We start from the raw sequence: 72,089 nt of genomic DNA on the forward strand, positions 1-72,089 counted from the left end.
TCTCGATAAAAGAGCATATTCGACAGACAGAGAGATACCGTCGCGGCGATATTTAAATAATTCGTTTGCCAAAAGATTGCGAGAGCGAACGAAAATCTGATACGCGTCTCCTCTGCACTTTATTTATTTATAAAAGCCAGTCTCGTTATAGATCGCGAGAGTGCAACGTAATCCGGTTATCGATTGCCTTTGGTGCCCTATCTAAACTATTCAGCATCGATTGACAGGATTGATATAAGCGCGAGTCAAATTTCCGAACACATTCGGGGATATATCGGGAAGTTACTCGACTGCGAGTCGCTCGTAACTGAACTTGCATCGTAGCGATATCGATTTCAAATTTTAGACAAACATTGTCTTACAGCTGATGAGCTCCGAGTTTATCGTCGACAACCGAGAAGAGGCAATAGTTGAACAAACTTGAGAGAGCGAAATCCCAGAGAGATGAGATACGATAGATTTCCGGGGATATATAGAGCGTATCTGAATTTTATTTAGATAGAGCGTGACAATTTATAACAAAAACAAAAACAAGCGAGACTTGTTTACAAACATACGTAGGTACAAACATAGTAAGGTAGAAACATTTCCGATCCAAGAGAATATAAAATAAGTGACAAAATAAACCAATCATTTCTATTTTTTAATATAATTATCCTTTATTTCAACATTTTTTTTTAGAACGACGAATTAATTTTCCTATATATTACAAAAGAATATTTTAAATTCTTAAAATCGCTCTCCATTATCCGTCCGACAAAACTCCTAGATTGACGTAGATTATTTCTTATTTTCAGAATTAAAGCCCAACAAATTGAATAAAAAAAAGTTATTAATGATGAAGAAGAGATCTCTGTAGTGTTAAAACATTTTAAGGACAAAAATTAAAAAAATTTTTTTAATAGTGGATATATAGAAAAATTAAAAAATAGCATGTTTGTATTAAAATATAAATTTCGTGAAAACAAAGCTTTCTTTATGAGGAAGCAAAATGGCTATTTTATTTTATTACCTTTTTTTATATCCTCGGGGAACTTTTGGATTTTACAACGCATGTGATTTATTTTAATACAATGTAAAAGTTTATAAAATAGAATTTAATAATTAGTAAATAAAGGAGAAATTAAACGATAAATTTTCTCGTTTAGCTGTTAAACAATTAGGTACGACCATGCGTTGCAATTTGTTTGAAAATGAGCGCTCTTTATCTTCCAAGTTTCATCTGTTTATAAATAGCGTAATTGCAACGCAATATGCGACTGCACGTAACAACGTATGGACTGTGCAATAAATTTCAATGATAAATTTTAGACGGAAAAGAGTTTTCAGATTTTGCCCGGTTATCTTTGCATTCTGAGCTGCTATATTTTTCTTTGGAGTGTAATGTAACGAACTTTTAAATGGTGAATGTATTTGATGCACACTGCTTCAGAATGTTATTTTCTATTGTCTGAATTTTATCCGCGCATAAATAATGACAATAACGTAACATTTGCAAGTACGCACGGTATAAAAAGCTGAAAGAGATTGTAAACATAAATTCCCGAAAAAAGAAAACCCTCTCTCTATATCTATTTATCTATCTATCTATCTATCTATCTATTTATCTATCTATCTCTCCACCCCTATATCATCAAAATTTTTTGTTTTAAGCCGTTTTATTCCCAACAATTTTTCGAAACGTTGTTCCGGATCAACGTGTCGAATAAACGATCGAACGAAAAAATGTGCTGCAGCGTGTAATTGTACAACTACAACGCGGAACACGTGAATCGTAATAAAGTTTTAGTGATAAAATTACGAAAGGAATAGAGAGAGGATAGGGAAGGGATAATTGCCGGGTTTCGTATCCGGATTTGCGTGAAAATGACGTTCCGTAAACAGAGCGTGTATCCCGCGACATCGCGCGAGCGCTCGCGATCCGTGCCGCGAGTGATAAACGCGAATCGAAAACGTGGCGAGTCGAGAAAAAGAAATTAATTTCCGCCGGGGCGCGGCGGGGGTATAAGGTACAGGGTATTAGTCGCGCGGCTGAGTGCATCGGCTGCAATACCGCCCTGCGCTGATGATCCCTTTCACGGGCGAGCACTCGAAAGACGATATTTACGAGAAAAGGTAATGGGCCGTGATGAGCGGAATCGGCATTGATGCGCTGAGAGAGGTGCGATCTGGAAAGCGCTACGATAGAATTACAAATTATTAGAATTACGAGCCGCAGATAATGGGAAAGGAGAGCGGAGTCGAGAAGGGATCAACAGAGCTTTTTCATTAAAACCTGGAATATGCATATATTGAAATGAAAAGAGTAGAACTGCCGATTGAATACGCGGAATATGCGTTTAATTATTGCAACACGGGAGCAAACGTAGCGGGAACAAAAGCTGGCGATCATGTAAACCGAGATCCTAATAACGTCGATGCAAAAGTATCAGTTTTCCGTTAATATATATTCTCGAGAAATGCTACTTATATAGGTAGTCTTTTTGTCAATTTGACTGTCGTTACTTTGTTGCGTCGTTAAAAGTTCTCTATTCTTAATTTCTGAAGTGAGTGAAAAGAAATCTTCGTGACGTGCACTTTCAAAATTAAAGCGATGCGAACAAGGATGCGAAGGAATGTCACTTCAGCCGGGAGACAGTTAGAAAGACGAAAAGCGTCAGGTAGAGCTTTCGCAACCTGAGGATGCGCAGCTTCGCGAACTCTTCGACAGACATGAAAGTGGCACGTTTGCCCGATTAGCATCTGACGGTCTTTGATCCTTCGTCGTAGCGAACACTTGCACTATTGATTAATCAATGTCCCGTACTTACCTCCCGCAGATCCGCTGTCGACATTCCCATCCCTTTTTTTTTAATACTTCCGCGCGCCGATTTTCGCGCACCGAAACTTTCTGTATCGGTCAAATTTCGAGCAGCTCGCGGACTTGATTGAAAACCACACGAGGGAAGAGAACTTATTCGGCGAGCACCGATATTTTTTTACATCGTGGAACAAGCCCGTGCATACAAATACGTCGTGTGTGATGCAAATATTAATTGAATTATTAATCTTTCATTAAGGGAACCATGCATGAAGAACAGGAAGAAAAGAGAGAGAAAGAAAGAGGACGCGTAAACATAATTTCTTCATTATACACAGCGAATTGGCGTAGATGAGTAAAGTTGATTTTCTTGCAACTGATTCAGCAAAAAATTTGATTGAACACTTTTTTCCGTTTCATAATTTTCTCAATTCCATAATTTTCGATATTTGTGGCGTGTACACAAGCGCGTTCGCTATTAAATCATATAATTTGAAATCCTTTTGGAAAAATTCAAGTCAATTGGGTAAAACGCGTGTAGAGTGTGTTAGACGATTCAACCAAATAAAATTTTCAATAAGCGTACTTCCTCGCATCTCGAATGCGATGGATGGAGATGAAATTCTGCCAAGTCAGGCGAGTCGAAAGCAGATTGGAGCTCGAACATACTGTAAAGAGTATCGAGACAGCGATCGTAGATTGTACTATGTGCAGCGGTGTAATTGGAATTCTTAGATTCTTATGGAGATATAACTAATGACAATCTCTTTCACGCACGTTTTTAAATGCAGATTTCCATTGTAAGGTAGATCCCATTATATTTTAGATCAGATAATAAATTTAAATTATAATAATCTTTGAAACAAATATGTATATTTAAATAAATAATTAAAAAAAGTAAATTGGATTAAATTTAATGTAATGATTAGATTAATAGTAATATAATACTTAAAAGATCTGAAATATTTTACCTCAATAAAAGAAATTCCTTATCTTGGATGACATTATTTTTTAATAACTGTATAATTAAAATTCTATAATTTAATTATGATAAAAGGAGAATTATTTTTAAAAGCTATATAGTTTATATATGTTTTTATGGATAAAACGCCTATGTTCCAATATAAGAAAATTGATCTCTCTGCTGAGTATTGCTAACTGAATTGTGAATATAGAATAATTTAATAAATTAGCTTAGTTTAGTTCTCTTTCTTCCTCTCTCTTTCTACCTACCTACCTACCAGAAACTCCAGGCGTCAAGGTATTTGCGTCGTTCTAAAAGTACAAATATAATTTTCCTCAATCATTATCGCTGTAAATATCCCATAAATTTGTTGCAATGCACTTGTTTTGCAAAATCTACAGATCCGAGGATTTTATCTTAAGCCTGCCGAAAATTGTTAATTTATTTATACAATTAGTATGAAATTTCTTTTACTCTAAGTTAATTTAAATATTTTTAGGTTTCTAATCAATCCTTTTATCAAATTTCCGCTAAGAAAGGATCGATCGTGCCTTATTATACATATATACTTATCTGTTTTCAGTTCTATTAACACACATTAACTTATGATAAACACACACAAGGTACGAGAATTGTAGAAAGATGATAAAGCAATCTTTTTAAAAAGATTGCTTTATCATCTTTTTATAATTCTCGTACCTTGTGTGTGTCTTTATCATACGTATTTGACTTTTCATCGAGCTTTTCCTTTACCCACTGATGTCTTAAAACTTAATTAAGAATCTACTGCGAACTTGAAAGTTTATTTAAAGGTCTTCTCAAACACTAAATCTGGGAAATGGATGACACAATGTTATTATTATTAAATTTTTATTTAATTTCGAATAATCTGTGCTACTGGTTCACACGATTCCAGTTTTGCGCTCTGCGTAACACATTGAAAAACATAATTTAGTCCTATGAATTTACGACTATTATTATTAGCATACCGCTAATTCTATTTAATCATGCGTATTTGCGCGTCAAATATTTGTAATAACAACATGCAATGTTGCACATAATGACGATAAACATAACACAATGTGCATATAGATCGAACTAAAACATTATTTAACAAGTATTATCAATAACAACAATTTAGGTCAAGTGGTTAAAGTATAAAGCATCGATGTAAATTAGAAGTCCCATTCTGAAATAACGGAGATAAGGAATAAATAATGACAATAATGGTAGAACAAGAAATATTTTTATATAATAAATGATGAAAATAAAATAAACGACAGCGAAGAATTTATGAAAAATAATAATCGACAATACATCTTCCCATGGGTACTTCCCATTTTACCTGCCAGTGTTCCGTCATTTTTTTTTCACTTTCGGGACAAAACGTCGTGTTATTCTAGCGGGAACGCAGATGGGAGGATTTTCCTGAAATGCTGTCGATGCACCATGATGAATCGACTGCTACCTGTCGATTACGTGTCGAATTATCGTGTCGATTGCATACATCCAGTAATAACCTACGGCATTCGGAGGACCGAAAGATACTACGTACCTATATACATATGTATATAAATCAAAAAGTGCCAAAGTGAAGCAACCAAGATGTATTTGCTTCTTCATTTGTGAATGAGAGACTCTGTCGTTTTTGTGCTTCTAGATGTAAAATTTTATTTTTTAGTTACATAATTATTGTTATTATGTAAATCTTTTAAACAATATTTTTAAAAATTATATATTTTAATATATAGATACTCATAGATAGAAATATAAATATACATTATCTGTAATATTTAAATAGTTTGCAATTTAGAATTTTGACATAACGCAGAATTAAGAGAAACTCTCGTGGAAAGGAAGCTCTCAATTTAGCGGCTCTCAATTTCCGGCGGAACTTCATTACAGTGTAATCAAACGTAACGGGTGACGCTGAAAACTCCGCAATTCCATGCAATCGTTCAATCATATCAGTCGAGTTAACCGACGCAGATAGATGATTTCACTATATGTCTGCACGCTCGACCGGAAACAAGGCGGATTAAGATATCCTTCAACGTTAACTCTAGCGTGCAAAATCTAATTAATTCCAAGTAGCACCGAGCTATTTGCCTCAACGATGTCTACGCCCGTCGCTCGGCCAATGATTAATTAATGCCGTTAACGTTGCCGCTCTGAGTGATACGAAACCATAGACAATAGAAATTAATCGGCATTTGAGCAATCGGCTTTTAGTATTATGCGCTTTGTATATTGCATTACGATTACGTATGCATAATTTTTAGCGCGACACGTATTTACGATGTCAATGTGATTTGTTATTACAACTGTTGCTTTCCGATGTTGATACATAAAGCATGAGAAATAATTATTTTTATTATAACTTATTATATTTTATTAATTCTTATAATTTTTATATTATAATTTTAATTACAACTTTATTTTTTTTTTAACGACAAAGAAATAATTTTTTTTCAAGATCTCGTCTTATTCTATCTCCAGTATATTATCAAGAGAATATATTTGCGTAGTAAAGACGCGGATAATATAACGGGCAAGCAGATTTGGTATGCCGTGCAATAAAAGCGAACGGCTTTAATCGAGTTTTCGTTTCGATCATATCCACGAACAAAGGGTAAGGGATCACAACTCAACACGACCATATTGTCGCGACAAGAAATCGCCGGAGTTACTCGTAGAAGCTGCGTTTTCCACGGAGGAAAATCGCAGAGCTCACCGAGAGTAATCATAATGAAGGATCACGTAAAGAAGCGATATTAATGTCCGGTGGAAAAGGCGAGCGTGAGATCTATATATATATAGACTCATAAGAAGAAATCGAGGTATTTTCCTCTTCCACCTCACCCTCCCACCTCACCGCCCCTTCTCACTCTCTGCATCTTCTCGGTGAAACGACCATCTGTCGGAGACGTCCGCGAGAGTATCGACTAATGGCATACGAGAGGGTGAACGAAAAGCTCCCGACGAGAATGACGACCCTTCGGCATTCAGGTCCGGAATTCGCCGCCTTCCACTCTAAATCCTGCCGGATTTCGATGAATTATTCGCGCTGTCCTCTGGATCACGTCTCTCTATCCATGGCACCATCGGATCCGACTTTGCGCACCGCGGATTTTCGCCTTTTACATCACCCTCCCGGGAGGGGCGAATCGGTAAAGGATCGCGCTGCGCCATCCTGGGGATGGCGAACGTGGACGAGAGAGCAATTGATATCGCGAGAGATACCGCGCGCTTCTGTACAGAGCGGTCTTAGTCTTCGCTTGGTTTTTAAACACGAATTTTTTAATTAATTTCCGAACCGACATTTTTTTTCGACAGAAACGTTGAAACACCCGCGGTTCTTGGATTAAAAGTGCTCAAGAGTAATTCACAAGTAAACTCGGCGTGATTTGTCGTTTATATCGCGATATCATACACAATTCTGTTATTAATCTAATTTATAGATTAATTAACTAATTTATAGATTAATTAACTATTTTGTTAAACAAGCTTATAAAGCTCCGTAAACGTTCAGTCTCGCGGAAAATCCATTTAGCTGTAAGAGCTTTGTGAAGTTTGTCGTGTGTGTAATACGTTTATTTGATCGTGTAATGGTAATTTTCAAACGTTTGCTTATTACCGATGCGCAAAGACGTGATAAAATGTCAACAATGATCATACATTAAAATTCAGACTGTGAGATATTATTTGATGAAATTAAACTCTTGCTGACGAAAATGCTTGTAGTCGATCCCAGGAAGGAGTTATCACGTAGCTATTATCATACGCTTCAATTATATTAATATCCACTCGCGAACGCATTAATGCAAATGCTTGTCGTCTCGTATAATTTTGGTTTCGAACCCAGCATGCAGTTTCAAACATTTTACGCACGCAAAACTATGCGTATGCATTCATATTGATCGCGTTTTACCCGTAAAGCCGCATCCACACCGATCGATCGTAACATTTCATCCATTCGTTGTGATCGAATTTTAAAAAATTTTTCGGATATGTAAAAAACTATTAAAATAACAAAATGACACGAAAACAGAATATAAATACCAATACGTACATCAATATTTTTCAATCCATATATAAACTCCCTTTTATTTATCTTTGTTGGAAGCAAACATATCTTTTTAAGACATTGTTAAGAATTTTTTAGCATCAAACGGAATAAAAAAACTGTAAATAAAAAATGTGCATACAATATAAATAGTGTCCTTTTATTGAAACTTTGCGATAGGCAGAATTTAATTAAACTCGATTAAATTTACATTAATTGAATTTAATTTGAATGTAATTAAAATAAAATTAATTTAATTTAATTTAAATAAATTAAATTAAAATGAGAATTAGTATCTAATACATTAGATACTAATAGTACCTAAACTATTAGTATCTCATACATTAATACTAACTCGGCTGAAATTCAATATTATAAATCTGAAAACAAACAAAAATTGCACAGGTATAGCTTAAAGATTTTGAAAATCTCTCATAATCCTTGAATACACGAAATACTATGTTACTGTATGTTACAAGCAGACAATACGCTATCTGTTTCGATGTGCGTACTACCTAAAGCTAAGCCGACACATATGAAGATATAGGATGTAACTCAGTATGAGCGAGACAACTTCTCCACATGCTCAACGTGTCATACATCACGATTAACTTGACTTAATGCTCCAGCGATGCGGCTAGTGTGCGAACCTTAGGTAATGTTATTCACTACGACGGAATTAGTCCCGGAGGAATGAGCCAAAGCCACGCAGCCAATTAAGCTACATTCAACAGTTTTTGAAAAGGCGAGTGAAAAATTAAATTACGCGTGGGACGTACATATGCACAGAATTATTTCTTGTGATTATTTTTGTAAAAATATACGTCGAAACAGATCTACAAAGCGTGGATATAATTTTTAATTATTAACATTTTTAATTATACGTTGATATCTGCGTGCAGTACTGAGAATTTAAATTTAACTTTAACAAGATGCGTCACTATACTATGTTATATAAAAAGTATAAATTCAAATATATTTAATAAAAGTCGGAATTTAAAAGAGCTCTACACGGATTATTTTGATCTGCGTATTTTTATCCGATTTATAATCGTGGTTATATAAACATTAATGTATACTTATTGTATAAAAATAATAGTATAAAAAGTATAAAAATCAAATTTAGGAATTTATTCCATCAAATTTCCGATAGCATTACTTAATTAACTCATGTTTACTAAGTGGGAGAATTGCTCGAAATTGTCAACTATTAACCCGTTGTGGTCACATGGGGTCCAGTGGACCCCAGGCTTTTTTTTTTCTCTTAAAAGTATACTATTTTGAGAGTAAAACGCACATAGTTTTTTTGCTCTATCTCAAAAAATTTTGATGAATATTTTTGTGAAAAAAGTCAAATTTTTCGAAAAAAATTTTTTTTTTTTACGTTTTTTCAACATAAAAAATTGTTTAAAATTATTGGATTATTAAGAGGAAGTCATAAATTAATTCCAGTTCAAGGTTTGAGTCGATACATCAAAAAGAACGCAAATGGAAACTGTTGTGGGGTCCATTGGACCCCGTGTGACCACTACGTTATTTTTAGGAGGTGTGACCACAACGGGTTAATTAATAAAAATTGTTACTCGTCAATTAGTAAAATTTAATTTAATTTAATTAGAGCTCACATAATAATAGAGCTTTAGTATATAATTACGAATTTCCAGACTTTTATTTTAAAATGTGTTGCTGTTAAAAATTACTTGTATTTGCCCGATGAGAAAAGTTAATAAATATATACATATACGGGTAAAGTTAATATGTGAAATCTCTAGAAATGAACGTTGAATACAGCAGCTTTTGACTATCTGCCTATATGTATATAACAGTTATATCCAAGTGCAGATATACCACAAGTGTAGGCATAGCACAAGGATGTACTCTACTGTAGCTGAGAATAGGTAGACATGTACTACTGCAATCGCGTTTGTGCGGACAAATACTGTTGTGGTCTATATGCGCAAAACAAATAGAACTCAACAACACGCAAAGTAATTCGTGATGAATCCATATGATTCAGAAAGCGATTTTTCAACTCTTTGCAGAAAAATTAATAAAGAAACACGCCCGCGAATTCGGGGATACGATTGTTCAAATACACGAGAATTAAAACAAAAATTTTCAAATTTGTAACCGCACACTGGAGCTATTCGTAACAGTGAACTTTAATTAAATTAAATGTTAATGAATGAAATTAAATTAATTATTACTAAACAGTTAGTAAAAATTTTAATTAATTAATTATTTACAGTTTAAACCGGTTAGCTTGATTTTACATGAGTTAATTAAGTATAATGTGATCAGAAATTTAATGGAACAAATTGCGAATTTAAGTTTTCATATTTTCATAATAAGCGGGAGGAAATTAATGTTTAAATAACCGCAGGATTATCGGTCAGATGAATAAAATGTGGTGATCCGTGTAGCGCCGAACTCAGATTGAAATATACTTTTTATAACGTATATATAAAGTGACATCTTATTTAAATTATATTAAATTATATAATTTTGGTACTGCACGCGGATATTAATTATTAACAATATTAAAATGTTTAATTCGCATTATGATAATTGTGTGAGCGTTTTAAAAGGTCAAGGAAACGGTGTCGATTATTTTAATTATTTATCTATATAATTCTGAAGAGATGATTTAATTTAGTTATATTTCTTCTACAGAAATCTAAGCTTTCATTTAATTGATCGATGCTCCTACTAGGAATTTCCAGATCGCAAACACTATCTGTAAAAAATAAGAAAAGATATACTATATAACTGACGTGAGAAATGTTAGCAATGTTGCAATCCACCGCGCGTTAAATTTCAAATGTAGACAACAAGAATGTATTTGCGGCGAAACGTTTCGCGTTGCGAAATATATGTGTGCAGTGCGGAAAATATACGTCTCGCGTTCCATCTTCAAAGTTCGTATCGTCCCATGATTGCTGAAAACAATTTGAATTTATAATGTGGAGCCTATCTTACGACGAATCGCGAAGTGTATCATTTTGATGTCTACTTTTTCGCGAGACAAGACTTGTTTCGCCATGAAGATTTATGCCGCGGATTTCTACGCGGAATAATCTGCGATTTTACTATGCGCGGAAGCGTGGTGCTGACGGTGTCCGACGACGTGCGACAAGGATGACGATTCCTCTCGAAGCTATTGAAATTGTGAGTGAGCCAGCGATGCGCGGTTCTTATTTCAATTTAACAAAAACTATCGAATCAAAAAATACAAGAGAGAGAAAAAGATTAAAATATTTAAATTAAAACAGATTAAAATAAAGATCTGGGTAATCTTCAAAGATAAGCTCTAAGCTCCAAAATTAAAACTTTCAGAGATTGAAGGCTGTAAATATTTTACGTTCCCGATCCAGGGAAAGATACATAGTTCCTGATGTTGTAGTTTTAAATCTCTCAAATTTAAGAAGAATTAGCAGTTTTCAGAATTAAAAACTTGGAAAAATCCCAGAGATTCAGAATTGTGCATTCTCAAAAGCTGGAAGCTTTACATATTAAAAATTTGCAATTTTAATGAGTTCACAAGTTTTAAGAAAAATTTAAAAATACAAAAATCACGTAAAATCTAGTATTAGTTCAGAAACAAGTTTTGTGATATACGTATCTATTTGAGACGTCATCTTCTAATCTTCTAATCTTTAATATTAAAAGTCTTCAACTGTTCAATTTATGCCTCGTTATTAAAATAATTTTGCTGGTTTACGCTTCAGATGTAGACAAACTAACGTACGATTGGAACTTCAAATAGACATAAAGAAACTATATTACTATTTTGAGAATTTTCAAAAATACTAGGTACTTTGTACCTCGAACAAAGTGCTGCAGTCATTTGCGATGCAATGTTTCGTGGAAAAGTTAAAATATGTGTTACGTACATAGCGCCGTGTATCTTGCGTTTTATCCTCAAAGACCGCATCATCCCCCGGTCGCTGAAAACAATTTAAATTTGCAATGCAAAGTAGTAATAAGTCCCTGCCGGCCCGCAGCGTACGATTCGCGAACTGTACTATTTTAGTTTCTACTTTTTAACCAGACGAAGAAAATTTATTTACTCCGCCTGGGAAATTTATGAGCACCGTTCGTGCTGTCTTTGCGAAGCATATTTTAAAATTATCTTTTACGACAGCAAAAATAAATGATGTTCCAAATATGTAGACTACGTGAGGGATGCGTTTGCGGCGATGTAGTCATAACATTTTTTACGACTGACAGATTTGATTTAAATAAGTTCCGTTTCTGAATAATTATTTAACACTTTCACTGCCATGTCGTATATATATAAATAACGCTTTTTTTAAGCATTTTCATAGAAAACGAATTTTCGTTTAATTCGTATTTGTTGTTCAAATATTAATAAATTAATACTACAATTTTTAATAGAGTGCAATTATTGAAGGTGCGATTTATATTATAAAATATATTAAATTTGCGATTTTACGATCAAATTATTAATTTCAAACGTAATGTCATTTTGAAGATTCATCTTTCTAATTAATTGTAAATATAAATTAAATATAAGCTGAATCGTACAAGAAAACATGCGATTCAAATATTTCTTCTTAACAGATAAAAGCCACTGAGGTGCTAGAAAACCAAATATTAAAAAAGACCTTTTTCGAAAACGGGTCACGACAGAATGAAGGCAGGACAGCGAGATTACTTCCAAACCTTTATTCGTACAGAGCTGTCGGCGTACATTAGAAATTGTGTAAGGTTTGTCACCGTTTTTCGAAGAAAATAGTGAAATTCGTTCTTAAGAGTATGCTCCAACGTGGACGATTCGAGCGAGAACGATTGGAGCGTCAGCGCGGGCGATTTGCCTTTATACAAGTACGAATATTACACGCCACGACAATATAGTTTACATACATTAAAAATGATGAGCTTTAATTACAGGATGGGCGATTGATAGACGTATCCACATACGTATCGGCGTAATCGGAACGTCCGCGTCGATGCGTACATATCATACGTGTACCGATTAGGATGACGCGAGCGATGTGTATGTACGGAGCAATTTTATCGGGCACGGAGAGGTGCCTTCATTTTAAATATATATATATACATATACGTATGTACATAATATGTAACAGACATAATGTACATAATGATATACATATATATACACACACACACACGCACACATTTGTTTGCGATGAGTGACGGCGAGCTCCCGGTGAGAACTCGCGCGTCGCGCGGTCTTTACTTATCTTACTTTCGTGCCGAGAGCTAAAGTTGACCAGAAATCTCGCGTCCTATATATCGGCGACGATTCCTATAAACTTTTGCGTCGCGGGTCGTTAAAACTCTTAACTGCTAATAATATATTTAGTAGTTATAGGGCGAGAGAAATGAGACGATCGGCGTGAGGCGTGAGACGAATGCGCGGGCTCCGACGAGAACCGGAGGCAGAGAAGTATAACGAGGGGAGAAAAGAGACCGGAGGGGTGGTAAGAAGAAAAAGAGAAATAGAAAAATTCGGGAAACGCGGGACGTATATCACTAGAGGTGTCAACACACGATAATAACGTCGGGAGCAAAACCGTAGATGAGAAAGTAGCCAGTACGCGTCTTGGCAACTCCGTCCGCCTGTATTCTACCTTGAACACGCAAGAACGTTTGAGGACGAGGTCCGCAAATATGACAAATCCAACTCCGGTTTGCGACATCGAGCGAACGCGAAAGATGAGATACACTCGCGATTCAGTCGTTTAACGATGTCTACGGTCAGATATTCGTTATCCTATCGCTATCGAGAACTCTCGTCAGTCTTAGCCGAGAAAAAGCCGAGGAGAGTCGCGATCAACGGAGCGAGGAAAGGTGGCTATCTTTCTCTCTTTTTTCTCTCTTCCTTTCTCTCTCCCTAAGTAACAATCAGAACGCCGCGAGGTGGCTAATTCCGCCTCTAATGTCACCACGAAGAACGATCAATCGTGTAATGAATATAAATCAAGAAGAAGAAGAAAAACCACAACCACGAGCCTCGACAGTTTGAATCCTTCTCGCTCGAAGCCCGGTCCTCGAAAGGTTTCGCGTTTCCGCCGTACAATATACAGTATATCACCAAACCGGTGACGTTTTTTTTTCAATGATAACAGTAATACTAACAATAGTAGCGATGACGATAATAATAATAATAATAATAATAATAGTAATAATATATTATCAATAATAATAATTTATTATCGTCCGCAGCGACGACGCGTCCATCTGTGCGCTTCTTCACGAAAGAAAAAAAAATATATAATGTGTATATATATATATATATATATATATAACTATATATTTATATGTAGAATATCTCTCCTCTGTTATATATCGTCGCGTGCGTGACGGATATTTACAATAATTACTTAACTCTCGCGAGATTACTGGATTCCCCGGTGGCGTAAGTTTCATGCGTGTTCCGGAGGCGAACCTTCTTCGCTCCGCGATTCCTTCTCGCGCACGAGCCACTTTTCGCTATCATCCCCTCTCTGCAGATTGGAAAGAAAGGAAGGGAAAAAGTCTCTCTTTTTCAAGGCGGTATTCCGCGAAGTATTTCTTCGAGACGCCTTCGCGGGGCGGGGTGGCTCGCGCGAGAGGAGTTTCAGCGGTAGCGCTGCTCCGTGATTATTCGCATCACGAAGCGCACCGCCGCGCAACCCGGCACACAGGCACAATTAACGCTCGCTTCATCGCGGCGGCCTCCGATCGCGAAAGTTACGTCACTGCTCGAAACCGTCATCGCTTCGTTTCGTTTCCGCAGAGGCACCACTCGACACCCTCGTCGATTCGCTTCAAGGAGTCGAACGACCCCTCTGGTCAACCCTCTCCTTCGTCCTCCCCACCGTCCGATTGTCTCCCACGTGCTCTCTTCGCTGTGCATCTTCGCCGTGATCGTCGAATGACCGGGTATGCAGGGTTCGCAGCGGCGAGTCGCAGCCCCGAAGAATTCACCGGAGACCAAGAACGGCGCGAGTAGGTTTCTTCGTTCCTCGTTCGTTCTGCGCGATAAGGATAGACACACACACTCACACACACATGCATCCAATTACTTTCTCTCTCTCTCTCTCTCTCTCTTTCTCTCTGTCTTTCTCTCCAGCATATACAAGACTGTCGAGGACTTTCCCTCTTTCTCTCTTGCGACTGTCCGCAGGATAAACGCGAGCGCGCGCGGACGGACTGTGGCATCATTGAGCGTTCCAGGTACGAGTGACGGTCTTTTTCTCGTCGAACCGGACGTTCCAAGCTACGGAGGATTCCGTCGTTCGTGGCTGATAAGGGGGACCGGGTACCTAATCTCCGCGTGCGATTGGGTACCTAATTTACGTGGGTTCTCTTATATCGCGGGCAGGATACGGCGTCTTGGAAGCTAAGGGGATTCCTGATAAAGGGACCGTTTTTGTGTCACCGGAGGGTTGATCGCTTCTGACGATACAATATATGCACCTCTATGGAAGATGTGGAAGAATTCCAAGGCAACAATCTTCACTATCAGAGACAAAACTCGATTGAACATGTCACAGAATGATGGATCGATAGCTTTCGCTCGTAGGAACAGATTAATAGGACTGGCTTTTGCGTATAGATTGAGAGATTGTCATTAGCTCGGCTTCGATCGGAAATGTAGATTGTTGCCTTCATTTGCCTGTACAGTCGAAGGACACGACCGTCGAGTTTGTCGGATGGAAGAACGTACCATCAAGCGAGAGATCTTCACGTCAGAAAAAAACAGACAAAATAAGAAGGAAGAAAAATATGAGAACAAGAAAGAGAAAAATAGAAAAAGAGGTGGAACGCCATATCGGCGCGGAAAAGAGGTAGGAAGAAAAATAGCGAGAAAAATAGCGTCTGAAAATGGCGAGAGAGAAGGGTGAAAAAGAGACGATAAGATGAAACGAATGCAAACCTAAATACATTAAAAGCGAACGCTCAAATTTGTCTTTTTTTTTTTTATATTAATGAGACTCTCGAGAAGATCGACTGACCTTTTCGGTTATATGTCGAATACGATCTTAATCGAAAAATCTCGCTCGAAGACCTTCAGGCAAGTCTTGATTACTTTCGGAAGCATGAGCGATGTGATTGATTGAATTACTTGGGATTGGGAAAGGGCTGCGTGGCCGTTAGATTGCATTATGTGCGTTAACACGCTCCCGAGGCGTTAAGGGATTAAAAAGGGACTACTAAAGGCAGCCGCTCCTCTACTTTCTCGCAATCAGTTATATCGCATCGTTCCTCGCTCGGGTATAGGAAGCTAAAGCTGAGTTGCGCCGACGGTTCGAGTCAGCTAATCTTTTACTCGAGTTTTATCCAATACAAGGTGTTAAATGAAAGGAGAATCTCTATTGATTTCGGTATATATCCAATCATTCCAGGTTTCGACTAGCATCAGTTCTTTTTTTCTTTTTCCAGAAAAAACGTTATTTAAAAAACCGTTTATTTTTCATATTAATACTAAACATAATCATGGCTCGTAATAAAGTGCCGATCAAGAGCCGTTCTTATAGATTTTAAAGTGCAACTGCAAATGATACCTTGTACAGACAAAGGGAGAAGAGTGGGAGTCTCTCTCTCTCTCGATCGAGATTAGCGCTGACCGACCTTGGCGCAATCGGCTTTAAGAAGGCACAGTCGTTGAGTTAAGAACGTGTTAATATGCGGCTCCAGACACTAGAAGACAAAGAGTTTCCCAAAGCCGTTCGTTCGCTTCGCTTTCGTCGGCCTCGGGACGACGACCCCGACTCGAACGACCCCTCGCGCGCAGCGATCTTGCGGAGAAGGGAGAAGAGAAGATGGAAAAGAATAAAAGCGGCGGCGAGGTGGTGGCAGCGCGTCTACTCAGCGATCGGGGGGAGTTCCCCCGAACTGCAGGTTGGCAGGTAGATAAGTCGTTATCGAGTGCGTTGCTGCTGCTGCCGTTCATGTTGTTATTACAGCGCTCTATACGAAGCACAAGCGCGCCGGGTTATTTTCACGCTTTCGTTCGTCTTTGCATCTTTTTATTTTCTTTTGTTTGGGTCTTTTGTTTGTTAAATTTTCGGGTTGAGCTTTCCTCGCGCGCACTCGGTGGCGGCGGCGACGGAGTGTGGGATTACGCCTGTCGACGACTCACTCATTTATTTGGCCGCCCACTTGTCGACGACCACCTCATTGACTGCAACATAACACACACACGAGAACGATTAACGAGCGGCGGAGACCTAAATGGCGAACTAAAGAGGGAGAAAAAAAATGACGGCTGTTTTAGCAGCGTTCCCCGGCATCTTCCTCTCGACTTCGGCGATCTGAAACGATCGGTCCTCGGATTAATCGGACTAACTGGGTGCAGCAGCTTGCTCGAACGAATGTACGGATCTCCTTCGAAAAGGAATGGTCACGAGATCGTTGTAGTTTCGAATTGACGCCGATCGGCTGACGTATGTGCAACTATCCCTTTTTGTAAAAAGAGGAATATTGCGTTTTGACGCTCTCGCTGTTACGAGCAGCTACCCTTTCGGTAATGGAGCAATGACTAAAATTTAATGAATAAAAATGAAACTGTCGAACGTTTCAAATAAAATCAATATCCTTATTTGCTTATCATCACAATCATGACATCGTTAGAAATCTACTGGCGCATGAATAACACGAGCAACGATATCGAATCAGAGGTGGACGAGAGTCCGATACTCTGATCGCCATAAAACTACACTCGTACATTCGTTCCCTTTTCTATTTCTTCGCCATCCCGCGGGAGATCGATGCCGATCTTGAATGCCGATCGCCACGCAGACGAACGTGCGCGTGCATTGCACATTTCGCGTTCGTGGGCCCGGTGGTGGTGCTTATTGCGGTGCGTGTGGGGTGTCGGTGGGAGGGTATACTTTGTGGTTTCATTCGGGAAATATTCGATAGTTTTTTTTTTGGGCTGTTAGGTAAAGACATCTCCAGTCCCTTCGAGCAGCTCGAGAGTGTAATGTGCTGTGGGTGTCGCCGATTTCTCGGCTGCGGCCGATTAGGTGTTTCTCAGATTCGCCCTACGTCCCCTCGAGCTTTATTTCGGCGTCACCGGCGGTGCCACTGCAATCATACGAGGGTAACATTTATTATTTCACTACACGCTGAGCTACTATCCTCGCTGGTTCAGCTACGATAGGCCACACGCGCCTCTCCAACTCTACGGATGCAGCTGCTAGTCGATGCAAGCCTTGGCGATGATGAGGTGTTAGCGCAGCGGTGTGAGCAGCGCGCTTAATCGCGAAAGAATCAAGTATTTGACATATAAAAAACAAGCATATGTGTGCATGTACATGTGTGTCTGTACAGATAAGCAAATATGTTACGACGAACCCTTAAAGAACGAAGTATTTGTACATATGGATCGTACGCAAATGAATGAAATGTGTAATATATAACAAATTACAGTAAAGATATTGAAATGCGATATTAATTCTATTTTACGTGGCTGAAATGTGCGCGCGCGTATTGTAGAACAGGAGAAGCCCCACAGTCCTCTGACAATGAGTTCTTTTTTTCGGAATGCACATTAATTAAATGAACAAATTATAAACATTACGTGATGAAAAGGAGACCGCAATTTTTTCCATCGGCAAACGAAAGAAATTGCTTCGGCCCCGTAAGTCGCTCGTTTGCGGAATGCAGTTCGTGGACGGCGTGTGTGTGTCGTGTTACAGCGTAACAGCTAACGTTAAACGTTAATCTCGTTAGTCTTAAAATTGACAAATTCAACATTACCTGTGTCATCCGTACGTATGCGCCCGTAGTCGTCCTCGAAGACCGCTCTCACCCCGTGACTGTACAGTTTGGCACACCAGCAGGCAGGGGGAAGTTAGCAAAAGGGGGTGGGTGTCGAAGTCGATGTGTCGGGGAATGTTTTCGATAGCCTCCGATTTTAGGACTCATTCCGGATCGACACGACAGTTATCACATCGGTCTTTTTTCCAGTGAACGCATGCAAAAAACTTCAAACAACAAATCTCGAGGGGTCGGGGGGGGGAAAGAAGATAGGGTACACCACAGTATATAGCCATATAGTAGATAATAAAAAGATTCGTCGTGTACGCGCGATGTGTCGAGAAATTCCGGCATCACGCGTGTTTTATTTTCCGAAATCTTGCCTCCACACACACAGTGCGACAGTGGTGAGCTGTACAAGATGGTCCCCAAATCCTTTACGAACTTTTCGATTTGTTACGTCGAAAAATTATAAGGGTTATACAAGCAGACAGCTGCCTTAATCATTGAATAAGTAGGCCACAGTGTGCGCCGTTTGTGATTTTTTTTATTATACTAATTTGCATTTTATTATACTAAAATGTTTTTTCATATGTTTTTTACACATGTATATTTTGGAATTGATTAATCTTCTCATTTGTTTTAAATTTCGAGCTGAATAATTGTTGCTAAAAGTATAATTCCGTCATCTTATCTATAACTTTAAAAATATCGTTTCGTCAAAGATTCAATATTTTATTATTTACGAAAAAAAAATTAGAAATAAAGTAGGAATTTAATTTTTCTTCTAAATTTTAAATGTATATTCAGTAATTTCATGTAGCTCAAAATCTCTAACTCTGACCCACCAACGTTTGAATGTCTTAAGCCAGCTATGGTCACAATGAACATTCGGAATGTGGTAGGGTGGATAACTGACAACGAGAGAGAAAAAAGTCGAAAAGTTAAAGTGGGTTTTAGGCAGGAACTAACCGAACACCTATCACGACAGTGTCGTACTAAGCGTTCGATTTTTTTTTTTTTTCGATGGCAATAGGCTGTCGGATTTAAGCGAGAATTATTACGTCGATTAGTAGGTCAACCGTCGGAGGATCGAGAAACGCATTAGTAACACATGATTCTTTTATTATAACAAGTAATGCATTATATATCATTCCGTCGTCATATTCTCTCACTTGTTATAATGGTCGCTCCGTACGAACTCAAATTGAATACACGACAAAGGTAAATCGGACGATAAATAAAACAAATTGCGAAACGCCGACACGGCGCGATAATTACATGATAACGTAATTGTACTTATCGTATATGCATATAGACTGGATCGTAACACGCGCAACAGTCGGATTCGTGTATACAATTTCTCTTTATTCCTTCTGTTTCTATATTATCCGTCTCGTCTCTATGAAAATCTGTTTCACACCCGGAATTATATATTCTATTATCTTCCGCCGCGGAGCGACGTCCGCGGCGAGTGTATATACTCGAAATCACTCGATGTCATAGTATTTCCATAAGTTATTAATATTAATATTACTTCGTTATCGTTAGAGAAATAGGTACTTCCTGAAGGAAACGACGCGATTGTAGTCTCATCATCGCTGGACACCGCGTTCGATTATATATCAACGTCACACAAGGATCAATGATAAAATGTCTACCGACGAGCTAATTAATTCTCGGCGCACGTACAATTTACTTTATGGCAATCAATAAGTTATAATTAATAAATATAATACGCAAGGAGATAGAATAAATCGTTTCTTCCTTTTATGTAATTACAAATGGAGCAGGATTGCTAGGATTGCACTTTTTAATCAAGCAATCGCATCGATATTTGCGTGACGTCGCGCAGTATACTCTCGTCGTGATGGCACTACCCCGTCATTCTCGGTCAACGTAAAATACAATGCACACTCAAGTACTTAGAGATACATCGTGGACGAAGTTGGAGATCCGGATGCGAGGGAGCAACGAGCGACGAATCCCGAGGAAATCGTAAACCCGACCAACCCGTTAACAAAAAAGAAACAGAAAGAAAGCAACACGTCCGGTTTCTACAATTTAATTATAAATCTGCGTCTCTCTGTCGCTTCATCAAGATTGCTGGACTTTCGAAATCAACAATTCAGTAATTCACAGCTGTTCTTCGCGCGATTCTTTCGAGATCCGTTGCTCGGGGGGTCGTCTTGCATCCGGACTTCCCGATTAATTTCGTCGAACTCATTGAGCGTCATAGAGAACTGCATTAGACTCTTCACCGGCATTGATCCCCGCGCGCGTACCTGTGCTCCGATAACCGTGCCGGTTACCCAATCGCGCGTCCAAACAAGCGAATAATGCATCCATTGTTCTGTGCCACGGTGGGTAAACTTGATAATAGTAAGTGTTACAGGATATCTCGGGATTCGAAGATTATCTCTGAAGAAATTCGAGATTGGCCGAAAAATTTCAGTTAACATCAATGTCTATACGAGAAAAACAGGTCTAGGATCGTGAGAATGGTTATCCCTTTACAGGCGACAATTAAATATCGCATATGCCTCTCGATGATTTTTATTTCGCGCGAAACGCGAAAATTTACTCATCCACGAATAAAATTTTCTTTCCACTTTTCTCGACATTAACGACAAACGCATCGCGACACAGGTATCGAACGCGGGGCGCAAAGCCGGTAGCTTAATTATCCTCGCGCTAAAAATTAAACTGCGGAACGAAACACTACTCGAGACACAAGTTCGTTAGTGCGGCAGCGCTAACTCGTTCGGTCTGATTAAGTTTTAATTATGCCCATACCAAAGTATCACGCCTTAACCGTTACTAATTAATTAATTAATTATATTACAATGTCGCGCGGCGCGGCCACGGCCGATTCTCCTGAAGCGCCTGGGTAGCGGCGCAATTAAATTATCGTGCGTCGCGCGCCGAAGAAGAAAGAAACAAAGAAGAAGAAGAAAACGCAGCGGACGCGTCCGCTCCTCGCCCGGAACACATCGTCAGTCTTGTTGCGTTTGCACGTGTTTTGCGGAGAAGCGTCTCGCGCGCTGCGTTTCGCGCGCTGAATCGCGAACGGCCGAATATCACGGCGATCTCTATACGAAGATCTGGATGACACCTTGGATCCTGCGCTGCCGGCGGAAGCGAGAACCGCTTAAATCCGCCGTCTCTCGCGAGACGATACTCACTGAGAGAAATAATTATTTTTTTCAAAAAAAATTTTGTTGATTTAATAAAACCGGAAGATTGTATGTTGCCAAGCAGATGATTTGATTGGCTTAACAAAATATTTGTACAAAATATTTTGTTCTTTTTGACTATTTTGTTTGTTGACTATATTGATTTGTTCTTTTTAACTAAATATTTTATACTATCAATTATACATAATATAACATTAACTAAATATTTCTTTGAATAAATTTATTTTTAAAAACGTTAATGTTCTTGGTTCTCAACAAAATTATTTTATTGAGTTAACAAAATTGATCATTAACTTAAAAAAATGATTTTGTATGATAACATTTTCAGAATTCAATTATTTCATTTTGTTCAAATAATAGACGTGTACTTAATTCAATAAAATAAATAATTGGATCAATAAATTGAAAAATCAACAAAATTGTTTTGTTGATTCTACAATATTTTTCCCTCAGTGATAGTTCTTGCCGATTATTCTAATTTTTTTTGTGAACGTAAGCAGGAAGGCGAAGTTAGAAATATCGCTTCGTAAGAGACGACGGCTTTACGTCGACAAATGGGAAAGAAAGAATCGAGAAGCTGCCGTTTGTTTTCAGCACTAATCGATTTCAGTCTTCCTTCTTTGATTAGCGGTCGCTCTCGCCGACAGGATACGCTCCAAGGGATAAACTGACTAAATAGCCAGATGTATATTGAAGGCCCACGTACTCGTGACGACACCGATTATTCGTTTAGTTATGTGGCAGTGACCGAATTCGCGTTCACTCAATCGAGAAATATCCTCGACTAATAATTAGGGTACTAAAGTCGCTCCCAATACAAATACTTGAAAGATCGGCGATCATCATCTGAGACCGTGACGTTGGAAGTGAGAGAACAAACGGGGAGATCCCCTGTAACTTACACATGAACGAATGACTGTTTATTAATAAAATTATTACGGTCCGATGAAACAGGATTATCGCCGATCTTTAACGAAAAAAATTCTATACATGAAAAAAACCACTAGTCAAACTTTTTTTTACTACGCATTTAGCACATCTCATTCCTCAGATTTCTGTATTTCTGTCGACAAAAGAATCGACTTTTCCAATTTTATTGATTCAGTTAATCAAATTAGGTTGTTTATACACATGTCTTAAATATCTTTCAACATTTTAAATAATTTATCGGACGACTATATAAAAGCAAACTATGATTCTTCTGCGCGTTTGAAATTAAATATGAAAAGATTATCGGGAGCCGGGAATAGAAAACAGATGCGCCTAACTATCACTAAATATTATTATCAAGGACAAATTTATTTTTAAAAAATCTATGCGTCGTTTAATTAATTCTATGATTAATGTAGCTATTCGATATCACCATCAATAAAAATGATGAATTATATCCCGACAATGAGTGTGTTTGCGTTCGGAACACTGCTCAGATATTAAACCTGAACGAATTTACTAGAAAATCTATGGACTGCCCCATCAGTTTCGAGCGTACGAGAGAGGTAATGAGGTCAACTATTTTCCTCTGCTTAACGATCTGCCGTATCTTACACTTACGAGCCTTTGCAGTCCATATCCAGAAATTAGCGATACGCGAATCTGTTGCATCGCGTTAATGCATAAATCACACGTACGGGTTATACACATAGGAAACAGATGTTGTGTTCGCGAACCCATGCGAGAAATTAGAAGAAACCCCGCTGTGCCAATCGCGACGATTCTCACTAATTTTGTATAACGATCTATTTCATTATCTATCTAATAAAAATATATATCGATTATGTGGATATTTACAAAAGTTTACTTCACATTTGACGCATTTATTACAGATTTGTACGACGCAACATCTCGATCGAAGAATAAACTCACAAAGATATCATCTAATAAAAAATAAAGTTGTCTGTTCCGCATAAATGTTAAGAATATATCTCAGCATGAATATGAAAGACGCGCGAAGTTAAAAATGATGGATTGATCGCGTGGCACAGCAGAGGACAGTATAATTGAAAAGAATAGATTACAACATAAAAGGATCTTACGAAACGTGCTGTGTTAACTATACCGTGCATGCATTATCTCTACGGGAAGGAAGACACGGTATGCAGGATACAAAATGAGATCCGTTAGTGCGAAACCCTCGCATTTCCTTGAAATTTCAGCAAACGCTCAGCCCGCTCCAGTTCTGACTTCAGAGTAGAAAGAGGCACACCAGACACTAAGAATTCATTAATAAACGTGATTTATAACAAGCAACATTGAAAGCAACCAAAAAGAAGTGTAAATGTAAAGGGATTTACTAAACAAGATTGTATGCTAATCGCGTTAACCGAATATTGTGCTAATTTGTTGCGTGCGTGCATTAAACTGAGCCTGAAAATAAAATCAGGAGACAAAATATAATACTACTACTACTGTCCGTTCCATTTGTCTTTCTGCCGAATGTTTTATTGTCTTCGTTGTGTAAATGTGCGTATCACTTTACGAAAATGATACGTCGCAAATGCGTTCGTTTGCGCCGAAACCGAAGTTACTAATTCCCGGTATGGTTAGCGGGCGAACTACTTTGTACTTTCCAAAAATCGACCAAGATCAATAATACGCTTCGAACGTGCAAAGATATATAAAAAGTTCATGTCGTAATATTATTAATCGGCGAGAAACACAGACGGAAGACATGCATAAATTAATGTGGGTCTTAACTGTGTTAGTGCACTATCAGAATCTGCTACAATTACCAAATAATTTATCTGTTGCTAATTATACCGAAACGTGCATGACGATAAACAAAAAGTGCATAATAGTGCAATAAAAGGAAGAGGATTGGGACGTCAAACGTATCGGAAAGAACATCTATAAACAGTTTCGTGTTTTGTTGCAGAGGAAATTCAATGTTCAAAAGGCACTCGTAGAAAATAATTTAACGATCACAATCTTTGATTTACGACGGGGTCTCTCTTAGATCACTCGATGCCACTCGAAACCCGTGATCGTTGAGCGACGTCAGGGTACGGTGTGTGATGCGGGCATGGTGGGCCTTGGTGGCATATTTCATATATGATCGTACTAACACCATGCACAACAGTCAAACTTGTTAAAATCTCACTTGAACGCACTCTGTTAATAACTTATCTCGCGCCTTCCCGCGTCACGGTGGGAAGAGCTTCGGTTAAATGCAAATTGTGAGTCCAAGGATCTAGTCGCGGATGCTTTTCCATAGGAAAAAAACATCGTCTGCTAGACTAATATTATTATTTCACGGACGTTCTATATGGGACAGATATGCAACAGTCCAAAGAACACAGCCCACATTAGAACGATCCAATGCACGGTGTAAATTGGATTCTCACCGTCTGTGATCTTTCTGGCAATGAACTTCAAGGTTTCGTCGAGAAGTACCACTGGAATGGAGAACTTCATAACGGTAAGCCATTCTTCACCCGATAGCGGGGTCACTTGGAATACGGACTGAAACACAAAAGAGTTAACGATTACAATTTTTGCGCTTCAAATTGAAAGAATAAGGTCCTCGGTCATTCGCTTCTGCAGTCTTAATATAAATATTTACTTACCGAAAGAACTTCGACGTACAGGATGACGAAATGGAGTGTGAAAGAAAGAGCCATGGATGCGATGAGCCACATGTTGGACCAAGGCGGCATGCTGATGAGCGACTGATTCTCAGACAAGCTATAGAGAAAGAAACATAGATTTTATTATAATCCTGAAACCGCGATTCTTATGTAAAATATATTACGAATATTTTTCTCACCTGTTCATGGCATTTAACATTTCAATAGTGACCAACACAGAGAGAGCCATAGTCATGGGATGAGGATCAGCGAAGATCTTGCAGTTAATACCCTTGAACTCGGGTCCGCCACCAATACATGCCAAGTGATGAGTCTATATTTTGTGCAAATAATAGATGTTAATTAAAGAATAATTACTCAAATTTTCAAATAATTATGAACATAACCAAATTTTTGTCAAAACTTACAAGTTGGTAGTAATTCAGTTGAGGGCCGTTCGGACTGTACATGAACCACCAAGCAGCCGACCCGACAGTGGCAGCGCCTACATATCCACCAATAGCCATATAACGGAAAAACAGCCATCCGGAAATTAAAGATTCGTCAGCTTTACGAGGAGGCTGTAAAAAAAATCAATAAAATAAATCAATAAAACTTGCATTTAATGACACATGGCAGTGCATCTTTTTAATTGTTATATTACTTTGCTCATAATGTCTAAATCGGGTGGATTGAAACCGAGAGCGGTAGCTGGAAGACCATCAGTGACCAAGTTGACCCACAGAAGTTGGACCGGAATCAGTGCTTCGGGAAGACCAAGGGCGGCGGTCAAGAATATACTGTGAAATAATATAGAAACATGGATAAAAATTGAACTCTAATCTTCCTCATTGCCCTCATATATCTCGTACATACCTGACGACCTCGCCGATGTTGGAAGAAATGAGGTAACGGATAAATTGTTTCATGTTATTATAGATAGCACGGCCTTCCTCTACAGCGGCTACGATGGAAGAGAAATTATCATCCGCTAATACCATCTCCGAAGCTGATTTCGCGACTGCAGTACCAGAGCCCATAGCAATACCGATTTCAGCCTTCTTCAAGGCAGGGGCATCGTTCACACCGTCACCAGTCTGTAGAAATAAAACAATGCAACATTATTTTGTGATCTTTTTGAATTAACTCTTTCAAATAATAAATATATTTTTTTTACATTAACGTAATTAATATTACAATAATAGAACGTTGGAAAGTTCTACATTAGAGTAATCGTTTGTCAAATAAAAGATCCGGGTTTGATTCTCGGAATTATCACTCCGCATATATAATATTAGAAATTTTGAGTGAGAAAATATTTCACTGTGATAGAAACAAAGTATCTGAAACATGTATTCAATCGCAAGGTAACTGGAAATAAACAAATCGCAATACTGTATCATCTCTTGTCTTGCAGAATGAAAGTTGGATAAGAGACTTACAAACTTTTTCTAAAAATAAAAATAAATTTCTAAAGTAAAAATTTCTAAAATAAAAATTGCAATTGTAAACCAAGGGAAAATTAAACTCTATATAAGATGGTTCTTTCGGAAGCCAAGGCTCGACTCGGGCTGTAGTGCATTGATGATAATGATAAATGTTAGAATAATATGACTTACCATAGCAGAAATTTCATTCATGCTTTGTAAGTACTCCACGATCTTCGACTTATGAGCCGGTTCTACGCGAGAGAAGAGGCGAGCTCTGGCGCAAGCCGCTTTCTGCTCTGCTATCGGTAGATCATCAAATTCACGTCCGGAGTATGACTTGCCAGTGGTATCTTCGTCCTCACCGAAAACTCCGATACGTCGGCAGATGGCTTCGGCAGTGGCTTTGTTGTCGCCGGTGATAACGATTACACGAATGCCGGCGGCGCGGCACCTAACAATTGAATCAAACACTTCTTTGCGAGGTGGATCAAGCATGCCCACTACACCTACGAACGTGAGATCTTTCTCGTATATGTAGAATTTAGTGGAGTCGCCCAGATCCATATCGTCAGGCTTCATCGGGTGATCAGCAGTAGCGAGAGCGAGGCAGCGCAGGGTATCCCTACCGGTTCCGTATTGGCGGGTCAGATCCAAGATGCGATTCTTCAGGGTTGAAGTAAGAGGAACCTTCTGACCACCGACGCGGCAATGTGTGCACCTATCCAATACACCTTCCGGCGCACCCTTGACAAACAGTTTTGGCCCACTTCCCAATTTCGATGGCTTCAGAGGCACGCAGTACGATGACATGGATTTACGATCACGAGAGAATTCCAGCGTGAATTCCTTCTTCCACTTTGTTTCCATATCCTGCCTAGTGACAATGGCGCCAGCTCGACGATCCAAACCGCTCTTCGGGACTCCGTACGGATTGATTTTCTCAGCGAGAACGATCAAGGCGGTCTCCGTGGCTTCGCCGACCTTCTCAAATGCCTGCTTGAATTCATTAAAATCGATAGCAGAATCATTGCACATGATACAAATTGTACTGATCTCTTGCAATGTTTCGTAATCTTGTCCTTTAATCTTTTGTCCTCTCAAGAAGATCTCGCCGATAGGTTCATAAGTCGACCCGGTGATTTCGAATTCGTGGAAACTGCTATCGTTACCCTCAATCTTGTCAAAGATGAACATTCTGTAAATATTTAAAATTATGTATAAATTAAAATTTCTGCTTAAATATATCATCAAGAAAAATAGAGAAAGATCCTTATATAGTGTTTATTAAAGATTAATAAGTCAAATCTACATCAACGTTATAGTATTCTTGTTTGCTTAATCCTCTTACCGGCTAACGGACATCTGGTTAGTCGTCAAAGTGCCAGTTTTGTCGGAGCAAATGACGGACGTGCAACCTAGAGTCTCTACGGACGGCAAAGATCGTACAATGGCGTTCTTCTTGGCCATACGCCTGGTGCCCAGGGCCAAGCAAGTCGTGATTACAGCGGGCAAACCTTCGGGAATAGCGGCTACAGCGAGAGCGACGGCAATCTTGAAGTAGTAAATGGCACCCTTGATCCAGGAACCGCCGTGAGCCGGATCGTTGAAATGGCCAATGTTGATCGCCCACACGGCAACGCAAATCACGGAGATAACTTTCGACAGCTGTTCGCCAAACTCGTCCAACTTCTGCTGCAATGGCGTCTTGATCTCCTCCGTCTCCGACATCTCCGTACGGATCTTACCGATAGCCGTGCTTAAGCCAGTTCCAATAACGACCCCGCGAGCCTTTCCAGCGGCGACATTGGTACCAGAGAACAAAATATTCTTCTTATCCTAGAGGAAAAGCAAAACAGAATTTATTAATAAACGTTCTCAAGAGTCATGATCAAATATCACATAAATAAACTATGCAAGCCCCTATGAATGAAAGTTGTTTGCAATTTTTATCGAATATAAACTCTCATTTCAAAGGTATGCCGTTGATATTTGCGAGATGATGCCTGAGAAAAAGTAGCGGAAATGTTTTTATACAGCTGCAACTTTTTACCTGATTGACAGCGCGTGGGTCGGGAACAGGGTCGGTGTGTTTGATCACGGACACCGATTCCCCAGTCAGAATGGACTGGTCGATCCTGAGGGTAGTCGAGAAGATCTTGGTCAGACGGATATCGGCCGGGATCTTGTCGCCGACCGACACCTCCACAATATCGCCGGGCACGATCTCTTTGGCTCGAATCCTCTGGACACCCGATTTGTCACTTCGTACAACTTTACCCATCTCGGGTTCGTACTCCTTGAGCGCCTCGATCGCAGACTCGGCATTTCGTTCTTGCCAGACACCGACCACGGCGTTGGCAATGAGGATGAGCAGGATGACGAAGGGTTCGACGAAGGCCGTGAACGCATCCTCGTGCTCTTCAAATAAGGCTAATACCTGACGAGGAAAAAAAAACACTAGATCAGAGAGACTTACAGAATATACTAAAGAAATTCAATACATTGAGCCTATGTTTCTCAGCAGATTGAATAATTTCACATTGTCGCCTTTTCGTTCACATTGTCGCCTTTAAATAACAGTTCAGCTAATTAAAACTCTGTGGAAAATGAGCACCAAGTTAATTAATAAGAAAATATAAGCAGTTTTCTCTCTTAGTCATTGCAGCGATATTAGCTAATATTTCAAATTAATATATTTAAAAAAATACATATAAAAATGTATGTTAGGAAATCAAAGATAAATTTTCCAAGACATAGATGTACTGCTAAAAAATTTCTTTTCTCTAAAAGCTATTATATCTATAAACGTACTAAACTACATACTTTATTTCCACAATTTATAGATCAAACTCCATAATGAATGTTACATATTTCTCTTATGCGCTCAGAGAAAATCAGATCACCACGGCTACTTGAAATCAATATGCTATTTTTTCACCTCTCATGGAAGATATATTTAGCCTCATTTACCCTTGAACCCCCGTAAACATATAATTACGGTACTTTTCGCAAAGCGGCATACACCGGAAAATTCGACAAGAATTCACAAGAAAAAGGAACATCACGAATTCACATTTGGCATTCTCATAGTTTTTTTAAAGATTAGATCATGAAACACTTTTAGTTCATAAACCATAATACCAAATGATAATACCAATCATGTATATCTAATAAACTTAATTTGCATTATACTAGATTTTACTTTTTCGAAGATGCGTTTGCTTTGCAAGAAGTTTAATTGTTATGCAAATTTCTATACCACAGTTTAAATTTTATAAGATATTATTTATAATTTTTCAATATGATATCTGTCGCAGCTTATACTTACAAAAGAAATAATAGCAGCTAATAGAAGAATCTTAACTAGAAGGTCATCGAACTGTTCCAGAACGAGTTGCCAGATGGATTTTCCTGTAAGCGAAAAATAATTCGTCAATAATTTCGCGCGATGCGAGATAAAATATGAAAAGGTTTAAAGAAAACGTGAGTTTTTATTAGTATAAATATTTTTCGTATAAGTTTTATATTCGATATACACTTGTCCCTCGATTTACGTGGAGCATTCGTTCCATGTGTTGTAAATATAAAAATATTTATTTTACATTTATTTTGTTTTATTTGCACGAAGTCCAGTAAAGTAAATTTCTTATCATTTATGTGAATAAACTTAATGTGCTCTCCACAAGTCAATAAAAAGTCAAAATAATGTAACAAGTACAATCAGATAAGAATTTTTTGTTCATTGATATATAATAATTCAATAAATATCGTAGAAAGATATATTTTCTGATCGCGTACAACTGAGATCGCGTATAAAAAGTACCGCGTAAATCAAGGGATGAGTGTATATATTCGAAATTTAATTTCACGAACAACAATTTTAATATTATTTATCTGATATTTAACTTAAAAATTATTGCGACAAATTGGCATAAAACTTAAATATAAAATTTATAAATTGCAAAACTCTTTTAATCTCAAAAATAGCACCTAATCTCTTCTTAAATAATAATAACACAAATACTTAATCCGATATGCTATGATCGTATAAATATATCGCTGTTAGTTTTTAATTATACAAAAAAAGCGAATCTATTAATTATAATGTATAACGATGAAATCAATACGGAATCAGATTAACAATACCTCATTGTAACACGACCTTGCATTATTATTAGCAACATAATAATGTTTGCAAATAGAATATCTCATTTACATATAGTTTTATGTCTCGGGAAAAAATTTCTTTCAAAAAAGAATCATGAAATCATTGCCGTAAAATTGTAAGAAAAGCTGTTGTGACTCATCTTATAATGTAATAAAAATGTATTTAATAACTAACATATATTACGTTTACATTTCTTATAAATCTTGTCATATAAGCGTAGTGATGTCACAAGTTCAGATCAAGAATTATTTTATCCTTACGCAGAAATTATAAAACTATTCTTCTTTATTCTAGTTTACTATGTACTAAAACAATTGAAAAATTAAGTAAATTGCAATTCCAATGCGATATTTATACGTGCTAATCTACAGATTCTATTTTAATCGAAAGCAACACGTGTTTCGTACATACGAGGAGCTAATTTGGTGTCGTACGGAAAGATTTTCGTCGCAGATCTCAACGTGCGAACACGTTGTCGTATTGAAGAAACATATTCTATAGTATATGCGTCAGGAAAGAATAAAAATTATAAAGTAGTCAGGGGCAAGCCCTGGGCGTCCTTGATGGTTGGCGCCTTTTGCCTGCACGCGATTGACGTCATTACTCCACGGTTGACGATTTCATTAATTGTAATTTACAGCAGCCGCCAAAGAACGAAAATTCGATTGCTGAATTATGTAAGTAGCGCTCCCTTTCTCCGTTTCTTCCCATTTTCCTCGCGCCCTTCTGCTTTAATTAAGTTGGATCACGTGTCTCTTTCCTCTTCTTTAATAGCATTGCGAATTTTTGGAAATTGCAAACGACAAAGTAATAAAGTTTCGATGGTAAAATAATATTTCTTATTGTAACAAGGATTAGCAAGAATAACGACAGTTGATTCTTAGATCAAGCAAAAAATTAGATCAAGTAATAATAAATAAAATGTGTGTCGATAGAAGTTGCAAATTGTAACAATTCATTCGCAAGTCAGAAGAAAAATACAAATAAAAAATAATTTATAAACATAATTTCCAAAATGGGCCTCTCTTTAAACGATTAACTGAACAATTAAGTAATAAATAGAAATAGCCGCAGTTTTACATTAAAAATCATTTGTAATTGGATAAATGTATATAGCCGACATTACCGTAAAAATTAATGAATTTAGGCACTTATGTTAGCAACATATGCCGTTGCATGAATATAATCGCGCTGGCTCAAAGTACCGATAACGTACAACATTTAATTAGAAGTTACTATTTCCAACGTCTGTTAACTTCTAACTGACCGTTAACTTTTCAGAATAGCCAATAGAAGTTGGCTATTTCATTAATTAACGGTCAGTTGAAAGTTAACAGACGTTGAAATAGTGGCCCTATAAGCAGAATCAATAAAATTAAAATTGAAATAGCTAAACACGTAATAATTGCTTAAAAAGTCAAAATTGCGTTATGCTAGTAAAATTCAATCCAAGCTGCGTAACTCTACTCTCAATCAATTAATTTACTGACTATGTTCACCTCACATTATTAATTTTACGAATCATATAAATTATATATCTAATTCCTACACACATACGGCATTAATGTGGCATATTAACACCACTTTTTGTGTCTTAACGCACGCCTTCCGGTAACGCAAACACGTTACACGCATGGCATACATTTCGTTACATAAATTGCACGTAATATCGCGGTGCACATTCCACCGCGTCTCGGAAATTAATATCGTGGCATGACAGTGCTGCAGAGACCAGCGCACATTTCTCCACGTCCTCCCTCTCTTCCCTCCTTACTCTCTCACCCACGTGTGCATACGTGCAACATGCTTCATTACCGGATTCAGCGTGTGACAATAGGCGTTGTCAATCGGCCAATAGAGCGTGGCGTATACACAGAGACCGGCGCGCACATGTGTGACGGAACGGAGCGCGGCAACGATTACAGGCCAGTTGTGCGTTCGTAACTGGCCGCGCGATTAATTTACGACAGGAATCTCATTAATACGACCTTGATCGCGCTCTCCTCCGACGCGTTTCAGGATTATATAAAGTGCGATAATAACGGCGAAACGATAAAATATAGTGTGTCCGATTGACTTCAACCCTTTCGCTTCAAAAGAGAGCATGCCTGTATATACGCGAATTTTTGTTCGCCGTCTAAATCCGCGAAGAAAGCAGCTTTCGTCATCACATCTTTCAGAAATCACCACGTGCAATTTGCCGGCCGAAAATATCGGATACTATTTTCTAGAAAGCCAAGTCTGAGTAATGCTAATTGCCACGAGATCAAGATCGTTGATTCAAATGACGGCAATTTCGCGAAGGAACGACGTCTATTCACTCGTGCGTGAAAAGAGATTACTTCTGTACGAGTTCGCTTCGCAAAAAATTGCGTATTACATGAAAAGTACCTACGTCTCTCACATTATCAGGTAAAAAAAAAACTTCACTTCTACGTTATCAGGACAAGTCGATGAGAACTCGTCGGAATTAGGATATTATTGCGTTCAAACGGTATTAATTCAATGACGCGCGCCACATAGCCTATCTTATCATCTATTTATCTCCGATAAAGCCGAAAATTATTATTGGCAAGACCGATCTTCCGATTAACCAGGTATTACAATAAATCATGCGTTTTAATATCACGCGGTAGGATCGACCTAATTTTCACGCAATTGTCATTCAGCAAAATGCATATTGATTACGCATGTATACGCAGCGATACAAATTGCACGTCTGCAATCGATCTAATCGTCAATGTCAGTTGTCACGCTTTTGAGCCGAATTAATTCCGACTTATCGAAGTCAATTCCGATAAAATCCGTGAAAATTTATCGCTCAATTTTCTTCTTTTTATTTTTTAATTCTAGTACAGTTTTTTAATTCACGAACGGTAACGCCGAGCCGAGAGCCGCAATTACGGCGGGTCGATCCGTCGCCGAAGGTCGGCGGGAAGATAGTGCAAGCCTCCGCGCGGGTCGAGTGCAATGCCGATGCAATTACGGCTGAGTCGAAGGCGACGTACGGCGCTACGGCGCTGACGTCTTTCGACATAAGTAAATGGGGCAAGTGGCCCAAGTACCCTGGATCCTGCAGGGATCCTTCTCCATAGCAGTCGTGCTATATATATTTCTTTCCACCGTTACATTATTTTACATCTAGAACGTTTTATGTACCAAGTGCTTCATCTTTGCTACTATTTCGCTCGCCTTTTGGTAGGTAAAAGTCCTTTCGGAACAAGAACATTTTGGAAAAGATTCAAAATGTTATTGTATCAAGTTATTGTATTAAGTTTATCAATTAGACTTTTAATTATAAAAGAAGAATAGAGTTTGAAAGAAACGTTTGCCAAAGAGATGATCGAAAAACGATAAGAAAATACTAATAAAAGATCTACGCTTGACATTACATTCAAAGAGCTCAAATATAAAAAGCATTCAACATAAAGTGTTGAAAATAAACATTTATTTTTTTTATATTCCGAATTTATCATATTTTTTGTATCTTATTTTCTATTCCTTTTTAAAAGAGGCAAGAATATGTTTAAAAAAAGCGTATACTCATTCCATGAACATTCATCTTTCACATTTTTTTTGCTTTGATTAATTGATGATTAAAGTTCCTGAATCTCGAATCTCCGCGCGAAGGTGCAAAGACGATTCTGGTGCTTTTGTCTTCTGCGAACGGCGGATTAAATCGATGTGTCGCATTCGCAAATGCATGGCAACGTAGCGTGTGCGACGCTAATTCTCAAAGCTTACGAAATTCCAGGAAATTCCAAGCTGGCCTACTTTGACAGCGGACCCGTGGCGAAAGTTGTTTTCCGCAGACCGACGTTTGTCGAGGCAGGCGAGGAGTTTCGGAAACTTATAAATTACAAATTAACGTTTGGCTCGAAACAACACGGTAGAGTCACGGCTCGATATAAAGACGGATTGTAAGGAAAAAAGAGAGGATGAGTTTCCGATTTGCAAACTTGTTTTGCCACATCGAAAGTAATTTGTATGCCAATCTGTCGCAAACCTGTTTTCTACGTTGAGCGACGTCAAAAGACGATAGTTCGTCTTCGGTTCGGTACTCACCCTCCTCAGCTGGCAATTCTGCAACATAAAAAAAAGAGTAACGTTAGAATTCGGCTCTAGAATTGCATTAGAACGTTATTTTGCCTATTTATTAGAATTATATTACATTATTTGCCTATCGAATAATAAAATTCAGCGAATACTTAAATCGGTATAATATTATGCAACAACTATTGTTGCAAAATATACATTTCTCATAGGAGTTTAAAATAGGAAAGTTTAGCAATTAAATTTTAATAACTTTATAATAATTATCAAATGCAAATAATCATCTGAAAAATACTTTGAAAAGCATTCTAAATTTAAAAAAAATGAATGATTATACTCTATATGTATGTATATAATGAAAATTATATGCCCACAATCCGAGGTGTTCAAAATCCTGAAGGATCTACTTTAAGGTGTTCTAGTTTAAATTATTTCAACCAAGAGAAATGCCAAGAGTCCAGAACTCCATAAATTGACGCGGACAAATTGATGAAAATCGTGAAAACGAATTTGGTGTGCAAAATGGGCGTACCTAGTGGTTGGAGTTGAACGTGCGGGTGACAGTTTTTGAATATTGAGAAGATTTATAGTAGACATTCTCTCGCTATAATGCGAGATAAATCGGAGTTTTATAGAAACTTCGATATTATTAAATCCCTATAATTTTGCATACGTTAATATCGGCTTCTAAAAGTGTCCGCATCGCGAGAACGCAATAGCCGATTATATCGAAAGCTGTTTTTTAGACATTATGAAATCAATAATTAACATAAAAATGGCTTACCGAATAATTAATGTTTAAAAAAGTCTATGTCAGAGGGGTGTGCAGAATTATAAGCAAAATCTCAATAATATTACGATTATCAGTATATGATATCGATATAATATTGAAAGGAATTCGTTATAACGCGGAGCCAAAAGGTCAGATATTTTTATCGTACATAAGAGAATCCCCGATCCAGTTTAATCCACGAGGTCGATTACTCTCCCGAGCGTTCATTAACGTCTCGAAATTGGGTGTGTGGGCGATCACGCGTCTCTGTATATGTTCTAGCTAGTAGCACCGTGTCGTATAAATATTTACGCGTCGCGAGAAGGCATCCCCTCGTAAGACGCTTTTCCTAAGAAAACTGGGTGAGAACACCATCCAACCGGTATTACCATTGCAGTCATATACAGGTGTTCTAAATTCATAGTATTTCTTATCAGTTCCAAATTTCTCACTCGACGCGGATCTTTTCTTGGATGAAAATTTAGACGCTCCCCTTTTCCGCGACGCTTCTCATCGTCAAAGTTAAGTATTTCGCTCTTTTATTAGTCTCGCACAAATTGGACTTGCAAATTGAGTTTGGAATTCTATATCGCGTGGCGCCGTTTACTTGGAAATAAATGACGTTAGACGATACGTTTTGTTGGAAGAGATCGAGGACGGATGCGGGGAGGCATCGTGGAAAAAGCAATGTGGAAAAGCAAACTGTCTATCAACGTGAGCGGCCTGCTTGCTCGCGATACGCGCGCGGTGTGACACGCGAGGAAAAACAGAGACACGTGGGAGTCATTGATTCGCATACTGGATCCGCATAGATTTTCCTTGAATGGCCGTCTCGCGATTGACGTGTTCAACAGAGAACACGTCGCTTCCCGTGAAACGCACATCAGCGGCGGATTCTGAAAGGCCGCGTGTAATTCTCGGACTCGCACAAAGCCAGCCGTGAAAGCGTCTGTCGCGCGAATAATAGCTTCAATTTCACATCGATTTGCACCGTCGCAAAACCCGCTAATTCGTACGCGAGCATTGTACCTAGTAATCTAGTATCGAGATGTAATAATGATTATACCCGAGATTGATATTGGCACCAAAAAAAAAATCGATATCTTGAATAATGGGAATCTTAAGAAGAAATCGTTAGATATATCTCTATCTAGTACGAGAATTATTTCTAACGATCAATTTTCAATAATAAATCTCGCTTCAAAAAAGGAAGGTAAAATCATCTAGATAAGCTGTAATTGTACCATAAAAATACCATAAAATATAATGAATGATAAATTTCATAGAACTATTTGTCGGGATATTTATACGATACTTCTAAGATCAAGGATAACAATACTAACGTAATCAATATTCAATGCAGAACAAGCGTCGAAGATACTCTCGTACTCGTAAGAACACCTGGGGACACACGTTTCTCTCCGGCGAGTAACATCGATCGCGTTTTACGCACACCACGAATACGGGAGTCAGGCTATGGGAGGGCGTATTTGCTGGACGGAAGCAAATGCGGCACGATCGAGGATAGGCGGGAATAGGTGCAGAAAAAGCACCGGGAGTACTCCCCGTGCCGTGCGAGAGCGTCAGGGGGTACGGATTATCACGCGACAGTGAACGGCCGCACAAAGCCGATATAGAAACGCGCGACAAACAAATCCGCCGGTCGTGCATTGAACGACACGTTGTCGGGAGCTCCGCTCCCGCGCGCACCGTGCACGTGCTAACTTTAGCCGGCGAACTTACGTCGGGACGATTTGTGTGTAACGAGCAGTAGCAAATAAGTTCCGGAGCGTCCGAATTTCGGAGAAACCTTCGTCGAATAGCGCAACGCGAACGATTGAGAGAGAACACGCCTAATTTATGTAAACAGAACGTCAAATATCACGCTTCATTGGAAAATATGTGCTGAAGATCTTCGAAGATTTCTCTACGGAAATATATTTTGTATAAAGACGCATCAAAGACGCATCAACAAAAAATTAGAAACAATTCTAGATTAATTTAGTGAACACTGTGAAAGCTATCGTAATACCAACTCGCGTTTTGAACAATTAATGCATGGAATATATATCAGTTGTTTCGATCAAAGTACCATTAAAAAATACATATATGTAGAAAAAAATCCGAGAACGTTGACAAGGTATAAATAAAAAATAAGAAAATGTAAAATAATCAGTGTACAGTGTTTTACGGATTAATAGCAATAAATATAGTATCATAAGAACACGATGTTCTTTCTTTTTCCACTCACCCCATTTGTCAACTGTGTGATGACAAATCGATATCAAGAATAATACGCAGTTGATAAACGACGGAGACAGAAGATAAATTCCGTCGTATACGCGAAATAGATGGGCGCGATATAATTTCCATGCCTAAGGTCATCCGTGAAACTAATCTCCAACTGCGTTTGCGATAGTTGAAACCTCATTACGCGCACGAGCGAGCAGCGTTAATACACGTGTATATCGAGTGCTTATTTGTATGTCGTACAGCGACACTCAAACGCAGAGAAGATAAAACAACATTGTTTAAGCATACTTGACTCGACCACTCGTACTGCGCGGAAAACTCTCGATTACTTCGCGCTCGGATACTCTTAATTGTAATATTTCGCTAGATTCGCTTCACAAATATGTGAATATATATATTCAATTTTTAATCCGGATATAAATTGCCCAAAAAACACTTAATATGTTGTCGTAGAATTTTCATTATCCTAAGTATAAAAATATAATATAATTAAATAAGAATTTTCATGTATAGTATTGAATTAGTTTGAAGGTAGTATTGAAGGTACTATTGAAGATAGTATTGAATTGTGCAGAATAAAAGAAAATATATTTGTTTCATTCTAACTTATTGCACTGGTTCAGAAGTGCAGCGAAAACGAACAGGCCTAATGACTACGAGAGCGCCTCTAAAGTCAGGCATGGATGACAATCCATGTGTTAATACGTAATCGCACAGAGAATTAAGAAAATTTTTATTATTATTATTATATTATAGATATAGAATATGTGATGTGTTACATCACATATTACATATCTATGATCATATGTTACATCATTCTACCTGAGAAGCCATCAGTATTGTGCACGCACGAAAATGCAAGTATATTTAGAACGACTTGCGAATAGGTGTATTTAGAACGAGTGTCATGTAAATAAACCAAATTCACCATTAAAAAAAAAAAAAAAATTCTCGAGTTCGTGTAATATTTATTTCCAGTGTATATACAACTGTTATGTCAGAACCCGAAACTTTAAAGATAAAGTACTATCTTGAAGTTAACGTGTAACAAATCTTAATCTTTAATTAAAACTACACCGTTATCTATCCAAACGACAGAAAAAGTTTGTTTCGAAAAGTATTAAAAGTGTCAAACAAATTATAAGATCATTTTTTGAAATTACAAGAAAATTACAAGACCGCTTTTTAAATAAATCGAATTTTGTTTACAGATTCGATGCTCAAGTTTGCATTTTCGCGGCAATAAGATTCTCAACTGCCCACGGTCGTGTTTTTCCTATTAAGAAACAGAAGAGTGGAAGTTTTCTAGTATCGATTGGTTAGAGTGTTGGACTACTTGGCGATAGCGCTCGACGAAACCAAAGTAAACTTTACTGGCGTTTGCGAGTTTCCGCTAGAAGTTTTCGTCGAAGCCTCGTTAACCGAGACGCTCGTACGCTTAGCCTTGTATTTTATCTCTTTCACACTTATTTGCATCGGCTCTGAGTTTTCTTTTTAACACATTCGTCTTGACCCACGTCCAGTTGAAAGTAAATAATGGCAGTGTGCTAATGAGACTTGATTTCAAACTATAGGTGTCAAACTTGACTCTAAATGCACATCTTGTGCATTTCCTTTGGATCAATATACGGGTGTAATCAAGCAGTTGAAAATCAGCAATATACAGTATTAAATTTATTTTGAACTTTTTGATATTTTTATTTAAAAAAAAAAACAATAATTTCTTGTGTCATTTCGAAGTCCTTATATCGCGTCTTAAAATGTAAATCAAAAGAAACACACTGTTTTAATAAATGCATCCTCTTCTAAATTTTAATAAAAAATTTATTGTTTTATTATTGCACAAATTTCTCTGTGACAGTACTTATTCAAAGCTTATTATTTTGATCAATGTAATCTATTGAAATGCTTTTGTGACTTGTTCTCCAAGTAAGATTTTGACGTTCTCCCAGTTTTTCAATGTTAAAGGTCAATCAGCGATATCTTACAATTGAATTATAAGATTTAAGGAGATTTGTTTCGAATTATTTGTTGTGACTGCCTCACGTTTAAAAGTCAGACACGTGTCACGCGACGCGCGAAATAGCAATAGCAAACGAATGATGTAACGAAGAAAGTATAAACGTCGAGGGACGATAATGGATGTAACGTTCAAGACGAAGGTCGATCGAGAATAAATTAATTAAATGGATAATCACGTAAAGTGATATCGATGGTGGGTACAACGCGCCCAAGCGCGCTAAATATCACGGCACGCCGCGACTTTAAAGAGCGACCTTAAAATGAATTAACCTCACTCAGCCGCGTCAACTCCTAATGCAATTTCACCACACATGTGCGATTTATTAAGCGATTTATTAAGCGCCGAGCGATTTTTGCAGCCGCCTGCCTGTCGCGGCTATTTATGAAGCTCAAAGACGCGGCGCAAATTATTATGCAGTCTACGATTGACTCTCTTATGTTAAATTATATGTAATTCTATTCTTTATCGTTTTCAGTATTCTTGTCCAATAATAACACGAATTGAAATGACGAGTGACAAAATAAAACAGAGTCCGATAGTCAAGAGCCTTTAGAGTTACGAATTAAAAATTGACATACGTGCGAAATTATATGCAAAATTGTATATCCTCGATATAATGAAGCTAGAAAAGGTACTTTTTAAATGCCAAAGATATAAGAAATAAGAAACAATTCTTATATAATATATACCTAATCTAATTACACGCATGTATCGAGTATTTAACGAAATAAAAGTTGAAGAAATTAGCGGATTAGAAGATACGTCTATAAACATTTAAGTTCGTCATTTCTTATCTTCGCAATGCATCTCGGCCTTCGTACGCGATCGCGTGATCGCGAGGCGAATAAGGAAGGCGCCGTGAAAAAAAGTCTCTTCGCAGTCAGCACATTAATAATGAATCGGCCAACGACGTTTGCTCTGACGTGGTTGCTTACGCTGAAAGTTGTCCACGTCAGGTGTCCCTCGTGCGCGACTCGCGCGGAGCGCGACGCGTCGAAACACAAAGAGTCGGAGAGAGAATGTGAAGAAATGCAATTATCGTGTAAAAGCACGCTGTTGAACGCTTTTGCCGCGAGGCGAATTATAAGGCTCGTAAATGAAATACAGCTCTCGAGTCGTCGAGCTTTCACTCTGGCTCACGAAAGGTCATTCGCTACTTTCTTTCGCTACTTATTATGCTAGGTACTGAAATAGAATTGCTTACTACAAAAGTTTGAATACGATGAAATTATTAATCAGTCTATTTCTTTCCCTGCCTTCAGCTACTAATTGATATTCACGAGTAGTTGTATCTTTCTCGCTCTGACTATATCAGTGAATCGTTATTGTTCTCTTCAGATTTCTCTTTTAATTAATAAAGCTTCGATACGAGCAAGTTTCAAAGAGTACTATCAAAAGGTATAGTACATAGAAGTCTTATACATATAAAAGAGAGATATATGAACTTTTCTTCAATTATGAACATCCGTCACTGCTCGATCGGCAGTTTTAATCCTTGACCTGAAAAGATAAGGAAACGCACGCTGCGAACGAACTCTATATAGATGCCGAGCGGGCGTATCTCGCGGAATCTGAGTTAAAGGCATGTGAATGAAATATTCACAAACCAAATACAAATAAAAGAATTATCAATCATAACTGCTTAGTCCATGAAGATAAATTAATTTACAAACCTGGTAGAACGACTAAACTTTTTTTCATTGCACAACTAAGTCGACTTGTTAAAGTCCATTAACTCGTGATAACGTTATCAGAATGACATGTAACAAATTAGGAAGTTAGATAGAGACAGGTAGATAGAGACAGGAGTGAAAGGAAGAGAGAGTCGGAGAAAGGCGAGAGAAAGGGAAACCAAAGAGAAAGAAATGAGCTTTTAGTCGAGCCCGAGCTATCATTTGAGAAAAGTAATCATCCTTGGAAAGGACAAAAACGAATCCGACCTGGAAATTATTCAGCATACTTACTAAACGGAAATCATTACTTATGAGTCAGTGGGATCATATAGGGCTTGAGAAAGTAGTGAGAGAAATCGATTTTCACAGTGTCCAATTACTGACGAAGACGTACACAATCGATCAATCAAGACCTTTACCCAAGTAGCAAGATGACGTCCAAAGACGTCTTAATGACGTTACAGACGTCATTAAGACGGAATTAATACGTCATTTGACGTCACTCTGCTATCTGAGTAGCTAGCAATTTCGGTTCAAGACGGGCTGAGCAACATCGCTAGAATAAGTGTTCATCCTCTCTCACTCTCCAAATTATAGATTTTATCTTCTGCGTTTGAGATATTATTTGTAGGAATTTAAAACTTATGTCTCGACTGATTTTGGAAAATTTTAATAATTGAGACTATAGCGTAGTTTATAATCTTGACTCTAAATAGATTCTAATGTGAAGTCTATTAACGAATAAATCTGTAAATTATATAATATATATGTATATTTTCTTTTATATGTGCAACTCAGTACAGGCATTTTATTTGGCACAACACCGAAACAATTTATTTGAGCTTATATTATCCATGAGATAGATCGCTTATTTTATACATCGTCGATTAACATTTTTAACAAATAAGTTTAATAATTACTCAATATCTGTATTTTTAATAAATGTACGCTTTTCAGCTTATAATAAGTTAAAGATTGCGAATTGTATGTTAAGAAAAAATCGATAATAGACGATTAAGAACCGAAAGTTGAAAGCTATGCATAAAAAATTTACGTTGAATACGTATAGGAATTCGTAATACGTATAAGAATACGATTTTGAGATACGCGATCGAGGATTAGTGCGAATTAGTGTAAATGGAAATTTTTCCCCGGCGGGTTTACTCTTGGTATTTATTGCAAGGTGCAGACGCGATTGCACAGTGGCCGAGTTCTCGGTCTCGGGGAAGTCGGGGAGCTTCTTCCCGGGGCTGATGTAATGCAAATTTATGTGGGCGACGACATTTTATCGCTGTAGCGTGCGGTCTACCGCGCGATTATTCGTCGAGAAATTCTCCTCGGCCGCATCTTGATAAAAGCGAGTTAGTGGGATCGCTCTGTGTAACTAGCTACAATTTGTTTACCTTTGAACGGGTGCAAACACGAGCAGTCGCGATACACGTACGTTCAATGTGATAACGTTCACCGAATATCGCGTACCTACTGACGTCCGTTTGCGCGCGCTTTTCCTGCGAAAATACAAATCATAATCCAATAAGGATTGACGTCATCGATGTGAATCTCTGGAGGATGCTCATCGGACGTCAATCGCGCGTAGTATTTATGCGGGATAATGATAATTTTCTGGGCCGATTAGCACGACTTCAGACTTCAGACACGGATCCTTCTGATTGTATCAAGACTGATTTATGCTGAACCGATAACCATGTCATTTTAATATGCAAATAGGAAAACATTAAACAATGGGAATCTTGAACGAGCGATATCTCAATTTAATGAGTAATCAGTTCTAAATTGATTCATACTACTGATAGTGGGTGTTTCTGAAAATAAAATTTTCCACTGAGAAAATGAACAAGGATACACAAATGATACGTTCAAAAAGAATAAAAATCAATTACAGTTTAAAAAGCACTTTGTAACAACAAATTAATTGTTGATTAAGTTGTTAATAATGAATTTCAATGGAAATCTGCGCGCTGCAATTTATCTTGAAAGACAATTAGATCAATGGAAAATTATTATCATATTAGAAGAAGTGTATTTCTGATAAATAATTTGATAACAGAGCACTATCCTATTTTTAATTTTCTTTCTTCTTTAAGAGAAATTTCTTTCCTCCTTGTTCGCTCGCGCTTAACGTTTCTGCGAAAATTATTAAAAGAATGATGTTAAGAACCCAGATAAATAAATAAATTTTGTTTTTCATAAAAAGGCATATTTCAAACATAGGTCAGTTAAGTTTATCTATCAACAATGAATGATATTTGTCTCTCGTTTCGTATTAAATTATGTAATGATACAAAATTCTCTCCGAGTGCAAACAGCAATGTTGGAAAACAAAAAAGGCCTATAAATAAAGCGTTCATTACGATTTAGATGGCCTCATCTGCGTTACGCAACGATATCCGTTTATCATAATGCGTGCAAAGTCTCTGCCTAACGTTTATTATACTTATCCGATGAAAATCATAACAAAAGTCTCCATAAAAGATAGCACTATCTTGAGGCAGATGTCCAAAGCTCCTTTCCTATACGATGTCAGTGTAAACCATATCTTCGATCAATTATATTTCACAATTTGGTTTCTAATTTTATCTTTAAAACTACAGGAAAATAAGCACGTAACGTTTCTGTAATATCCAGATTTCAAACCATTATAAGCGAAATTATCGCAATATTCTCGTCTGCCGAGTTCTTCCTCCCTAATTTTATCTCCTCGTTTTTGTGTTGGATCTTTAATTAACGTTTCGCTCCTTCATTTAAATTTAAATTAACGCAAGAATTAAACTATCTTCTCGTGATATATATCTATATATATAATAATAGTTCATTGTAACAAGACCTTTTGGTTGATAGAAAAGCTCGTCCTCTCGCGCTCCAATTTTTCGAACAAGTACTGCATTTTACGCCCACTAAGCTGATGCTTCAAAATCTTCCCAATCAGGAGAAACTGACTTCGGTCACGAATTTATCCTGATTAAGATTATATTTCTTTTTTGTTCTTCTTGACGCAATTAACGTCGGCCATCAGGTTACATGCAGCCTGCCAAACGCAACGCTCGCCCACGTGCAATTGAGTTACGCTATCCATCAAACTCGCAACAGCGGCACGATCGTATTACCGGATCGATCTGAACCTTAGCCTTAAAGTATTATTACGTGCGCCTATTCCTCTCAACCGCATTCAACTAATTTTCAAAATTATATACTTAAGATCGCTTAATGCGTGGCATATTGGCGCGAACGTATTAATATACGATTAATTTCACGCTGCAAGAAAGATGTTATTCCGTTATTTAATGTTCTATACGTAACAAATATGATGCATATCATTTTGTATCGCTGAACTTTGATTATTCGATCGTAATTAAAAGAAGTAATTAATAACGCTCATGACATTTCATAATTTTATCAGAATCGAGCAATACGACAAATAATAATAATGTGACACAATTAAAATTAGAGAAAACTTGATTCTATCAGGAAGAAGGCGTCAATTTTATTAGAAAATGTGCATTTTGATAAACACACATTTACCCAATTTATCATTATCATATTACTACGCATAAAAACGAGTTTTGCTACAAGTTGGTAAATAATCGTCATCGATTATCGAGCGGTATCTCCGCAGAATTTTTCACATTTCCGTGAGAATAAAATACAGCGATTATAGCCGTAATTATAGCCTAGTACGTATGATTAATATATCTCGGAACGTGTCGTCAATAGAATTACTGGACTTTTTCCTGGACTTCGATATTCTAAAAGCTATGAAAAAAATTGGAACACCGACGAGTTCTATATCACAAACTACAAGCCTGTGAAGGGTCAAAGCCTCATAAACCTCTTCAATTTCAATTATAGGTGAACTCCAATAAAATTTTAAAGGGGATCGTCTCACGATGCTTAAGACTGAAAAATTTAATTGCGACGACCTACGCTTCTGATCATTTCAGCCGAGAAAAATTCACAGGTGCGGAAAGCAGCCGGGACACCACATGTGTTATTTAAAACAATTGTACCACGGATTCGGAGCGCTTCGGAGGAGCGTCAAAATAGCGGCGGGACACGCCAGATAACGTCTAACTATATAATATTCGACTCCACGGGCAGACTTGTTGTGCTCGCTGTATTTTATTTTCGTAAACGAAAGACGATACTTCGACGCGCACTCGCCTATTTTGTAGCTGCGCCGTAATCCCCGCGTAATGTTTATCGCGTATATACACGCGAATAGTCCCGAAATCCCCGGGCGGTGCCCGTGCATGTACGCGCGCGATTATGCACCTTTCAAAGACGACGGATACAATCAACACATCACAAACTGCATTGGAACTAATAATAAACAATCCCTAGTAACATGGAGTAACTGTCACTTCTTCCTTCCTCGTAATTTTTGCAATTCGCTCGACAGAGGCGAAACTCGTGAGAGAATCAGGATCGAATATCCAGAAAGCGATGTCCCATTTTTATTTCGAGATGCACAATGAGAGCGCTCACGACTTGCTTTGTCTTCTCACACGGAAATCTCGCTGAGGAGCGGATATAAGCGTATAACGCGCGATAAGGCAATTCGGCCGATAATTCATCTCGGCAGATTCTCAAGGCTCGACCTCCTAGCTCGAAACTGGGAGGAGAACGTCCGGTATTTCGACAAGCGTTAACCTGTGAAAATAAACCGTCCGAGACACGTGCGCGGCTGCGCGCTCCTCCTCTTCCTCGGACCACGCGATCACCGAACGGGATTAATTTTGCTGGCGTTAAATCGACAGGGAGTTACAAAGCGTGGGGTGCAACGGTGCTGACATTTCGCTCAATCAACTATGTGTATGCCGCTTCAGCAATCCTAGTTTAATTCGACCACAGAATCTATCGGTATTCGATCACAAATATATTCTCTATACAGCGTGTCTTATTCCGCGAGATTGAGGAATAAGTCGGAGCACACATGGTCGCAATTTATTGTATTGTAACGTACAAAACGAAATGAGAGTTTGATTTCTGTGTTAAGCCGATTATAAGGCAGTTTCTGTAAAATTTTGCAACCTTTGCTCTGTTTTTACTTTCAAGTTATTTATTACATATGTTGAATAGAAAGAAAGAAAAGGAAAGAATAACAATTTATTTGAATATTGAATGCAGTTCTCAAGTTTTCTAATTTTTTTTATAATTTTTAGATATAGTGAAAATGATATAGTATGTACAACGAAAAGTTTTTCAAAACAACAAGTTTCTTATCACAATATAGGATACTTGTCATGACTCATTGACGTGTTAATTAATCGCGCGTTATCGAGGGAGATTAAGTTCCGATGCTATCGCAAGAAATTATTTCTCAAGCGCGATTGAATCTTCGACGTCAGAATAATTCCAGGTGTCTCCCGAAATACATACGTGTGCGATGGCGATTCAATCAAGCGGTTTGTCGATGACGGAAATTGGAACGTCGATGATTTACCCAATTACGTTATTGTAAACCATCGACAGATACACACGTCATAAGCGCAGTCTCTTCGAAATAAAGTGATACGTGGAAACTAGATCCACATGCAAATAACTGCACGGCGGTTCTGGTAAATGGTGATTTAATCTCGCGAAATATAGATACAAATAATCCCCTGGCAAACACGTGGCTATAACACAGGAGACATTTTAACGATAATAAATTACTACCTGGGACATAGATCAAAGGTGACGAGCAAGCACCAATTTGTCATTTCGAGTCTTTATATATTATATAGATTACGCGTTGGACGGAAAAAGATACTCTGCACACATCACGGTAACGTTTTTCAGGTGTACGAACGGCGAAACGGCGGAGACGAAGACCATCCTATCGGAAGCAAACGACACATGCGTAATCATTATTGCGAGAAAACTACGGTTGCGAACACGTGCATGAGGAGGCGATGGATACGGTTAGCTGGCGGTGGTAACCCCGGTGCGCCGATGGTGGGGACAAGCAACACGCGTGGCACGCACGACGACGTATCAGGCTGATAAGGGCACACTTTTATCCGGTGCTTCTCGCACCGCGGCGAATAAACGCGCGTTATTTCCGCGAGCGCCACGATGATATCGCGCTTCCGTGGCCGCGCGTGTTACGCGCAATAATGCGCAAATATCTAACAGGGCACCCCCCGCGACCACCGTCGCGCCTTTTCCCCTCCCTTCCTCGGAGCGATCTGTATAGTAGATTTCTCCTTCTTGATTAAACACGAGCGCGATTGGAGAACCGTGTTGCTAATTGACAATAAAAGCCTTACGTTTGTGTAGGTTTTAAGTGCGCTTAGTGGCGGAAAGTTGATTTAGAATTTAATTGCAGGGTGATTAAATCCAAAAGAACATATACAGCCGTCTCGGCGCTGATAAGGAAACTTAAAAGGAAACGACTTGGAACGGCGACAATATTCTAAAACGTCATTGTACAGTCCACGTGCGATTGCATATTAAAGAGTTTGATCCCACCCACAAGCTGGAGTAAATAATGAAAATATACGGTTTCTCCTTTCACTAACTTGATTTTATTTTATTAATCGAGCTAACTCAAACGCGGATCATGAATATTTCACAGGCAACGTCAATTTATATGACATTAAGAGAATGTGCTTCTTGGACACGAGCAAATTGCTCGAGTTGACGGACACGCGAACGAATAATAATCCACGAATCTATTAAAAACGCCTATAATGTGTAAAAAAAAAAGAAAAGAAAACGAATTACTTACCGTTGAGACCATACTTCTCCTGGTTCCTCTTGACTTGATCGGGACTCAATCCCTGGTCAGGATCGACGTTGAAGTAATTTACCACTTCTTCCACAGTTTTACAATGGCCGTCCTCCATGGTTACTGCTTCGTAGATGCTTCACCAATGTTATCCTCTCAGCGATCGTGTACGTTCATTCACACCAACAATTTCTGAAAGTAAAGTATTGCTTGTTAGACAATATGTTCGGGGATGCCTATTGAAAATAATACAGAGACTAACAGAGCGGAATACACGGTTAAAGAATTGCTTCCAACGTAGATAAACTTTCAGCGGAGTAAAAAAAAAATAGCACGAATTATACGAGTTTTAATGAGAAGCTCATTCATTCTGAATGAAACGGTTGAAAAACTGATTAAACTAATGAATGCTGTCAAAGGAACTATTCTAAACGCTATACTCAATTCGTACTGTATTCAAGGCTGCCAAATGTTTCAAGCATACAGGATTGTCGTCCGCTTGCAAAGTCGCGAGACAAAAAAATTGAAGAAAACTAATCTTTCCTTTTAAAATATCCACAGAATTAAACATCATTTCTTTTTAAAGAAGATCTGTATTAAATTTTCTTATCTATTAGCAATCACTCGTATTATTTACCGTACATTGTTAATGATGAAATATGACGGCCTTAAACACGTACGAAGAGTTGAATTGTGCAAGGTTGAAGTTATCTCTACATTTTAAAAACATTGTTCTACAAGTCACAAAGAATTCACGTTTTCAATTACCTAGATACCTCTCAAACGTTATGCTCTTCACAAATAACAAAATTTATAAGTCACTCTTTCGCATAGATTTCAATATCTTTCCCACAATTTATGCAAATATAATCCTGATAAGACACGTGCACACACAAGTTCAGATAAATTACATTTAGCATGAAACATCGAGATCGTACTTCTCTCTCTCAACTTATATAAAATCCTCGATCAGAGAGGTGGAAAATTAATTCTCCAGCCGATATTCCTCGCGATACATATCTCTCTCTAGAACATACTCCCAGCCACATTTATACACTGTCAGCTAAACGGAGCGCGGGAGGAAGAAGAAGGGGCTTTGACACCGCGCGACGTGTCCTGACAAAAAAATCACTAGAGACGCTAAACTTTGCGGATTGGGAAATCCACTGAGAGCTCGCCACGTAAGAAATTCATCCACGCGTACCACGTAAGTGCTGTGGAAACGGACGCGGTGGAAGAAGCGAGAGAGAGAGAGAGAGAGAGAAAAGAGAGACAGAGACAGAGCGAGAAAGAGAGAGACAGAGAGAAGAATAAAATAAACTTCAACTACCGAAGGTGTCGTCGAGACGCAGGGGACTGTCCCACGGTGCTCCGCCTCCGTGCGAAATTACGAAACGCGACGGTGGGTCCGCGTGACGACGGCGACGGCGACGAGGACGGGCCGACGGCGACGGGAACGGGAACGAGGACGGCGGAAGAAGCGCGGCGCGCACACCACCGCGGTTTTGACTCACTGTTCGGTGCGCGACGTGTCCGCGCGCCGACATGCACTCGCGGACGGCCCGCTACGTTATTCCTCGCCGAGGTTCTTCCGTGCGACTCGCGGCGCGTTGACGTCGCGTTGACGGGCACGACTTGCCCGTTGATGACGCCGACGTGTCAGCGGGCGGCGAGAAGGACGGAGAGAGAGAGAGAGAGGAGACGAAGGAGAGGAAGGGAAAAAAGAGAGAGAGAGAAAATTGTGTTACGGCCGCCGGATATTTAGGTTAGCCGCGCGGAGCGACGAGCGGCGACGGCGGCGGCGGTGGCGGTGGCGGTGGCGGTGGCGGCGGCGCGCGTGCTTATCCACGACGAAACTTCCGACGAACTTCACGTTTCACTGTCGTCGGAGTAACTCGGAGTAACTCGGCGCAAACCCGTCCTGTCCCTCTTTCTCTCTCTCTTACACTCAGGCGCGCGCGCGCGGGCGCGCAAGCGACGAAGGGAGGAAAAAAGGTGGAGAAACGTGCCGAAGCTGAGTCTACCGCGGGGAGCGTTGCTGCTGTTGCCGCCTGCTGGGAATCCGTTGCTGGCTGGGGAGATCGGTTGCTGCACGCGCGGGTTATCACGAGGCGCGGATGCACGGGACGCACGTCATTTTCCCCGGACGAGATTGTGACCAGCGCGAACGACTTGCCAACCTGACCTCCGCTTCCGCGAGACTGACACCGCGAATCGGGCGAATCATCGCGCGAGCGCCAGCGCCGCCTGGCGGCGCGCGGCGCCGGCGACGCGCGCGCCGCCGCACTACTCCGCAGTTGACGCGCGCCGCGACGGATCGCGATTCCCACAACGTTCCCGCTGTTCCCAGCAATTCCCAGCCGCGGAGTCCGACGGCGGTCGATCGTCGGACGATTAATCGGACGCCCGGATGCTCTCCGTTGCCGCCACGGCCGTTTTCGGGGGACGCCGCCGGTGAGTAAGCGCGAGCGCGGCGTCCCGGCGAACGGCGCGCCGGCGACACGCGTCGCCGCGCGTCTCGCGGACAGCGAGCATGTGGAGCGACGCCATTGGCCGAGCGGCGCGTGACGCGGTGGCGGCTATTTTCGGGCTTCTGCTAGGCTATTTCCTTGGCGCGTATTTTAAGACGGCCGTCCGGCACACGACGCGTGAGCCGAGACCGCGCGCGGTGTGTTTCCCCTTACGTAACCGCGTCGGCGGGCGACCGTGTACGATTGTTGACCGACCACGCGCGATCTCGCGCGGCGACGAATCCTTAACCCGCTCGCCGAATTTTTTGTTTCGCGAAGGGCGGATTCTTCGCGAGGGAATCGCTGTGCGAGCGAGCGCGCCGCGGAGGGTAACGAGGTTTCCGAAAATACACTTTTCCGCTAGTTCTCTTTTTCTTTTTTTTTTTTTTACAGCTATTTCGAATCTCTTACGCACGCATATATCGCGCGCGACGCGGTCCAGCTGGTTTTTTTACTTCGCAACAAAACAGACAGCTCGAATGTCTCATTTTGCCGAGAAACGAAATGTTAATTAAAATAATTCAACCCAAACGGACGGCCCGCATTAATAATACCAGCGTAAAATTATTCATTTCACATGATAAAATTATTATTTATATCTTGCGCGACATAAACAAGTATAACGAATTGCGCCAAAAGTGCAGGATGATAAGAGGAGAAATGCAGGGACGCGCGCACCAAGAGACGCACGTTCCCTTCAATTGAATTCCAGACCTCTCTCGCTCGATCGAACGCGACGCGATTCTAAAATTCGAGTCAAGTTCAAAGGTGCCAGGCACGACCCACGACCTTGTCGATGAGGGAAAGATCGGGATGACGAAATTATCGGAAAATTGTTTCGCCGTCGAGTCAACTGGAAACTTTGAGCACACACGCGATCTTTGAATCTATCCGACGCGACGATCCTCGGCAGCTCGTGCTTTTATTCCCAAGGTCGTTTTCACGACCTTCGACGTTCCGCGAAATTCCTCTGCCTCGTGCCTTCCGCGAGACATTTATACGAGCACCCGCTCCTGGCTCTGACGGTTTACACGCAACCGCTCGTAACTCTCGCGACTGATTCTAAACCGACGCTCCCGCACCGTCCCGCGATCATTGGACGTTAACTTCCCTTATTAACTCGCGAATTCGTGGCGGAACGAAGAGCGCCTATGAAGATCTCGCTGGCGGGGCTCCAAGAGATGTCTGAAATGCGTCTAAAAGCCCCCGGACATTTCAGACATTGTTTAGCTATACTTTATACACTCCTTGGACTTTGGACGCGAAAAAGCCGAAGGGACGTTTCATCGTTATTCGAAGGGGTCAGTACACGTGCCTCGCGTATATCGAATATCCCGACGCGTTGCGATAATTCTTTCCGATAACTTAAAACTGTTTTTTTTTAAATACGGAAGCTTGAAGCTTAAAACATTGGAACATTTATCTTCTATAATCTCCTGTAATTATCGAACGTTTAATTTTCCGCACGAGTTTGCGTCACCGAGACAGCACGTTCAGCTGTATAACAATTATTAACGAGCGGGTAATTATCAGCGGGTGAGTTACACGGATAATTACTCACGCTATCTTTCTGCGATTGGAAATGTTTCTACGAATTAAAATTAAGACAACGCGATTGATATATTTAAATAAAATTGAATTATTGCGTGGCTCCTATAACATGTCTCTTAATGTCCATCTCTATTAACGCAGATTAACTTTAATCTCAGTTTAACTTACTTTTTGTTTTTTTCTGGCCTAACAATTAGAAGAAGATAAAAGGTAAGTTAATCTGCATTGCTACAGAAATGGACATTAGATATCGAACCTTAGGCGTTTGCGATGTCAACGGAATGTCACGTGTGTATGATTCCCATAAGGTCCCGCTTAGCTTATACGATATATAGGTCGATCACCTGCGTCGTTTCGTAAGTTTAATAAGACAGCACGTCCGGGAACGAAGAGCCCGCCGAAGTGCCGGGGGGCTGAGTAATTAATTAAACACGTCGTATCTCCAATTCCCCGCGAGATACGCCCTGTAATCATCGCACGTCAACGTTGACAGCTGGAAAACGCGGCCAGGGCGAAACAATTCCGCTAAAATGCTGACAAGCGGTTAATTACGCACGTCACATGCGGCTCCAATGGGATATGGGATCCTCGTGTGTGCGCGCTCATTCACACTCCGAGAGCGGCATACAAATCCGGAGGCAACGTAATCGAAACGAAGAACGCTCGACCAGCGCCGCGGACCCCCTGGTCTCAACATTGGTTTTCCATCGCGGACAGGGATTTTCCAAGTGTTTTAATTAAAAACACAGTTTCTAATTAAATTCTTCGACGTAATTAAATGCAGATTCAAAGTTTTAAACTAAGGCTTTTCTTTCTTAAATCGCGACTATATCGCGACAGATCAGCGTAAGCTGCGAGAATCATAACGGAGCTCATATAATTTTTCACAATCATGTACTTTCTGATCGAGCTTTACGATCGACAGCGCGACCACTCTCGTCATTTCGACGCTTTCGCCAGATTAACTCACTGGCCACTGTTACGTCAGTTACAATCGCGTCGTTAGTGTCATAACGACAAAACAAAAGGAGCCTCGTTTATTCCCTTGTTCGACAGGGCGAGAGCCCGTGGCGGGGTGGCAGGATTGAAAAATCGCGGGTGGCAAAACTAACCCTCTCGTCGCTGACTATCCCCTCCGACGACGGGTCGCAAGGGCCTCGGAGGGCCGAAGGGCAGATATACACACGCCGCGCGATACGGCACGGACTCGGCGACCGGTCGCGCGGTAAGTACTGCGGCACCCCGTACGCCGGTGGCACTACGCTGCGGACTGCTCTCTGCCGAGGACGACTCGACGTCGACGACTGTCCGGACGACCAGCTCGCTCGAGCGCCCGGGACGCGACTAGCCGGCCAAATCGCGCGCGCCCGAGCGAACGTTTTTAGCACGTCTTCGACGACGGCTTCCTAATTATTTTGGCAGAGATCAGCTCGGGGAGCTGCCGCTCTCCCGATCTCCGGCATCGCCACCTTCTCTTCCTCCTCTCCTCCTCCTCTTCCTCTATCGCGCGTCGCCGCCGTCCCGCGCGTCCTGCCAAGGACTACGACGCTCTTGAGGTGGTTTCTCGATTAGTTTGTGTAAGAATGATTATTACTGCGGGGTGAGAATGTTTTATAAAACGTTCCATTTCGTTATCCGTAAAAATTCTTAATTATAGCACAATCATTTTGATTTTATTAATCACAAACCAAATTTTTTCTCTAAAGAGCTTTTCTTTGTTTCGAATCTATCTTATAAACTATTATTTCAACGATCGCTGAATTTTTACTTTCTCAACTGAGGTTGTATGAGACTGAGCATGATCGTATGACTGATCTGTATTGCTTTCATATCTAATTGCGTAAGGCATCAGCTTCCTCGTATATCCATGAAAAATATCGAGGGACAAACACAAACGTAGGGATATACGTGGACCCAGCTCTGCAATTTAAATGCATAATATCGTAGACTAAAAGGAACTAGCTCTTCAAAACGCGAAATAAATATATGAATAGTACTTGAACAATAAAAATCTTTTTATTTTAAGCCTCGGGAAAGATTTTCAACGCCAAAAGAGTGACAAAAGATAGACTAGGGGTCTTACTGTCCGAGAATTAAATCAACAAATTACGTTTGGACCCCTTTATGTAACAAGGGCTGGATCCTCTGGCGAGACACGAGCATACATTTTGTTCCATTTTAAGCACGGAAAGCACGAAAAGCGCAGCTGGGAGAAGCAGACCTGTGGTCACGATTTGAGTGAGTGGACTGGCGGAATCTATTTGAAGACGAGATGCAACATGTTGGACGGGATGGCCGTAAGGGATAAGAAACGCAGTGCGCTTGTTGGCAAACAAGTAGAGGTCGCCGATATTATATGTGACGAATGCCTCACACAAGCATGCGGCATGAGGTAATCCGCTCCGTTGGATTGTCCAGTCTCGAAAGAAACCGATATCCCGTCGCGTTTGTGTGAAAAGTCGCGCACGCGATTGTCCCAGCTACGCTAAATAATTCGCTTTGTAAATGATTGTGTCTCAATTAGTTGATTCAAAATTCTTAGAATAAAACATCTTTAAAAAAAAATTTTTTTAAATATTAAAATTTAGCAATATCAGACTTGAAAAATCGGTGCTACACTTTTAAGGAATTGGTTTTTCGTGTCGGATTTATCGCGACGGGTGTTACGCGCCGCTTAATAAAATTAATTAAAATTGCCCGCAAAATTAATTAAAATAACGGGCGCATTTGGCACACCGTATTTCCGAATCCTCATCACAAAATTGGTTGCTTTATGAAGAAGCTGACTGCAATATTGACTTGACCTATTCACCGCTCGACAGATCACTTCCTGTAATGTTAGGCGCAATGTCGATATATCCTGTGTTATGCTATTGTGACGTGGTACCACATGGCAATGCAAGCGCGCAAACGCGCGTTTCAATACTCCGACCGAACGTCGCGAACGGCGCACGCATTAACGCATTCCTCCACGATATGAAATCACCCATCACGTATTTCTGCCGCGGACCCATCGCCAAAGATAACAGAATGCCTTTGAAATTTTTATAAATAGTAATGCGTCGCACGCGCGTGCATAACAAGCGACTAGAAATTACTCGGAGGACTGGAAGTACACACGAGAGAAAAAAAAACACAATGGACGCTACTCCGCGTATTGTGCATTAAAATTTTACTAAGCATCAAGCGTTAAAACGTTGGGTTTGAAACGCTCTCGCTGGGCTTAAAACGTAAAAATTGTCTGCCAAGCAATACGAAGCTTAACACGTAATAAACACGTAAACACGCGTTATCTCTTATTAATGCGCGGATTTATTTTTATTGAATATCTCTCTCACAGCGCGCGACCCGCGCGCGCCGGCCGGTGTTTTATAACGGGCGTTTAATTATAGTTTTGGATTGCACAAATTACCGCGACGTCGCGCGTCGTCGGGTCGAGATAATTTCTCGGTCCGCGAAAATTGTTTTACGCGAGCGCGCGAAAATGCGGCGGTGACCTACAAAAACTAAAATGAATTCTTGGCTCTAGTTATTATAGGTCGCGTAATACGCACTGTGCTCTCGCGCTCGTCGACGAAGAGTCCACGGGTTTTACGCGGTTTCACGCGTGATCGGGGACATTAACTGGTTTTACGGTGTTTTTTATTGACTTTCCCAATGCACGCCCAACTGTTTTTACGTATGCGGCGACCTTTCCGCGCGAGCGTTACGGCGCGTTAAAATATTTTATTTCCCGCGAAACGACAAGCTTTTAATCCGAGGATTTCGCTTCGTAAGCGCTTATTATGCAACCGCATACCTATATTGCCACGCACCAAAACAACGCATATGTAATGTAACAGAATCGGAACTCGTTTCAACGTAATTTTCATTACGTAATGCTAATAGGAATTTTTCCCTATTTCTCCAAAATGAGATAAAATCATATTTGATAACGTCGTATTAATAATCATTACATTTTTTTTTATGATGTTTCTTTAAATAATAACGAACTATATTTTTTAATACAATTTTGCCGTATTATTTTCATACATTTCGAATGCAATATGCAATATCACGTATGAAATATTCATAGAAATTCTCTATAAGCGTCACTACCTCGAAAAAAGCAAGTTTTACGTAAAAGCAAGACCGGAGAGGATACATCTACGTCAAGTATAAAAATTTATAATAGGGACCATTTCCTTTAGTTCCAATTATTTGATATTTTACGTTTATTGAAATTTATTGAAACATTTTGCTTTGAAAATTAACCCTAATCCCTCCAACGTTTTTTCCGCCACTTAATTCCTCCAATCATGCACTTTCGTGTTCCACGCGTTTTTCAGTATGTTAATAGCTTTGAAAAATTCCCGCAAAATTATTGTGATATCTTTATACCTTCGACTAAAAATCAATGTAAAGAAAATTTGGAAATTATTTATTTAAATATTTTTTTACAACAATTATATGTTGAAAAATGCACGTTACGACTTGTTTTATTTAAAAAATCATAACTCACGAACAAATTAACGAAATTTAATGTTTCAGCGCGCAAATTAAAGCTAAAAGTAGTGCAAATGAGAAAAAAAAATGAAATAATTATTAATTAAATAGGAATACTTAATTTCGTCGCCTCAAATAAATTGTACACAAAAATACATTTTTATCGAAAAAAAAAAATTCTCACCTACACACAACACTGACGTAATCCTCTAATCATGCACTTTCGTGTCCCAACGCGATTTTGACTGTTTGCCGTTTCGAGAGTAAATGGAGCTAGGGCTTTGAAATTTCTACCTGGATGTTCCCTACTATAACAAATTTTTCGAGGGGTGGGGGGGGGATTATCTCACGGCCTTGGTTTTCCAGAACGAACGACCGTTAGAAACGCGTGAGACACGAAAGGGCATGGCTGGAGGGATTAGGGTTAATATTTTAGCGATTTTTATGCCAGGTTAAGCTGGCCAATTAAGATTAATATAAAATTACATGAACAACAAATATAATATAAAAATCACATGGTTTCTAACGAAAATGTAAGATTTCCTTTAAATCGTACAATTGTTATACTTGTGGTTTATATAATTCCATATATTTTTTCTACGGTATATAAAGTGAATTATTCTGTTCCCAAAAGTTACTCTGTTCGCAAACACGCACTTCCTAGATCTCTGAATATTGCGTGACGAAGGAAACGTTCCAGGATTGATACGCAAAGTTCCATAACGGCCGAGATTCACTACGAGGCGGAATAATATTCTGGAGATAGATAATATCCCTCTCGCCTGGTTCGCTATTTAAAAAATAATCGAGCTGCCGCCACTCCAAGTCAAAATAAGAGCGGCTTTCTATTAACCACCATCGCGTTTACGAATTTCTGAATTTTGCGATTAAGTCTCGCGACGCGCGAAATTTCGCAATTTTCATGCACCATAGAGCTGCGTTTTCCACCCCGGAAACTCCCACCCCGCAACTCGGTCCTTCGATGGAGAATCAGGAAGGGCCTATTCACGATAATTCAGAATTGATCACGATAATAATACGATACGTCACGGCTAATCCTTCTTGGCTTCTCTGTCACTACACTTGCGCTCCCTTCTCCCGCTCCGTTTTCCACTCCGGAAACGGAGGATTTCACTACGCGTGGTCACACGAAGAGCACTATGCAACTGCACACCATGGTTGCGCGGCGAGGGATGGGGGGGGGACTTACCAGTGCTTCTGTCCTCAATCCTTCAACTTTTGCACTTGGAAGCGCTGCGGGGGGGTGTGGACCACCCCCGTTTAAAACCTTTCACACTGCTCTCTGCTTTTCTTTTTCTCCCTTTCTTCTTTTTCCTTTCGATCCACTACTCCTCGGTGCGCATTGTCGTACGTCGACGCACCGCTCTCGACTGGGCCCTCTACGACGCCGACGTGCAGGAGAGTCGTTTGCGCGACGGTAAAAGGGAAGCGAAACAAACAAACATTCAAAAGGGGGCAACGCCTGCGCTGCTGAACAAAACGAAGCGCCGAGCGACCGCGAAATTCGCTTAAATAGTCCGTAGCCATCGCTACCTGGTGGCGAGACGACGAAAGCCTAACTCTGGCCGGAAGCCAGTGGCCCCGGCGGCTGTCGTGGATGTCGTCGTCGCTCTTTTTTACGCTTAACCTTCGAATTCGAAGAGCCGGAGGGAGCGAGAGGGAGAAGGAGAGGCAGTGCCGCCCGATCCAAACGCCGCGTAAAGATACACCGTATTTCGATCATCGGGACTCCGGCGTGCTGATCTATGCGGAAGAATGGCTCATCTCTGGTTCACTAAAGGAACAATAAGGAGAAAATTGAAATCTCGAAATAGTTTCCCGCGATTCTTCCGGCACAGGTTGGTCCCTAGAGGATGGAGCTAATAAAAACCCAGGTAGCAAGCACTCGTCATTTTGACGTCAATTGACGTCAAAAGTCTGTCATTTTGCCGTCTTTTGACGTCAACTGACGTCAAACTGACGAGTGCTTGCTACCTGGGAAAGAAGGGAATGTTTTTTTTCTTTTCTTAAGATGACAAAGATATATGGAATGTTTTTCTTTTCTCTCTTGAGTAACAGGACATTTATAGAATAAACGGATAAGTAGATAGATATAGACGCATGACGTTATATCGTAAGTAATTGTTCCCCGAAGAGTCTTCTTTTCTTGGAGTTTATAGGCCGATTTTGTAATGTTTTATACTTGAAGGATGGTATTATATTATGTGAATACTTTTTTTTTTAACACGGGGGAAATCCTCTCGGCCCGGGGAGAGGCCAAGAGTTATGCTAGACTCTTGTTACCGGCTAAAACTCCCGGGTGTCCTTCTCCGGCGCGATATATAGGGGGGTTCCGCATGACTTTCAGTGCATCCATTATGTGAATACTCCAAATTAAGTTTTTGTCTTTTTCAGAGTTTCAATTTGTCAATTTTACGTTCTCTGAACTTGGTTTGGTGAGTAGCTTTCATGTCTCTTCGTCGATTAGTCATTTTCATTTCTAGTCCGAATATTTTGCGGACTATGAATAATTGCAGAGTTTTTCCGATTTTCCTTCTTGAAATTTACACTTTCTTTGTACATTCAATTTTTTAAATTATCACCTTATACTTTTCGGAGAGCTTGAGATTATTTAATTTCATCTATATCATCGCTTCGCTGCAGATGGCTCAAAGTAGAGCCAAAACGTGTGATTTATAGTTGGTAAACGTACGATTTATAGTTAAATTATTAATTGAATATTACATAGCGTCAATTCACGCACAACTAACCGCGTTTGATTTTCATAGTTTACTTCTCCTTGTTACTCGTTAATTTTAATATCGAGAGTCTTCAGCTAATTAATCATTTACTCCGAATAAACTCGGTCATTTTCCATCGTTCATGCTTGCAAACCTTAGGACGATTTCTAATATATTATTTTCGGCGAGATAGCTGTTATTATTTTCTAAATTATTTCCTAACAGAGCAAATATAAATAGCGAGCAAATATAAATAGCAAATATAAATAGCGAGGTTTTTTCGGTAGTCAATATAATGATGTCACGTATCACATAATAATTTTTAAAAATACTGCTCATCGAGATATGTAGAAGTTTAAATAAAGTCTTTCACGCCTATCCTTTCGTTACAGCCAGAAATTTAAGAAAATAAAAAATATGCTAAAATAAAAAAATGACCATAAACGACCACGTTAGATTCAGCTATAAATACACAACTCCGCTTCGACCGCGCTCTCAAGCATTATTCTTATTAGAATTATACAAGGCTCGCGTTTTCTTCAAGAACGAAAATAACCGATTGGCGGATATCCAAATGCGATATCAGGCAGATCTTCGAGGACAATCCGCCGCGGGCATTATGTTGGGAAATTTGTTCTTCGGCCATCCCGTTTTCATCTTTCGCATTAACGCGATCAAGGTTTCTCGGCGCGAGCATCAATCTTTCCTCGTAACCGCACCGTATTCTGTGTACTTAACACTTTTAAGGATAGCCTCTTATCTATATATCCCCTTTAATCAATATCGTTTTTTAATTTCTACATTCATACACACATGCATACAGAGATATAATACACACACAGGGATTATAATATACAAGCACGTTTTCCCTATACGTAATTGGCGTATATTTCCGTTTGAGATCAATACGTTCATGTGTAACATAAAATGTGTAACATATCCCATCTTTTATAATGTTTTATCATACGAATAATATATGTCAACCTATTTTCAATTTTTTAAATCAATTTACAAGGAATTAATTTACTATAATTAATTTAAGAGAACCGTTGGACCGGAATATTGGATTACTTACTGGAAAGTGCATTTTTATAGAAGTTAAAAACATTAATAGCTGGAATTATAATGCGATTCATAATTTTATTTTTTTTTTTTTGAAAAGTGCACCTATCGCATGAACGAACGAGTTATCGTGCATGCCCCCCGGCAGCGATGGAGCACATTCCAACTGTAAGCACACCTTGAGAGACGCGAAGGAGAATACGGGATAAAGAGTCGGGTCAACGTCCCGTTTCTCTCGAATCCCAAATACATTTAATGTACGAGTGCCCGTCCGCACTCTCGCCGTGCGTTATTTCGCGCCTGTGAGATATCCCTCGCGCCACGCCGTGCCGCGTGCGCCTCGTTGAATTTGCCAAGTCCTCCGGTTATCTCGCGCACGCCACGCCGGTATCGCATTGCACGGGCATTGCTGGTACGAGGCAGCAACGTAATATGATGAGACAATGGCACCGTACGCGGTATTTAGTAGCAAAATACTGTCCTAGTTTCACTTTAATGACAACGTCAGAATCCGCGCCATAGCTTGCCACACATAATTGCTTGGCTCGAGCTATTTCGATTTGATTTAAAATGGCGAAATATTGATACCGTGGAATATAACGAGATTTCGGATAATAGAGACACTGACGTCAGTATTAATTTATCTAATCCTGTCAATCACGAATTTTATAATGTGTGATATAGGAGAGAGAAAAATGGTAAAACTACATAAAGTCCAAAAGCTTTCGGCCAAGGATATAAAAAAGATGATTAAATGAAACAACCATTTTTATTTTTCTGTATAATTACCTTTCGTTTCAATATATTTTTTTAAAACGATGAATTAATTTTTCTGTATAACTTTTCACTAAAAATATCCTGAATTTCTGTCCTTAAAATTGTTTTACAAAATTGTTGTCACAGGTAAATTTTTTTCATGCAAATCAGACTTCAATTTTGAAAATTATCTTTCAAATTAATTTTTATTTTTCAAAATTGAACCTTACTACGTACGCGCGCGAACTAAGTATAGCGATTTTAAAATGTATTCTCTTCTGGTAACATAAAACGCGTTCCACCGTATTTCATTACGAATAATCGGTAACAAAATATGCAAAAAATACACGAAAGTCTGCTGTCTGCTCCGCGATGAAAGGCGTTCGTGATTAATAACAGATTGACATGTGCGAACTCGTCGAAAACCTTTCGTTGCGAAACAAGGAGATGAGAATAGATCTCGCTCGGGACAACGGGAGATAAGTGCGAAAAAGTGTGTCATAAAGGCGGATGCTTTCTGAGAAGATCTCTTCATCGCAATATACTTCAAAGATGAAGCAACGGGCAGTTCTGCACGCTGGATAAACATGTCGGTGCCATATACGCTTTATCGCGAAAGTTAGTGCCTCGAATACGTTTGTTTTAAATACATCAATGGACGTGCGGTGTTGGCGATTACGTTTCGGTAACAGTCTTTTCAAAATACTTGCAGAGACAAGTCTGTTTTCTCAATATTGGATTGTACAATCGGTATGTATTAGTTACAATTTACAATTTTCGCTCTGCATAAAAAATATTATTTTTCCTAATTTACATCCTAATTCACAACGGCATTAAATATACATATTTAACGAATAATTCTCGCCTATCAGTTACCCACCACTTTTTCGTTAAACTTTTCGATCAGTGACTCTATCTTTATTGATCGATAATGTCGGGGATGTCGCTGTCTTATCAGTATATTCAAATTAAAAGAAACTTTTAATTCATCGGAGTACTTTGAAATCTCATATTACTGTGTCATAAGTAAACGAGATGCTTTCTCCACACCTTTTTCGGTCTGCGATGTAAAAATGGATTGCTCCGAGCAAGAAATGCATCCTCATCGACTGTAATGCATTCTGAGATGTGCGAGCATCTATTAAAAATAAGTAAACATATGCGTTCATCGCACAACGAAAACAGACGTATGCGCCATAAACTGACGGATAGCGGTCCTTGAATCCGTAACACGCCGCACGATCACCGCCCCGGCCGCGGCCGGCGGCCTGTCGAAAGACCGAGCTGTCGGAACCAGTTAGACGGCCGTCCCCATGAAACATCCGCGCTATCAGCATTCTCTCATTATAGCGTACGAAAATAGACGTCGTTACTTCGTCGCTTACTCTGACCGGCGGCTCAAAAGCAGGCGTTATTCTTAGCCAAAACTCAAACTCTTACGTAAAACCGGCCCGCGGTATAGCGATGTTTTGGAGCATCATTAGCGCTAGAAACGTTTCTCCATGCCCGACGTGTCTTCGGCCATTCGCGCGGGTATAGATTCACCAACCCGGAAGAGACTGGTACGTCATACAAGTGCAGCACGGACGGCTATCCCGAATGAGTTAACGGATAAAAATAGAAAAGCTCGTAGATTAATTTAGAAATACCTTTCTGATCGACTGCAAGGAATTCGCCTTCCGGCGGAATTTTCGCTGTAAAAACTCACAAATTCAAGCGTCATCTGCTTGAAAAATCTATAAATCACCAAGTTTAGTAACCTCCCGTATACATGTCACATTCTGCATACGAAAAGAGCGCGGAAGAATAGTGAAGAGCTTTTCTTTTTATACAGCTGTAAATATCGCTTGCTGTATTTCTCGATGCTCTAGACCAGAAAACTATGTCGTTTTTTATAGCGACAATATGGTCGAAAACTTTTATAATAATAGTTTATCAGCTCGAACATGTGTTTTCGGCGAGCTTTATTCGCCGCTAACGCGAATTTGAGAGGAGTTAATCTAAATATATATACGTATACATGTATGAAGGAAAGGGAAAGAGAGAGGAAAGAGAAAAAGAGAACCGAGAAGTATTACGGAGCACGCGTCGATGACGGCACAGAGAATCGTATTTATTTATAAACGATTTTTATAAATGAAGTGCTAAACAGTCGTGATGAAGCCACCTGCCAGACAAACAGGCGATCGATCACAACGTATTCTAAAACGAGTTCAAATACTGACAGACTAATGAATTGCCTGCCGTTCATCTTTATCATATATGTCTCCAATGTTTCCATCGATTCGATATATATGCATGAATAATTACCACTCGATTGCTTTATTCGCGAAATGTATGTATCTGTGTTTTGTGTTACATTGAACTGATATCAATTCAGACAAGAATCGAGCATATCGGCTTTAATGTTATCGGTGAAAATATCATTGAAAGTAAAATCATGGAACTAAAATAAATTGATTGTAGAAAGAGGGAAATGAATGTTATACAAAAATATTTAAATTACTACTGTAATGAGAAAGTATCTTCTTTCGAAAAATGTGGTTTCGATATTTTCTGAGCAAATTGTTTCTAGTGACATTTTAATTTTTAATAGATAGCAATATTCAAATAATTATAAAATTTCTAAAAAGAGAGGATGTCTTAATAAAGATTTAATCAGACGAGAGATTCAATTTTGACGCTACTTTTTAAAAGAACTTTGTTAATTGTGGGCATCAACGTCCCAATCCCCCTTAAAACATCAAACGCTATGTTTCGTTGCACGAAGGATGAATGCTAAACGATCCGTGTATTTTCATATTTCGTCAGAGATGTTTCTGAAGAAAGATCGTTGGAATAATAATAATAAATCATCGTCAGTAAGATCGCATTCGTCGAAATTTACGAGATATTATCAAAGAGCAATTCACGTCTTTCCCCTATCGCTGGTCAGAAGAGCTCTATTGCTGCTGAAGGCGCCTTCAATGTCTAACGATATCATTACCATCCGGAAATTGCTGCCGCGACAGCTTGAAAGGGGATAGCACCAGCCCTGTTAATTTAAAGATTAAAAAATTCACGCATTTGCGTAAATTCTGGGGATCAACTGGAGTAAAGAAGCATGACACATTCTAACAAAGGATTTCAATCTGAATACAATAAAAAATAACAGTTATACAAATAATGCCATTTTCAAAAAGAACTTCAGAGACTCTTTCTTTCTTTAATATCTATTTATTTCCAAGATTAATATTTATTTCTGAGAAATGTATATAGGATTTTGCGCATACGAATGCACAATTTGATTCTTTATGCTAGAAAAAGCAACTTTAGCAAAATTATGTCCGAGCAGCAGTTTTTAAATGATGAACAATTTAAAGTCAATGATTTATAGAGCATTCGGTTAACGCGCGCTAAAAATTTACGTTGTTTTACTATTCCTCTAAAGATTTCATAATAACCATGCATGATATGATGTTATGATAGCGAGAAATTATTTAAAATGTAATATAAAAAAGAATTAGCACCCAAAAATACTTGAAATCCAATCTAATTGTAAGTTAAATGAACTCCCGTTTGTTCATTTCACTTCGGCTACGAGTTTATGTCTTTCTGTATCTTTGCCAGTGCTCTCTCAACATACTCACATCGTGAGCAGTACTGCTCCATAAATACGTTTACTGTGGGCATATGAGCGAGAAGAGCATCGAGCGTATGGGTGACTGGAGCCGCATCCGTTTTCGCTCTTTCTTTTGCCGAGCGATTGCTTTCGCTGCTAAACTACTCAGACATTACGCATAAATACGCTTCCTCTCGCTCACATGTTCTAATAGCCCTCTAATGATTCTTTCTCATCAAATATATGTCCATGATATATACGCGACATCTTGTCTTCTACAAACTCTTTCATTAATGCGATCTTTATGAGTCTAATGTCAAGAAGCGAAAATTCGCGGTTGCATATTGAATTTTTATCCAAGAAAATATTTAAGGAATCTGGATTCCTTAAATCGATTTAAATTTACTGTAAATAAAATCTGTGACTGAGAAGCTACGCGATAAGTATACACTTTATATAATGGTTTCCATTTCTCTCTATATCTTTGTAATTTGTATGCGCCTCTCTGATCCGCGTGAAATTAATATCGGACAAGACTGCGATCAAATATTAAATTTTCCTTGTTACGGCCATGAATTAACGTGGTCAGTTTCCACAAGTATCTACGATCTTCTGTCACGTATAACGTACGTTTAATTTATTAGACAAACTAATTCAACGGGTAATATCCAACGCGTTGATTGTAGCGGCTTAATTTTATATTAATAACAATTTATCCAGTGTTTTATTAATCTTTTAAAAGTCTTTAAAACGTTGCATAAACTTACAGTAACTTCTTCGAGATAGAAGCCACTCGTTTAAATTTAAAAACATTTTAGCGCAAGTTGAGAATAACATTTTGGTTCGCACGACAAACGAAAGTGACAGACATCGGTGCGAAGTACTGATTTATTTATTATTTATATGATTCATCACGGGTCTTTGCCTCGCGACGTACATGACATTCCTTCCGGTTAGGAAGTCTCCACGGTCAGAGCCGTGTCTGTCAAGCTCGCACGGCCTATACTAAGCGACAGGCCCGAATCAAGAATGCATGCCCCGCGCAATGCACAGACGCCGATGGTGATGTAATCCGTCATCGCGTACATGACGTCGATGATTTCTTGCGTGCGCGGCATGAATGAACGACGAAATGAGCGGTGCAGCGAATGCGCATCTCCCGAACCGGCATCGGAAGCACTTAATTGCAATTGATTATAATTAATTCCCCATGGCGTGGATTATTATATTATTAATCTTGCAGATTAGATGGGTCGATTATAATCTAAATTTACATTCTCAATTAATATCAGGTCAATTATAGATTTAATATTATTAACAATGATATTAGAAGATTGTTATCATCAAAATAATCGGACTAATAATTGCAATCGTGATCGCGGAATGAAATTATGTAATCTGTCTTAAATTTCTCACCATCGATCTAATATAGCTGGAAATTCATCATCATTTTTTAACTATACGATAACGATATATTTAATAATGATACATGGACGAAAATATTATAATGGTAATAAATGATGACAGATTATGACGAGAGAGATTATAAGTACATTTTTAGCATAAAATTGTTATTTAAGCTATACGTTATGCGGTCCTACCTGACATATTAAACTAAACTCTTCAATCTCTGTGCATAAATACAAATAAACATTCAATTAACCTCTGTACCTCTGTACATGTATAATTAATAAGATGATCAAGTATAATACATTTTTTCTTTTTGTTCAGGCGTAAAATATGTTTATATTGCCGATGTTACAACTTCGTATTCCTATTTCCACTGTAACTCTCAAGTACCCATCTTTTCTGCTTGTTAGCGCCAAACCAGGTCTAGACCAGGCAAACGGGCGCGAACAAACGCGAATAAACGAAGTTTTGTTTCAACGAGTGTGCGAACAGTGCCGCGAGTATTAGCGGACTCGTTGAAGGAAGGAAGTTGTTCACTCGTGTGTTTATTCGCGCTTGCTCGTTCGGCCTGGATCCGTCGCCTCGGACGGCGACGGATGGTCCCCCGATCGATCGAGGAAGAGATCGACTCCGGCCGCCGAATATGACGCGCACGCCTCTTTCAGGGTTAACTCGGATCGGTCCTACTTATGTAAAATCTTGAACGAGTAACATTGGGGCTAATTATAAACACGGCCGCCTAGCTGCGATTCGTGCCGACGCTTGTCGGTACCTGCCTGCATGCAGCCTGCATGCGTGTGCAATTTGCGCGATGCTGCACACTGGCGGTTTTAGCCGCGCGCGGCTAGCGACCTAAACTAAAAATAATCGGCCGGCCAGAGGGGGTCCGGGGGTCCGATCAACGGCCAACTGGGCCAGTAAAGTAGCCGTGGCTCAACGTCCCAAATATAGTCCGACATCTACATGGCCGTCGATCTATCCCGCGCCGCCGATGCATCGCTGCCGTCGCCCAATCGCGGAGTGCATCTCGGGTGGCATAATACTCGTGATCTGTCACCGGCGATTTCCCCGATGGATTCGCTCACCGCGGTCGCCGTCGGAGCGAGTTTCACGCTTATTCTGGGATAGCTCGTGCCGTCCCGTCGTACTGCGCGCGATATATTGACTCCACTCCGCTGCGGCTTGATTTGTTAAGCCGGAATTTGTCCGCGTGATCTTCCTTTAGTGTAAGCACGATTGCATCTGTCAACTGGTACCATTATCTATCAAACAAACTTTATATTCTTTTTTCGTGTTACTTAATTCAAATAGCAGAGTGACGTTGAAAGGTGACATGGTGACTATTTTGGTCTATTAGACGTCACTATGTCATCTTTTAACGTCACATTGCTACTTGGGTACTTTTCTAATATTTTTCCGGAAATATGGTACTTTAACAATTTATTTCATATTTTTTAAAAAGTTCAGATTTTCTTTCCATTTACTGAAATTCATTTATTCTGCATAGCTATCGAACGGAAAATAAATAAATAAAAAGAGCTTGGATAAACTTTTCGAGTGATTTACGAGTCGCGGCATCAGTCGAAATCGTCAAAAGCGATAATGATGCCGATGGCAGACGCGTGTCCCGTTCTATGCGAGCGTGATCGCGGTTTTCAACTGAGGAATAGCCATTCGGTCCCCCACCTTGTCATTGTAGTGCCGATGCACTTGGCCCAGCGACAGTCGAATGCAATTTCGGCACTATTCGGTATGAGTGATGTAATCATTACCCGAAATGGATCGATTTATACTAGCTCGAGTCGACGCGGCCATATTACTTCCCACTTTATCGGGCTGCGCAAATCGTGGCTGCTGTCCTCCTCTAAAATACGGGATAGCTTGTCAGCGGCAAATGTGTCCCTAAGAACGGGGCACTGGCCAGGAAACGCACGTCACTTAGGTTGTTTTAATTTGGTCTTTGTAGACGACGAAGAGGAGAGTAGTTAAAAATAAGAGACGCGCGTTTGTTTATGTCGCCACATTTTCGATGCAAATCCGCATTTTCTTCTCTTCGCGAGATATCTTCAGCGTATATTTCCCAGAGTATTGAGAGAGGCGATTTTATGTAACACGTTCTATATAAATCTATATCGGAAAGTCAAATTATCTCGTAAGATACGTCTGTTTATTTTAAGAAAGCGTAAATTTTATATACGTTCTTTGAAGAGAAGGTCTTTTGTGTGGAATATACGATCGAGAAAAGTGAATAATTTAATACGTAATCCGCGAGTTTTTTTTATAATACATAACATCAAATAAAAATAATATTAAAAAGTTATATTTAACAACAAAAAGTTATTTTTTGCCAATTTAGCCCTGAAACGCATAAAATGGCTCAATCTGATATACATTAATGCTTATTACAATTTTCTATTCGAGTACAGTTATATTTTCACTTACAATTAGCAAAGTATAACGAGACATTAAATGTGAATTTCTATCTATACTTATATTGAATACTTGGCCAATGTCTCTGAGTTTTATTTTTGTACAAGTATATATATGAAATCTAGTATTTTATAGTAATCAAATTAATGAGAGCCGCATGTAATAATATTTAATAATAAAAGCAAAGGTTCGCCCTTCAGAGAACAATCGCATTAATATAAATAACGGCTGCGACATACGTATTTATCTTCTCTATGCGCGCCTGCAAAACTGCATGTAAACCGTTATAACAGATGTAACCTTGTCCTGGTAACGAGTGAACATTCAACAAAATAGACGCTCTTCATCATCATTTACTGAGATTATAAAGAAAGCGCATCGAATGGGTTTCATTAGGGACAATTTCTTTGCATTATTTGATTAGAAAAACGGGACGAATATCACTAGAAAAGAGCCTATTAGAAAAAAAGTTTGAAGAAAATCTTTGTAGCATATATTCAGCAACTTATACGTTATCCCTTTAACGTATTCTGAAAAAACAAAGAAGCACAGAAAAGAAAATCCTGAAAGGGATTTAATAGTGCCTTGAGGATCCTAATGTTTCACAAGCATGTTATATGTTAAATTAAATTGTAAGAAAAGATACACTGTTATTTTTCTTTTTCTCAACATCGAAAATGCCCGCGCCATTAAGAAGAACAAAAGTAGCGGATGAACGAAGGCTGAGATGTGCGTGCTGACATCCCAGAAATTCTGTCGCACTTTAAGAACGGTCTCTATCTATCTTGAGGAAGGCAACGTCACAGCTTCATGAACGTCACGGTTGTTGCGTGACGCATGACGTCGTGAGCGAATAGGTAAACTTATACGCCTCTCTGAATTGTCAAGGAGAAGGCCTAAAATTTATTTATTGCTGAAATAAAATATTAAATTTGTGATCTTTACTCAAGAGTTAATAAAATCATCGTAAACAAAAATATTGCAACTTCTAATGAATTTTTGTAAACGTGGGTTCATAAAAAGTGTCATCAGAATTTAAAAATATTTCAGGAAAATTAATATTATTTAAAAATAAGTTTGTGAGGTAACCTCTTAGTATGTAAATTGAATCTAAATATATCCAAGGTAGACAAAAATGTGAAAAAACTTGAGATTATTCTGAAAGATCTTTTCTAAGCTGTTAAATATTTAATTTAACATGCATGCGAGCGACTGTGAAACGTTAGGACTTCCAAAATGCTGCAGATGTCAGATGCAAAAATATAAAAATAATATATAAAGCAAGGTTCGGAGTAATTAGTCTCGAAAAACTAAGTCATTTTTATATTACAGGACAAAAACAATTATAATAAGTACGTATATACAGTTTTCCATGAAAAAAGATTCCAACGACTGCGAGGAGCGCGCGCGGCAGGTATCGCCCGCGATCCTAAATTATTCGTCGTTCTCCACTGCCGGGGACTCTTTGGCAGGTACCGCGCGGTCCGACGCGACGTCGATGAAACGCAGAAAAGTCTCATCTATCATGTCGAAATACGTAACGCGAAAATAGTCGCAAGGATACGTTCGGGGTCGAACTTGGCGCTGGGCTCACGCGAGTGTGCGCGACCATGCGCCGGCATGAGTTATCGGACTCCCAAGATCCCTGATAGAGCGAGTAGTGCGAGGCCACGTCATTGTCGCGACGTTATCACTGATCTCTGTCACAGACAGATCACTCGTAAAACCGAAGTCTGAGGATACGGAGATATCACTTCGAGATTGCAGACAAATGTGCAAATTCTATGATCTTTTTTTAGTGTTCTCGACTTTCTAAGGAATCTCGAATATATTTTAATTTTTTCATTTCTGTGTACGCACGTGCCAAAAAATCACTAACTAAAAAATTAATTAATTAATTCTTGCGTGGAAAAAGATCGTTTTCCAAGGCTGCGCTTCTTGATACGCTAATCATCGGATATTAATCGTATAATATTAAATATAGATATCTCTAAGGAAAGTCTATATACGTGTCGTGCTTCGTTGGTTTATCAAAGGTACCTCAAGCTGTGGAAAGGGCAAAGTAGGTTCATTCCTTTAAGAGCACGCGAAAGACGTATTATTAATATTATTATGCAATGATAGGAAGAATATTTCGAGATGCAACATGAGGGCAAGGGCTGCTGTCGATTACGCACACACTGGGGATGATAAAAATATGCGCCGAGAATCAACTTTGACTTCTTTGTATAGCTAATACATAGCGTCTCTTTAGCTATTTTTATAAATGTCGAATGGGTTTTTCTTGAGAGAAAATTTCATATAAAACCCCTTTGGATTTATCAGTTTGTCGCTTCTTATAATTTTTAAATATTTCGACAATAATCCAATTAAAATTTTGTTAAAGTACTTTGTTTAAAGTATTTTGTTAAGTTCTATTCAATCAAAAAACAAATTCTGGTTCTGAAAAAATGAATGAGTAAAAGGCATTAGTAAAATAGAATTTAAATTATTAAGCTAGGCACAATGCTCTTTTTTATATCTTTATTTTTTTAATTTCGCTACAGATTACTCGCGACGTAATGCTGCATGTATATTATATGTGTGGAATATTTCGCTCCGTCATTTCCAAAAACAGTTGGAAAGAGTGCTTTCTATCCGATAAAGAACGCTGGTTGAGCAAGATAAATGTGCGAAGTATTAATAATTTTACGAACTCGCGTGGCAGACGCGGGATTATTTCTGCGAACAATACGATCCTTGTCGGTCGGGCATGCGATAAATATATCACGTTTACAACGGATCGGCATCCGCGTAATATACGATTGCTAGTAAAGAAACGAGTCATACTAATCCTATTTGGATCCGAGAAAATAATCTCCCGCTACATTCACCCGATGAGAACGTGCATGACGTCCCGAAGGATCCTTGAGAAAGCCGCTATTACGGCCGGTCAAGCCTACGCTCTAGGCCAGGGGCTAGGCTAGGCTATTTCCGCGATTCAGCTTATGGACCGAAATAGTCGTAGAGAGAGAGAGAGAGAGAGAGAGAGAGAGAGAGAGGAGAGAGAGAGAGAGAGATTCGGAACAAGAAACTGTTGGGATTGTCCACGAGAATCCCAGTGTATCTGACTAG

At 39.3% G+C, this 72,089-nt stretch overlaps 1 protein-coding gene across 7 annotated transcripts; it reads right to left on the reverse strand.

The window, feature by feature from the left end:
* Positions 1-12,504: 12,504 nt before the first annotated feature.
* On the reverse strand, positions 12,505-58,456 carry Serca (ATPase sarcoplasmic/endoplasmic reticulum Ca2+ transporting SERCA). Of its 7 annotated transcripts, none has more exons than XM_071780898.1 (14): positions 58,186-58,456; positions 48,430-48,621; positions 34,991-35,008; positions 30,086-30,168; positions 28,808-29,194; positions 28,106-28,593; positions 26,947-27,952; positions 26,204-26,424; positions 25,992-26,127; positions 25,756-25,908; positions 25,528-25,661; positions 25,328-25,445; positions 25,106-25,223; positions 12,505-16,987 (listed from the first exon to the last, which is right to left on the reverse strand). In XM_071780898.1, exons 2-14 carry the CDS (start codon positions 48,545-48,547, stop codon positions 16,950-16,952), a joined length of 3,018 nt encoding a protein of 1,005 aa, XP_071636999.1. In that variant the 5' UTR covers positions 48,548-48,621; positions 58,186-58,456; the 3' UTR covers positions 12,505-16,949. The 7 variants fall into 7 exon arrangements, with proteins under 7 accessions (XP_071636999.1, XP_071637000.1, XP_071636994.1 ...); XM_071780899.1 differs by having other exon boundaries at positions 12,505-17,892; positions 58,186-58,455; XM_071780893.1 differs by lacking the exon at positions 12,505-16,987 and adding an exon at positions 19,676-23,973.
* Between the last annotated feature and the right edge of the window lie 13,633 nt (positions 58,457-72,089).

This window comes from Temnothorax longispinosus, chromosome 6 (assembly GCF_030848805.1).
Source record: "Temnothorax longispinosus isolate EJ_2023e chromosome 6, Tlon_JGU_v1, whole genome shotgun sequence".
NCBI classification, from domain to species: domain Eukaryota; kingdom Metazoa; phylum Arthropoda; class Insecta; order Hymenoptera; family Formicidae; genus Temnothorax; species Temnothorax longispinosus.

Excerpts from the sequence above, each read along its gene's own strand:
- Serca (XM_071780893.1), bottom strand. The coding sequence starts at position 48,547 with ATGGAGGACGGCCATTGTAAAACTGTGGAAGAAGTGGTAAATTACTTC. Across the intron at positions 26,128-26,203 it reads AACATCGGCGAGGTCGTCAG|TATATTCTTGACCGCCGCCC; the intron begins GTATGTACGAGA and ends ATTATTTCACAG. Across the intron at positions 25,446-25,527 it reads ATGTTAAATGCCATGAACAG|CTTGTCTGAGAATCAGTCGC; the intron begins GTGAGAAAAATA and ends CTTTCTCTATAG.